The following is a 65,625-nucleotide window of genomic DNA, read 5'->3' as shown; positions in this document are numbered from 1 at the left end:
TGGCAGCAGGCGCTGTTTCCCTTTCCAGCTGGATCCCCGCCTTCTCATCTTCCTGGGCCTCCTGGGCCTAAGGGTCCTGGGCTGCTCACCTCCTTGGGATCTGAATTTACTCATTATGTGTGCCCCTGTGTCTGATATTTTCTTATCCTTTTCTGGGTGGTTGTTCCCAAGACTATATCGAAACACATTATTTTATTATAGATAACTTTATTTCTATTCCTTCTTTATATGATAGACTAGTCGTTTCACTGGTATCTGTGGTGTGTGTGTGTGTGTGTGTGTGTGTGTTTGAGTTTCATTTCAAAAATGAGGGCCCTGGGGCCTTTCTGATTGCCAAGAAGAGGAATTGAAGTCTCTCTAAGCCTTGCCTGAAGGGTAATGCCAAAAGGCTAAGAACCATCACATGCAGCCAGTGTGTGAGCCCTGTGCCGGCCTAAGGCTTCAGAGCTAGAGCCCCCACCCTCTATGGTCATACAACTGAGCGTGGAGGTATTATGGTGGCTGTTGAGCAGACAGCCATGTGGGCAGAGAAGCTGCAGGGGTTCCTGTCAGCAGATGCATGTGTGTGTAGCCCAGAAGATTCCTCAGGAACCGGGTGTGGTACAGAGGCTTTAAATGAAAAGTAAGATCAAGCACTTGATATATAAATAAAAGACTTGGGTAATTACACTTGTGGGTTCAGGCTTGGGAGCCGGAAGCAGGAAGATCAGGAGTTCATAGTCATCCTCACTACATAGGAAATTTGAGGCTATCCTTGGCTACACGAGACACTGTCTCAAAAACCAAATGAAACTAAAAGTAAAGCCTCAACTAGAAACTGTTCACATATGCAAGAACATTTGTGTTCAAACCACTCTTAACAACCCTGAGTGGGAAAGAGGGCCATGCCCATTAGTGCTGCAGGGATGTGTGCCCGGAGAGGAGGCACACTGCGAACTCTCTGTAGCATGGAAGAGGAGCCGGGCATGACTGTTCACAGAGAGACAGAAGGATCACACTCACACAAGGAAGAGAGTGGAAGATCCAGACAGGAAGTTAAATCCACCTACACAGAACTCTAGAGGAGCCTGGTTAATTCTGCACTGCCAGGCAGCAGGGAGGTGCCTGGCCGCCTTTGTGGTCAGTGACCCAGTGAAAGCAAAAGGAGACTTACAGGAAGGTGTGTGGTGCCCCACTTCCTGATCTGGTTTGTCAGTGTGTGAAAAGTCACCAGACTGTTCACTTGTGGGCACTTCTTTGTGTATATGTCAGTAATAAAGCTTTTCAGAGAAGTACAAAACAGAACCGTATGTGTGTGTGACGACTGATGATAGACAGACAGACAGACAGATAAGTAGATAGATTTACAGATAGGCTGCTGATACAGGCTTACTCCTCAGGGAAGACTGACAGGCTAGAGTCAGGAAGGAGGTGATATGGCTGCTTGAATCATAAGTCAGTCTATGGGCAAGGACCTCCCTCTGGAGTAACGGAATGGAGGCTCACTGACTATACTCACAGTTTCCTGATTTAAATGTTAGATGTTTGTTGGTCTTGTCTGAAACAACAACAACAAAACAGAAGACTTCGATAGAAACAGCTAGGATCTTACCCAAACAAATAACAGAGTAGTATGACCTAGTTAACTGGACACTAAAACTGAACTTGCACAATGTTATTCTTCAATGAGACAGTCATTACGGGGCGGGGAGCTTCCTACTAACAAGTTTGCAAATAGCTAACATGAACAATGCTCCCCAGGGAGCTTATTATAGTTACATTTGCTGCAGAACCGTGTCCACCCTGTGAGCAGAACTGTCAGAACTACATCAAAGGAGAGACTGTGCCCACGAGCCCCTATCCTCCGTTTGCCAGTGTGACCTAGAGAAATTTGGCTACTTTTGTTATCAGACTTGGGAATCACAGCCTGTGCCCCAAGCCAGGTTCAAGCACCCATGTTCAACAAGCCAACGAAAGAAGCCAAACCACAGCCAGAGTGATGGCTCAGCAGTTAAGAGCTCTTGTTTTGGCTAAGGCCTTGAGTTTGATTCTCAGCAGCTACGGGCCAGCTCACAACCATCAGTAACTCCAACCACAAGGGATTTGACATCCTCTCCTGATCTCTGAGGATACCTCGAACATGTAGACATACGTACAGACAAAACATTCAACATATGTAAAATAATACATAAATCTAAGACGTTTTAAAAGAGCCAAAACCACTAGCAGGAAAGGGAGGTTTACTCGGTGAGTCCACACTGAGAAGATTCGGGAACGCTCTCCCCCCAGAGACTTTTACTTTGGGGGTCCTGAAAATGAAGGTGAAATTTATGAAGGGAAAACCAATGGCATGTACATGGAAAACGATCTTAGGCTAGGCGTGGTTCTCCTTGCCTCTGACCATGTCCCGGATTCAGTTTCACAGACAAGTGGGTAGAGCGCCATGGAAGCTCTTTCAGAGACAAGTTCCCTCTCTGGCTTGTCCCAAAGGGAGAGTCCTGGGGAAAATCCCATTTCTTTGGGATCTACTGCTTTAATAATCTATCTCTCTAGAGTGTCTTCTTAGAATATCTTTATTTCTTCCAGCCCTGTGACATTTCTAAAAGGCACATCTTCACGGTGACCTGGGAAACGGTGAGGGGGCATCCTTGGAATTCCAGCATTTGGGAGGCTAAAGCAGGGAGATTGTTAGCTCAAGGCTAGCCTGGGCTACACACCCAGTCTCAAAGAGCAAAACGCAAACAATGATATCAAAAATATTTCTGTTTGCAGAGGCCATACGCCTATAGGGAATCGGGAAGGGATCAACAGGATATTATTAGAACTAATGAGCCACTTTGGTAAGGTTGAGGGACACTAGATCAATGTACAAAATCAATGATATTTCTACACCCTGGCTGTGAATGGTCTGAAATGAAATTAAGAAAGCAATTTCAGTTCCAGCAGCAGACAGAAGAATAAAACACTCAGGAACAAATTTGATGAAAGTCCCCGGCTTATATAACAAAAACCATAGAGCATCACTGAGAACAGAGGGAGCCCTGGATAGGGAGAGGTCAGACGACTCACCAGCAAGATGGTGGCACTCTCCATATGCTGTGGTGAGACTCATTACTCTGAGCAGTAACCTAAAAATTAATTTAAAATAAAAGAGAAGAAAATGAAAATAAAATAGATCTGGGAAGACAGAGACGTCCGTGAGATGCCTACCTTGCCAACATGACATTTTGAATTCAACCCCTGAGACCAATATGGGGGCAAGGAAAAACTCACTCTTGGAGGTTTTCCTCTGATCGCCACATCATGGGCGTGGAACACCAGTATCTTACCTTTCTACACACTGTCTAGCGTGGAACACCAGTGTCTTACCTTTCTACACACTGTCTAGCTAAACAAATAACTAAATCAAATATATATATATATATATAAAATATTTGATATATATCAAATATATATCATATATATATTTATATTTAAGTCTGGGCACAGTGGCTTGTATGTTTAATCCCAGCACTGGGAAGGAGACAGGTGGATCCTTAGGGCTAGCCTAGGCTAATCAGCAAGCTCCAAGTCAGTCAACAAAATTCTCAGTAAAACAAAATGGACGGTCCTGATGAATGACACCCTTGGTTGATCTCTGGTCTCTATGCACAAGATGCCATGACGGAAAGAAAAGACTGGCTCCAGGAGGTTGTCTTCCATATGTGTGGCATGCCTCAAATGTACACGCACACACGTGTGCACACACATACATTCGCATGCGCACACACATGCATATACATAAATATACAAACAAAGTAAATAAAAAATATGTGTGTTTTTGTTTCTGGTTTTGTTTTGCTTGTTTACTTTTTAATTTTTAGTAAATTTTATTCTTCAAAAACATTGGAATTAACAAAATCACACACCCGAATTAATCAGAACCAAAGTCTATACATCTCAGTGAAAAATAAAATTTAAGGAATGATATTCTAGCAGGTGTCTCACACCCCTGGACCCCAATCACATTGTGCTAAGAGACAGTTACAAAGAAAACATGGTGCTTAATTCTGTTTATATGAACTATCCAGAACAGACAAACCTAGAGGAACAGAAAGCTTGTTGCCTGTAGTGGGGGAGAAGAATGGGGTGACACAGACAGTGGGAAGTGTTTGGGGATGGTTGTAGATTTCTGAAGCACAACCTCACTCTATAGCTTAATATCAACATCAGCCCCCTGTGCCTCCCTAGGGTTGGGTGACGGATGCACGCTGCCACAGCCTGCTGAAGCCTCTTCTGGAAGAAAGGCAGCAAATAGCCTAACACTGATGCTGGAGATGAGTCCTGTAGGCTTTGTGGTGGAACACATACAATGCCAGAGCCTCGCCCCTCACAAAACAGCTGGGGGCATGAGGAAGGCTGACCTAGTCTACAGAGGCAGAAAGTCTTGGAGAGAGACTTGCTGACAGGCTCCAGGATAATTTGTTACTCCGGGTTCACACCCAGAGCCCAGAAACCCACATTTACTGTTCTAAACTGAAAGTAATTTAATACAGGAAACTGAGTTCTTGCAAAATCATCAAAAGACCTGGAGAAGTGGCCCTGAGCCTTTAGGATTGACTTTCACATGTCACCACAAAGCTGTCCTGTCTAGAGAAACCATCATCCCTGTTGACAACGCAGAAGCTCAGGAATGTGTGTAGCTTAGTTCTAGTCTGGGGACTGGAGATACTGCTGGTACCCCGAAACCATTTTCAGCCCAGGGGCTGCTGACAGGCACTGAGACCCGGCTATGAAAAGTTGAAGCATTAGGAGGTTACCTCTATCTTCCTTTGTCTTTAAATGTCACACAAGCCCTTACCTGTTTGTTTCCTGAGACAGGGTCTTAGTATGAGCTCTGACTGGACTCACACTTGGCGCAATTGCCCTGACTCTGCATCCTGATTGCTGGGATTTATATGACCATCCCAGACAAGTATATTTTACAATTTAAGTGTATGCATACACTCTGTCTCTATTTCTCTGTCTCTGTCTCTTTCTCTCTGTATGTGTCTGTGTGTGCGTGTCTGTCTGTCTGTCTGTCTCTATCTGTCTCTGTCTCTCTCTTCAGGTTCCCACAAATGCATTTTAAGAGGCACAACCTAGTTAATCTCCCACCCCTAGCTGCAAAGGAGTCTGGGAAACACCATCTTTCTCCTTCCAGACTGCCTACCAGAAAGCACACAGGAGGTTGAGAATCGCATTGGCGTGGCGACTTTCACAAGAGTAGGCACCATGTCCTTCCTGCCCATCACCCAACACATACTTGGCACAGACGAGGCTCTCGAGACCCAGATCTCAAAGGACAGCATGATTCTGTTTTTAGGAAGGCAATGCATAGCTATGCGAGTCTACAGCTGTTTGGCCGTCACAGAGCCAGGCTGGAAAGATACGACGAATGTCAACAGTTGCTCTCCGCTGGTGATTTTCAGTGACTTTCCTCTCCTCTTTTGGCTCTTTGAACTTTGTAAATGTCAAACAGTGAGCAGGCATCAATATCAATTAGAGAGAGCGCAGATGTTCTGGAAGAGCCTCAGAGGGAAAACAGCCTGAGCTCATTGCTCTGTCTCTCGCAGGGCTGGGCAAACTGGGCCCACAGTGGGGACTGCTCCCTGCTTGCTGACCAACAGTGTGAGTCTCATTCAGCGTTGGGGGTGGGGGTGGGGTGGGGAGCGGAGGTTCCTGAGTCTTTCTCTGAGAGCCTAAGGGGAACTGAGCTTCTGGGGTGAACCTACTCTTCTGCTACCCACAATTCTCTGAGCGCCAGAGCCTGGAGACCCTTTGAAAGGGCCAGTCTTAAATACTGCTGGGGCTGGCTGGGGTCACACTCGTGGTCTGTGAGTACAGGATCAATGACTCAATCCATTGGATACACCCCATCCATACACCCATCAGGGCCCTGGGCCATTGCTATTGCTGTACCAGCTCCCAGACCAGAACTGATACCAAAGCTCTCAGTTATATCTAGAGACAGAGTCTTTCTAGAGTTAGGAGGGCAGGGAAAAGCCCGCCATTCCTCAGGGCTGTCCTGCATATCACCTGGAGACCCTCAGGGATGTGTGCTTATTATGGGCTGGAGGTGGAGGTCTCTGCCACCCAGAACTCACTAGGTGTGATGAGGCAACTTATGTGCCTCAGTTTCCCAACCTTTGCCAACAGCCAGCTGGTAGACAGGACTTCTGGTGACAGCTGCCCTCTTCCTTCTTGGTGCTCTCATAAGTTGGGAGGAGGTCAAAAGTGCCCAACTGTTGTCCTCAACCACGTGGCATCTGACACACCCATCAGGAAGGCAGGAAACTGAGGCTCCGGAGGGGCAACGACACAGCCAGGAGCACACACTGGGAAAGAAACGTCTACAAAGAGGATCACTGTCCCCACCAAGGTCTTCTGAGAATCCAGGGCAGGACCAAACAGGGAGAGATGGGGAGCGGTGTTACCATAGGCCCAGGTTAGCCTAACCAACCTCTGTCTCCCTTCCCTGACAGGTCCTGTGGGGACAACTGCTACCTTTAGCTTCAAAGGGACCCAGGGCTGTTGGCATCACAAAGTCGAAGATACCACAGCTAATGAGTCCAACTGTCATCATCTCCAAACTCTGGCTCTAGCTTGTCATTCCTGTTGCATCAAAATAATTGGCTCTTTGTAGGTCATCTCCGAGCCTGGGACACTTTGCTATCTCTGCCCCACTCATTCACCCATTCCCTCTGTGGGCCCCGAAACTCCCGTCGTGTGTCCCTCCACACCCCCTCACCCCTCTGACTTGGTCCTGTGTGCACACCCAGGTCCCTTGGTTGGAAATACCGTGTTTTGCCATATCTGCCTAACTCACACTGCAACACCCAGACTGTCGTCTTTCCCATGGAGCCAGTCCCGATCTTCCAGACAGCCCCTGGAGTCTCCCACCCTCCCCTCCATAACTCTGAGCACAGGCTATGAACCATGCAGTGAGTACCTTGGAACCTGCTTGTTTGCACTGCGGAGACCAGAGTGTGTCAACAAAACTCTGTTTCCAGGACACACGAGGGGCTCAGTAAGTGTTCAGGAAATTACTCTGTCAGTAAGTCAATTGCCAAAACACCCCACAGCTCTGTCTCTGTTTAGGGGGTCTCTGACAATGGGAGCTATGGTTTGCTGGCCTGGGGTGTGGCAAAGTGGTAGAATGCCTGCCCAGCATCACAGCTCACCAGAAAAGAATAAAGGGGGGAGGGGAGAGGAAGGGTATGCAGGTGAGGAGGAACAGGCCAGGGTGGGGATAGGGTGGGTGGGTGGGTAAACTGAACTAGGTATTTCTGAGGTCATGACCTAATGACATCTGTCTTCTGTCTGTGGGAACACAGACATGACCAGCCAAGCTGCCAGCTGCTTCCACTAAAGAGGAAACAGAGAAAGTGAAACTGACTTTGAGGCCACACAGCACCTCACATGTGCGGCCAGATCTCCGCTGTGGAGTCAGTCCCCTCTCTCCAGGCTTTCAGTAGATAAGGCACAAAGTTGGAGAAGTCTGCTTGTCTGTCTGTCCTGTCTAGACAGAGGGAAGAGCCGATGTTAAAGCGATGAGAGTCAACTCTGCCGGAGCTAAGGGAGCAGGGACAGCCCCGGGAGAGGAGGTCCAAGAACAATGACCAGGACAGGCAGGTCCTGGAGTGTGGGGTAGCGGAAAGCAGACATCTAACTACCCCAGACTGGCATCAATGGCAGGCCAAAGTAGGATGCCACAAAGTCCAACCTGGTGAGACCCGTGAGTCTATTGGCTTTCTTACAGAGTGCAGGTGAGGAATTGCTTACAAGCGGGCAGGTGACCCCCAAGCAATTGCATCATCGCAAAGTCCCACCAGCTCTAGCCCCATTTCCACAGATCTGGCCACCACTGTGTTGTTCTGCCCTAGTTGCCATGGCTACAGGGCAAAGTCCCAGAATGGCATCTCGTTATGGCCAGAGGGAAAGGTGCCATGTATCAAGAGGCAGGTGAGCACTTGGGCTTAAGTGTAATGGAGAGGAGCCATGGCCAGCTCGGGGGCAGGGGAGGGTGTAATTGAACTTAGGTTTTAAAGCATTGTTCTCTGTTTGCTCTGATGAAACGTTCATCATAAGTAAAAGGCAACTTAAGGCAGGAAAGGCTTTAGTTTCTCTTACAAGTCCAGACCACAGTTCATCTTTGAGGGAACCTGCAGGCGGGACAGCTTGCTGTTTCATGCTTTCAGCATTATCTCCAAGCAGGGAACTCACAGTTAAGGAAAACCCTGGAGAAACCCAGAGGCACGCTGGCTCACTCAAAGGCGCACGCTTAACCGGCTTTCTTATACAGCCAAGGACCGCCTGCCTAGGGAATGGCGTCACCCACAGTGGGCTGGGTCCTCCAACATCAATTAACTATCAAGACAATCATCTGTAGAGATGCTCAAATGTCTGTATGACCTGAGAACTTACTTCTCAGGAAATCGAGGCTGTGTGGAGTTAATAGTTGAACCTAACAGGCCAGAGGTCTTTCTGACTTCTATGTGGAAGGAACACAGACTAGGGACAGGGGAATAAGGGAGGAAAGAAGAGTTAGCCCAGGAAGAAGGTACTAGTACTGGGGATGTCCTTCTATAAGAAGCAAGAGTACAGAAACCAGGGAACCCGAGTCCTCAGCAAGCGCCTCAGCTGTCCCATCTGTAAGAGGGTGGACCATGGCACTAATTAAGATGGTGTTCCAGGCATCCTGTGGGCTTCATGGCAAGGACTGGTGACAGATAAAATCATGAGGCCCTGTCTTGAGGAGTCCTAGGGACCCTTTCAGCTGATCCAGAAAGGTGCCCCCAGCATAGGGGATGACTGGTGTGGAGTGCTCTGGAAAGATTGAACATTGAGCACAGGTGACACTTTGTGTTCACTTGGAGATGGGGAGAGAGGTACATCTGATGCAGGATGTGTGGGATCCACAGGGAAGGGTCCAGCACAGGTGTGAACCCAGCCCACAGATCCAGGACCCAGCACAGGTGTGAACCCAGCCCACAGATCCAGGACCCAGCACAAGTGTGAATCCAGCTCACAGATCCAGGACCCAGCACAGGTGTGAACCAGCCCAGGGTAGCAAATCCCACCAGAGGCCACAGGCCCTGCTCTCCTCGGCCTCAGTCTCCTCTATGAACACAGGGCAATGGAGCCATTATGCAGAGAGCTTCCCTGAGAATAACTGTGTAGGACCAGGTGAGTCTGGAAAGAAACAAGAACCAATGATGGACTGGGAGGAGAGGAGAGCCTGCACAGGGGCGGCCACCCAGGCATTAGTATGACCCACTCCTCATCCAGCTGTATCTACTGCGCCACACACTGGCCCTGGCAAGTGACAGGGTTAATTGAACCAGTCTCCAGATTGTGCCGCAACATTCGCTTTATTTTTAAAAGGTGGTGGTGGGGGGAGGAAGCTTGTCAGGTCTCATTTATAAACTCGAACATTCTGAAAACATTGGCTAAGAGAGGGGGCTGTGCCCACTTAGAAGAATCCTCTAACGGAGCGATGCTAATCCAAGATGACAGGGGTATCTCTCTTTTTAAACCAAAAAGGCAGACAGTGCAAATTGCTCTTCTGGGATTGATGGCCTGGGATGCTAACTCGGCTGGGCGCCCAGCAGCTCCAACCCCCTGGGATCAGTAGCGAGGCAGATGATGACACCCCCCACCTCCACCCCTGTCACAGCAAACAGCAAACATGGCAGGAAGTGGAACCATCAGAAATGCATTGCTTGGTCCCATTTAATATTTTCACAAGTAGGAAACAGAGGCCCAGAGAAGGAATGCACAGAATTCCCTTCAGCCAGTGGGGACTCCAGGACATCCCCTGCCTCCTGTATAAGTGAGGCACTTGCCTACCACCAAGTCCAGGACTCCTGACACTCTACCTTTCAAGGAAGGGTGTGTCCAGGAGCATATTGTTTGAAGTTCCTGGTGTTCTGGGCAGATTGATGACAAGATCATTAAAGGGGAGAGGGGTTCATGGAAGTCGCTACCACAATAGCCAAGGAGACATCTAAGAGTGTCTATGCAGTTTTTTAGCTGGGGGACATCCCCCAAGCCAACTGGAGGAACATAAGGACAGCTTCAGACATACCCAAGAGTACAGATGAGAGTCCTGGCAGAGCAGTCCCTGAAGGCTTACCCCATGGCCTAGGGTGATGACAATCAGAAACCAGTCTCACATTCACACTGAAATAAACGATGGGACATTCCTGACGTCGAATACTACTTGGTAGTGAAAAGGAACGGGTGAGATCTGCAGCAGCCTGGAAGAATCCACCATGCTAGTCTAAGGAAGGGAAGTAGGTCAGCAAAAGCCATATTTACCCAGGATTCCACCTGTTCAGCATTGCAGAAACCGTGAAACAGAGACCTAACAGCCAAGTTGGGCCTAGTGGCTCAGGCTTGTAACACTTTGTACTCAGGAGGATCTACGACAGGAGGATTGCAAATTTAAGGTGTGTCTGGGATAAAGGGTGGATTCAAGGCTAGCTTGGACTCCTTGGTGAGACCCTGTCTTAAAATAAAGTTTTCTTTTTAAAGTGAGTACTAGGGCTAAAGCTTGAAGGTAGTCCTGGCCTGGGATGCCAGAGGTTCCGGGTTCTCTGTAGACACATCAGGGGTTGTAGGGCACAGAGAGGAAGCAGCTATGCTTGCAAAAGAGTCTGGGGAACAAGTTGAGGAGGGGGCACCAGGAACTGTCTCAAATCTAGATCCTGACGAGGAATTACCACCGTGACTGAGTCATATTTGACCTGTGTGAACTGCGCTATATGAAATCAGATTGGGCGGACTGCATGTAAATTATAATTCAGAATCAGACAAAGCTAGAAAAGCCAAGCTTGAGGAAAGGCCAGAACTGAAGCCACTAGGCATGGACCAGCAACTGCCAACTCTTAGTGGTGGTTCTTGGGGTAACCCAAAGTCCCAGGAGAGTGTCCGATTGGCTGCATTTGGCCTTCAGGCCCGCCCTTAGCTAGAATTGGATAAGACCACTTGACTGACAGTCTTAAAAGCTTGTGTAAAAAAAAAAAAAAAAAAAAAAAAAAAAAAAAAAAAAAAAGGTAGGCTGCTGCAAAACACTGGGCCAGCTGTGTCTTTAGAGGGTGCTATCAATTTAGAAACTCACCTTTGCTGGGGGCTCTGATCCAGGGCTCCAGTAATGCCCTTCCATATGTGAGCCAGACCTGTCAACCCCGGGATGGGAGTCGGATCCAGCCTCAGTGTGTCTCACCGATTGCTGCTACAGGCCCTCAGGAAGCTCAGGAGGTGGGCGCTAGACCGCAGAGAGTGTCTTAGAAGTAGGGCGACCTCAGCTGGGGCCCTAAAGGCTCATTTGTTTCCATGAAAGAAAGAGTGCTTGGCTCCGGATGACTGAACTGGGTGTGTCTTGCAGACACAACCCTGAGTCAGAGGGAGGGATGGGGAGCGGAGCAACCTTGCAGAATCCGGGCGGGTGGAGGACCCCAGGGGCGGGCGGAGGACCCCAGGGGCGGGTGGAGGACCCCAGGGGCGGGCGGAGGACCCCAGCATCCATCGGAGGCAGTGCCGTTAGGCCTTGGGAGCTTGGGTGGTCACCTACGCCCTTACTCAGCTGACCTTCTGTTATATCCCAGCAGCGTTAACTGTCGTCCCCCATCTCTTCTGTGCTCTGTGACTTTGGGCCATTCGATTGACCTCTCTGAACCTTGCTTTATAGAAAGCGAGCTTTTTCAAGAGCTTTTGGAACTTGAGTCTGAGGCGATGCAGTCCAACAACAATCATCATTAATCCAACCCTCCGGAGGCAGGGGAAGGTAGACCTCTGTGAGGACAGGGGCCAGCCGGGTCTACATAATGAGTTCTAGGCCAGCTAAATGAGACTCTAACTTTTTTTTTTAAAGACACAATAAACAGGACTGCGGTGCACGGAAGCTCAGCGTGCAGGTGGGAAACCACGGGCTTCAGATGTGGCCGCCCCTGAATCTTCTTTCTTCCTAGCCCAGTTTGTGGCTTTGGCAGGGATATGGTGCCAATATTCACAGAAGTATTTCCTGGGTTGACTGTGGGTGTAGGGGGGCGTGTCCTGTCCCTTTTCTCTGTACTTCCTCCGCCCGCGTTACCAGTACTCCTTTCTTCTGGAGAATCCATCCCCACGTTTCCGTCAAAAACTCCATTCTGAGGGCGCAGAACGGCCCATTCATTCCTAAATTAACCTTCGCCTAAGTGAGGCGGAAGATCATTTCTCCACTTAAAAAAATGTTGTCTCCTCCCAGGGAACACTGAAACCTTTAAGGGCAGCAACCCACCCCCAGCTGGGGTCAGCGCCCCTCCCAGGACTGCGGGCAGCTCAGGCTGGATTTTTCCAAACCCTCCTTTGCGTGTTTACCTTCACACAGTGAGCACATGTTTACTGTCTGTCCCCACTCGACAGGGCTGGTCTGTGCAGCGCCCACCCCCACCACGCCCTGCAAACTGCTCTCTTTGCTCAACACTGAGACTCAGAATTCCTTTGGGCTCCACACAGAGAAGGAGCTACTCCTGCCTTTTTTTGTTTTTTTTTGTTTTTTTTAAACCAAGGAGGGATTTAATTCAGGGCCAAACGAGCCCTTGTGCTCTGCCACTGAGCCACACTCCTAGTAACCCTATCTCTTCTTTTTTAAATAAAATTGTGTGTGTGTGTGTGTGTGTGTGTGTGTGTGTGCAAATGCAAGTGCACACAAGGTCTATGTGAACTTTCTTTTCTTGCTTACTCTCCAACTTCTTGTTGGTTGGTTTGTTTGTTTATTTATTTTTGAGGCTGAAGAGATGGCTCAGTAGTCATGCGCACAGGCTGCTCTTGCAGAGGATCTGGGTTTGATCCCAGCACTCCCCGCAGCAGCTCACAACTGTCTCTAACTCCAGGTCCAGGGAGATCAGAAGCCCTCTTCTGACCTCCAAAGGCACCAGGCTCATCCATGATACACATATACAAGCAGGCAAAACATCTGTAAACAGAAAATAAAGATACATACATCTCTTTGAAAATGTCATACAAACCCATCCCTGAGTTTTTCACTCCCTTCCTCTCTCTCTCTCTCTCTCTCCTCCTCCTCCTCCTCCTCCTCCTCCTCCTCATTCTCTGCTTTCTTCCTTTCTTCGCAAGCTCACCCCTACTGTCAGTGTCTCTTTTCCCTTGATCCATGCACTTCATTTCACTGGGGTTGCTTTGTGAACATGAACAGGAGGCTAGAAAGCGGGCAACTTGGGAAATGACACGGCCACCACCCCCCCACCCCCCCCCCCCCCCCACCCAACTGTGGTCCCTAGTCCCTAGCCAGGTCTCATTCAGCTCCTCCCTCCTGCATGACACAATCTCTGCCTTCGGTTTTTGAGACAGGGTCTCCCTGCTAGACTAGTTGACCAATGAGCTTCAGGCTTCCGCTTTCAGCTCCGCCCTGACCCCAGTGCTGGGATTACAGGCACCTCGCCGGTTCTGGGGATCCAAAGGGAGGTCCTCAAGCTTTCTTGGTAGGTCGGGGTAGTCAGTAGACTAAGCTATCTCCCTACTGCTTCCCTTCTTTTAGTTGCTGTATTATCTTGGACGTGGCTAATTTATCAAAGCTTTCTTGGGCGCTTAGGTTGTAGCTGGTCTTTTATATAACATTCAATGCTGTGCAAAGTGAGTTTCAAACTCTTTTCTGGATGTGGGTCTGGTGAGGTAGGCTGTTCCAGAAGCATTTTTAGGACATCAACAGAGATTAAGGAAGGATTCTTGCACCCAAGGCTCACAGACTATGTTCAGTCCTCAGAACCCATAACGTGAAGAAAAGAACTGACTCCGACAAGTTGTCCTCTTGTCCTCTGACCTCTGTGTGTGTGTGTGCGTGTGCGCGCGCGTGCACGCGCGTGGCACTGACATATTCTCACATATACACAAAGGAATAAATGTGCTGTCAGGAGAACTGCACATTTTAGGTATGAGATCGGCCCCTCACTGCTGGCCAGATGTGTTGTTCTGCTTCCTCTGCCTATGGGTCAGTGTTTGCAGAGGCTTCCAAACTTAGCTCTGGCTGTCTGCCTTTGTTTTCAATGCACCTGACACTATTCCTTCACATTCTGTCATTACATATATATATATATCATTAGCTATGAATCACACAATAGAAAAAAAACACCATCCATTTAAAGTGGTTTTTGGCAGACTCACATGTTTGGGCAGGCCCCATAAAATCTAATTTTATAATACTTTACACATTTTATAAAATTTTATACATTATAATATTTTATACATTCTATAATACATTACCACCCATTCCAGAGCTTTTGGTAGCCAAGATCCACTTTGTCTCCAAGGATCTGCCTGTCTTGGAATCATAGAACCAGAGCTCTGTGGCAGGCACCAGGCTGGGCAGTGGAGGGGGTTCTTCCTGCCTGCATGCAACTCTGAAGCTCCTAGGGTGGCTCAGGACTCTTTCCCCCTGGTAAACAACCTCCTCCTGTGAGTGTTCGAGGGCTACCAAGTGTGATGCTAGCCTCACAGAGAGTTCTGCCTTGTCGACCCTGCCCCTTTGCAGAGGAGCAAGCTAAGGCTTGGTGTAGCATTGTTGAGACCAAATGAAAGATGGGAAAAGTTATGAGGCTGTGAGGAGGGATATGGACATGATTTGAGTCTGTCACTGGCTGGAATCAATATTTCTTCAGAGCTAACAGCAGCGAAGGTGATCTGCATAAGAGACAAAGTAGAGGTACTCCTTTCTGGTGATACCTCAGACATGATTGCTAAAACACCCAATGAACCAAGATGCACTATAACCTTGTCACACTGCTTTCTGCAAGGCTATGTGCTTCTATAATGCTCATAGGGGTGGTTGTAACTCTATTTGTAATTAAAAAAAATTTTTGAGACAGGATTTTATGCAGCCTAGGATAGTTGTCAGTTTCTCCATACAGCTGTACTTAAGACATTCAGATACATACAAATGCTTTTGAGTGTTTATTTTTTGTTTTTCAAGATAGGGTTCCTGTCTTGAACTAGGACCTGGCTGTCCTGAAACGTATTTTTTAGACCAGGCTGGCTTCAGACTCACAGAACTCCATCTCCCTCTGCCTCCTGAGTGCTGAGACTAAATGTATGTGCCATTGTGCCTCGTAATGCTTCTCTTTTTTTAAAGGATATTTTTATTTTAAGTGGGTGTTTTGCCTGCAGGTATGTGCATCAGGTGTATGCAGTACCTCTGGAGACCAGAAGAGGGCGCTGGGACCCCCCCCCCCCAAAGTGGAATTACATATGCTGAGTGGTCTTGTGAGTTCTGGGAACTGAACTCAGGACCTTTGTAAGATCAGTAAGCTCTCTTACTCGCTGAGGGCATCTCACCAGCTCCCCAGTCCTTTTCGTAATAAGCTCGATCTCATCCTGGTTGGCCCTGGAATTCTTTGCTGTGTAAGCCAAGATCCAAGCTGCACCAGAGTAGACTTTCCTGTGAGGAAATCCTGCTGTCAGTGTTGTCTTGCCTTTCCCAAGATCACAACAGAAAGCAACTGGCAGAGCTGAACTTGAGCCTATGTCCTTTTACTGGGCTGTGATACTGCTAATGGAAGGCTTAAAAGGGTCTGTAGACAATTACTGCTAATTGTTATTTGGAATCTGGAATCATTTGGAGGATGGACCTCTGGGCATGCATGTCTGGGCTTGAAAGTCATCATCTATTGATATGGGAAGATCTGCCCACTGCAGTCAGCATCATTCCTTAGTTGGGACTCTGGAGTAGATAGAGGAAGGCTTCTTCTTCTTCTTCTTCTTCTTCTTCTTCTTCTTCTTCTTCTTCTTCTTCTTCTTCTTCTTCTTCTCCTTCTCCTTCTCCTTCTCCTTCTCCTTCTCCTTCTCCTTCTCCTTCTCCTTCTCCTTCTCCTTCTCCTTCTCCTTCTCCTTCTCCTTCTCCTTCTCCTCCTCCTCCTCCTCCTCCTCCTCCTCCTCCTCCTCCTCCTCCTCCTCCTCCTTTTCCTTCTCCTCCTCGTCCTCGTCCTCCTCCTCCTCTTCTTCCTTCTCCTTCTTCTTCTTCTTTCTCAAGTGTAGATGCAATGTGGTCAACTGCTTCAAATCGCTGACCCCATACCTCCTCCAAAATGATGAACTATAACCTAGAACTTGAGCTGAAGTAACCCCTTCCCTTTTAAGTTGCTTTTGTCAGGGGATTTTATCACAGAGATAGAAGAAAAGCTAAGACAGGAAGGCTAGAAAGATATCTCAGTTGGTTCTGTATCTGACACGCAAACATGAAGACCTGAACGTTGACACCAGAATCTACGTAAAATCTGGGTACTACAGTACACACCTGTATACAACCCCAGTGATGGCTGGCACGGACAAGCAGAGGACATTCAACAGTGACCTCTGGACAGAGTGCTGTTGGCCTTCCAGTCAGAGCATCGTCATTCTCCACCCTCCACCTCCCCTGCAGCCTGGATACGCTGTCCTCTCCGAAGGCGTGCAGGGTCTAGACTATCCCTTGACATTTCCACCCAGTCCCCTGTGCTAATGGCCCCACCCCACCCACCATTTCAGCCCAGGGGAGTGGCCCAGCTGCCTCGGGTCCCTCACACCAGACCCTGCTCATCCCTGTTAGTCACAGTTGGTAGAAGAGGAAAGGCCTCCTAGTCCCCCATCTCTGTCCCACCCTTGGCTCCCCTCCCCTCCCTTTCGTGTAACTCAGAGTGAGCACTGGCCCGGGGACCTTTGCCCTATGGGGATGGACAATGTCTGGGAGCCCAGTCATGCTGTGTGACCTCAGGTTTACTCAATCTCTGAGTCTAAACTTCCCCTTCTTCCTTTCCTTTCTTGTTATTTTTCCCCTCAGCTTTTTCTAACTCAACCTTATTTTTATTTTATATTTTCTGTAATGTCAAGGACATTTTAGGCTCCCACAGTCTGTGACAGACCACAGGTCAGAAGCATCCACCACAGCCCCAAGGGCTTCCCTTGCTGGGAGTCAACTGACACAGGCCCCTGAGGGCCCCCCTACGGCTGGTAGAGACAAACCTTTTTTCTGACGCACTTGACCATGTGAAGTTAGGCCATCACTTCACCTTTTGCCTCTTTTACATCATTTAACAAATAGCAAGCCTCCTGTAGTGAGGCTTCAACTGGATTCATGGCCATAAATGGAGAATTCGAGTAACCAAAAGCTCACCTTTGTCACCACTGTGACACAGCCTCCTTTCAGATGAGACCCAGTACTGAGGACTATAGGATTCAGTGCTCTGACTCGGGCACACAGAGTCCCTGGGGGACAGGGAGCCCTTTGGAGCATCCCAGCAAACAGTTTTCAGCATGTGTGACCTGCTTCCCATCCCTGGGGAACCCCACTTTGTGAGTAGGAACCAGGCCCTTTGCAGACATCTTCATAAGGAAGTTTCTGGTGATGTTTACTGATTCTTTATTATGTGAGCAACACTGGGTAAACAATATCTAATCCCCTCAGCTGGAGATGCATCCATTTCACAGAGAGAGGAACCAGAGCTCAGAGAGGTCTAACAGCTTGAGGATGCTCCCGAGGGCAAGTGTGAGCTCTGTACTCTTCCTGCTCTTAACAACTGCACAGTCCGTTCCCAGCAAAACCTGGCAAAGGCTCCACACGGCGCTCTCCAGGGACCTGCAGCCCTGGGCCACCTTCTCCGTACCATCAAGGCACTTCTCAGTCTTCTTTTATTTATTTATTTATTTTAAAAATAATTTATTTTTATGTATATGGGTGTTTTGCCTGCATTTAGTTCTCTCTCTCTCTCTCTCTCTCTCTCTCTCTCTGTGTGTGTGTGTGTGTGTGTGTGTGTGCATGTGCACATGTCTGTGTGAGGGTGCCAGGTCTTGGAGTTACAGACAGTTGTGACCTTCCATGTGGGGACTGGGAACTGAACCCAGGTCCTCTGGAAGAGCAGCCAGTGCCCCCAACCGATAAGCCATCTCTCCAGCCCCCCACTTCTGAGTCTTCTCTGCCCCTGTAAGGTATGACACAGCATGGCCTCACAGACTTTCTTAACTGAAAACTAAAGTCAGAGTCCGGCAAGGGACCCAAGTCACAGGACTGGGAACCAAGTCTCTGAGTCTAGCTCTGCCCTGGCCCCTGCCTGCCACCTCACTTAAGTCAATGGACCCAGCCCAGTATGACTGAAGGCCCTGAGCCGCCATTCAGGTGGCTACAGGTCTGTAGAAAGAGACAGAGAAAGGATGCAGGGCTGGTCGCTGGGTGAGGGGCAAGTCTGCAGTTTCATGCTGAGTCCCTCACAGGCACCCCAAATAACTGGAGGGACACCCCCACCATCTGCTCAGTGGATCACAGCTTGCTAACTCCTGCACCAGTTCCATCAAGGTCTGACCCCACCCGGATCTCTCAACCTGTGCACAGTGACCCAGTGCATGCTTCCGTTGTATGACGACGTGTGGGAGATACAACCATTAAGGGAGGCCCAAGCCACAGCTCTGTTGGGGAACCCAGACAGGACTTTAAGGGGGAGGGGCTGCCACCATACAAATAGGGACACAGTGGTATCAAGAGTGACAGGGTCTCCACATCAGTCCTAGAGGGGCTGGCTGTGGGCCCTATGGTAGTCATAGCAAGGGGCTGGACAGCTTCATAACATTCCTGTTCTCTGAGGCACTCGGGGTGGAGACAAAGGTAGGAAGAATGCATCCTCCTAGGACGGGAAAGGTCAGCAGAGGCATTTCTAACCTCCTCTGACAGGCCTGACACCCTTAGGTCAGCCTGGGCTCAAGAGTCCCGAGGTGTTGACCACTTTGCCTACACCCCATTCAAACTCGTGAGGAATGAATTCTTGTCCTTATTCCTCACAAGGTGGAATGGAGACCCCCCAGAGGTGAGATACCTCCCTGAGCCCCTAGCTGTCAGAAGCGAATCAAGAACCGCCTCTTGCCTGGTGGTCACTCCTCCCTCTGATCCTCCACCAGCCACAAGGAGCAATTTCTTTAACGACCACCATAAAGTGGGGTGATCCCTGGGGTCCCCAAGGACTCTATGGGCTTGTCCTGGCACCCTGAGTCACACTCAAATAGAGCCTGAGGGTGTCCTCTCAGGTCAAGGTGGCCAGTCATGCAAAGTGTTCCAGAAAAAGGGCTGGCGGGGGGCAGTGAGGGGGGACTCACAGGCCTAGGCCTCTTCAGGAAGTGCGCCCACTCAGGCTTCATGGTGATAAGAGACCACAGCAAGATGTCATCAGAGAGGCCACGGTGGGAGTTGGTCCTTGGGAAGGGTCAGAGGTACAGTCCCTGGGCTCTTCCTTCTGTAGTTCACAGTGGGCTAGCTACAGAGAAGGGGAGCACGGGGAGGGGGATGGGAAAACGGATAGGTTAGTGGATGTGCCAGCAATGGGCGGGTGGGGGATTATCGGAATGAGTGGCTGGGTGGGACAGGAAGGATATGGGTGTCTGTGGGTGTCCGCATGCCAGTACCTGCGCCTCTGTCTGCCAGGCGTCTATAAGCTCCCACATCCAGATACCTATGCATTTGAGGGCGCTGTGTGGCTTAGTGGGAACCAGCCCCATATCTGGCTATGTCTGTGTCCTGGCTCTCTAGGCTTGCAATGTGACTTAAGGGTAGGATGTTCCTTTAATCACTGTGTGTCCAAAATTGTTACTTGATTCTGTGGGACTCTGTGTGGATCTCTATGTCTATCTGTCGGTTTGGTTGTGTGTGTGTGTCTGCTCTATGTGCATGTGTGTATGGTGTGTTCATGTGTTTGCATGCAGTATGTGTGTATATAGAGTACATGTGTAGATGGTTTATGTGCATGTCTATATATGGGTGTGGTATGTATGTACACGTGTGTCTGTGTGTGGTATATTCATGTATGTGTGTGAAGAGGTGAGTGCTCTTGGCCACTGCTTTGGCCTGTGAATCATATCTATGTGTCTAATGTTCAGAGGCCTTGGTCTGATTTGGGTATTCGTCGCGCGCTCCAGGTGTCTGTGCTGACGTCGCCCTGTGTCCAGCAGGGGGCGCTCCCGGCAGCCTTGGTTCCCCGGCCGACAGACAGGAGTGTCCGCCCCGCCCCGCCCGGGCCCGCCCGGACGCCCTGGGCTATAAGTTCGCGCCGCGCGGCTGGCCGGCAGCACCGCACTGGTGATCCTCGCCCGAGTGTCCCGCCGCGTCTAAGCTGTCGCCGCTAGCCTGACCATGGCCGAGGGTGAGTCCCTGGGCCGCGCGGGGTGGTAGAGTCGGGAGCAGGCTGGGCTGTCCTCTCCAAGTCTCCAGAGGAGAGCGACAGGTGGGATAATGGGAGGCAACTTGCAGGCCCTGAATTATTGGCCTCAGTATTCCCCACCCCAGGGCATAGCTGCTAATTCTGTCCCCCTGGATGAGGTGAAAATGCTACACGGAGGTGTACTGGAAAGAGTAAGATACTGTCATCGTTTCCCCCAATACTTAGCTAAGAGCAGGGTCCCTGCTGTGTGCCAGGTGCAGAGGAGCCACTCAGGGATGTCGCCAACACGGGGCACTTGGCTTTCCTCTGTGCCCGGAAAGGGGTACAACTTTGCCGGCTGATTCTGTAGTTTTAAATCGAAGAGACATTCCAGCATTTGGTGGAGCACCGCCAAAGCCAGGCCTGCTGCCTGATGTTTCAAGTCCTCCCAAGCCCTCGTGTTCTCCAAGCCCAGATCTTGACCACTTGTTGAAGCTCAGGGTTCCCTACTGTAAGTTAGGGACAGTCGTGCCACCAGCCTTGGTACCTCAGGACTAAGAAGAGTAGAAAGGGTCCAGGGTCCTGTTTGCTTCCTGCCTGCCTCCTTCACGTGCTCACATGTGGACATATGAACATGGGAAGCACATTGATCACATGAGTCAGGACTTGTACAATGGAGAATGTTCCTAACACTGTCAGACCAGAATCCCGGCTGACTTATATTAGGTCAAGTCCATTCAGGGATGGCATCTGCCTGCACTGTGACCTCAGGGAAGGGACTTGGGGCAAGTGACGGGGTGTGAAGAAGGACGTGAAGCAAATAGGGAAATTCCAGAGGTTAAGCCCGGCTGTGAGGCCTTGCTCACTCCCTTTTCTGAAGCCTCAACAGGCTGTGATGTGTCACATGAGGGACTGCTTATCCCCCATTCCCATCCCTATCTCCAAACTCTGAGGGACCTCAGAGATAGCCCAGGCTTACTGTGTTGGGGCCTCCTCCACCAAGGTCCCCCCCCTGGACTCTGTGACTCTGAACCCTGACTATTGCACCCTTCAGTCTGTGTGGGTGGGGTAGTGGGGTACCCCACCCTGTCTCCCCAAGCCAGGGCATAGTTGCCACCAGGGTTTCTAGAAAAATGGCCTTTTACCTGCCTGAGCCTTCCGAAGTTGAGGATTTTGTGGTTCTGCTGCACCTCAATGGCAGTGGTATTAACCTCTTTGCTTTGGTGTGGCCGGTCATTACCAGGGAAACCTACGAGTCATGCTACAAATCAAAAAGGCATCTGCTGTGGGACCAGGACCATAGACATTTCATTTGAGGTGGCTTTTGGAGAAGCCTTCTGCACTTCCAGGATGGTTTCCCTGAATTTGGAATTCTTGCACAGCACGGGGTCCAGCACCTAGGCTGGCCAACTTTGGGCCAGTCCCTGCCCTGAGAGTGCTGTGCCTTCTCTTGACCACAAGGACTCCCTGGTCCTGACGTGAGCCTGTTCAGACCCCGACCCCACCCACCCCCACCTGTCACCTAGTGCTTGCCCCGGTCCTCAGCTCCTCCTGCAACGGAAAATAGAACTTCTGCAGTGCACGCCTCTCTCCTGGGCTGGGGCCCATCTTGACTTCTTAGTGTTCTTTGAGATTCGAGGTTAGGGAAACTTGTCTAGGATCATAGAGCCACACGGGAGAATGACAACATAGGTCCCTAATACTCCCAAGCTGCCATTTTAGAATCTTTTATTTTGGAGACTATTGGGCATCCATAAAGTAGGGAGGGTAGTGCGACAAATCCCTCTGCCCTTACTCTCCAACCAACTCCTGCCTCGCGCCCTGTGCTGTTCTTGGAAAGAAAATCTCATGTTGTATCTGCTGTGAGTCTATCAGCACGTGCATCAGAAATAAGTCTCCTCCTCAGTGACAAGTCAACAGAATCCCCAGCTCGCCACTTTGTCACCAGTACTCACAGTAAATGTTTACAAAGCACCTTGTGAACTCGGTCTTAATAATAGCCGTATACCACAATGGGCAGAACACCCTCAGCTTCCCATTACATGGTCTCCTTTTAAACTTTTAGGGTTTTTTTTTCCTTGCATTTGAAATTTTAAGGAAACCAGATCCTTTACTGAAGGTCTCGCAGACTCTGGATTTTGTTGGCTGTGCCTGGTTCCATGCTTTAGTCTGATCCTTAGCCTATGGTATTTCCAGGACATTGAAAGTTAGGATGGCTCGGACTGTCTTCAGGCAGGAGAAACTGGAGTTTAAGGCCAGACTGGTCTACAGAGTGAGATCCTGTGTAGCAAATGGGGAAAGGGAGGGAGGGGAAAGGAAGGGAAGAGAGGGGAATAGAAGAAAGAGGGGTATAGAAAAGGAGGGAAGAAAAGAGGAGGGAAGAAGAGAGGGGAGAGGAGGGGGAAAGAGAGAGGAAAGGAGGGGAGAGGCGGTGAGGGGAAAGGAGGGGAGAGGAGAGGAGGGAAGGAGAGGGGAGGGGAGGGGAAAAGGGAGAGGAGAAGGAGGAGGGGAGGGGGAGGAGGGGAGAGAAGGCTGGGGGAGGGGAGGGGAGAGGAGGGGAAAGGAGGGGAGGGAAGAGGGAAAGTTCGTTGAATCTGGCAGGAAATGCTGGGTACTTTTCAGCAGACCCCACCCCTGTGTAAATCAAAAGCCAAACACCCTTGAGGGTTGTGACCATGTGTGGCCTGTGTGGAGCTGGAGCATGGGCGTTAAGTTCCATGCTGTGCTTCACACACATCGATTTCTTTAATGCCTGCCACGGCCCTGTGAAGTGGGGTCTGGAAACTGAGGCCCAGGAAACTTGAATTGCTGGAGATCACATGACTGGGTCATGGCAGAGACCTGTCCCGTTACTCGCAGAGCCTTGTGGTTAAAAGCCCTGTTGAAACGAAGCCTTGCCAGATCCCTGTGACCGTGGGAAGCTGTGGTTGCAAGGGGTCAGGGCTGTGCCTTACAGAGGTGAAAGTGTCGCCAGGGTCTAGAGAAGGTCACAGGGGTAGCAAGTAGGATTGTATCACCTGAGGCCACAGCGGCTTACGCCTGCCTCTGTTTCTGTCTCTACAGAGTTGATCCTAGAGAGGTGTGATCTGGAGATTCAGGCCAATGGCCGTGACCACCACACGGCCGACCTGTGCCAAGAGAAACTGGTGCTGCGGCGTGGCCAGCGCTTCCGGCTGACACTGTACTTTGAGGGCCGTGGCTACGAGGCCAGTGTGGACAGCCTTAAGTTTGGTGCTGTGACCGGTGAGTAGCTTTGATTCCCTCTGTGTCCTGCTCCTGGTGGGAACAGGACACATACATTCCCACCTCTCTGCATGACCTCCCGCATCCTGTGGGAATCTCAGCTGTCCTTAGCCCCATTGCCCAGGTGACAAACAGAGATTCAGAATGGAAGAGGGAGAGGCCGCCTCAGGCCCTGCAAGCCTGTGTGAACCGGTTGCTGCTTTCCATAGCTTCCTGCCTTGGAGTTTCATTAAGATTTGCCATAATGTTTCCCACACCAAACAACCTTCCCATCTCTTCTTACCAGGGATCCTGAGAACCCAGCAGGCCTCTGGGATCTGGCTTAAACCAGCTCTGGGTAGTGGGGAGAGTCCAGTTGACTAGAGGTGGGGGTGGGCTGCTGACCTGCTGTGTGACATTGAGTTAGTCACTTAGCCTCTCTGAGCCAGAGTTTCATCAGCAATTCACACTGGTGGGTTCAGTAAGAGGGCCCTGGAAATGTCCTGGAGATGTTGGTGGCTGTTACTTGTATCACTGCAAGGGCTCCAGAGATGGGCGAAAGGGCGGTTGGACCCTGTCCACCCTCTTCCCAATCTCTCTGGTTGCCTGTTCTAGGAAAGTGGCCTTGAAAGCCAAATCAGTTGTCTAGCTTCTGGTATGAACCACTCCCTCAGGGTCAGCAAGGGGCCACCTGGCTGGGATTCTGGCCCAAGGGTGTAAAAGGCCAGCTTTCTTTGGTCTTTGGGGATAGAAAGAGTGGCAAATAGGAGCTGCCGCCCCAGCCCCGCTGAGGCCCTTTCTATCTGAGGGACATTGATAAGCTTATCTCGGAGTCTGCAGGCTGACAGGATATCCCCTCCAACCTTTCCTCCTCCCTCCTCATCCACGTTGGCAGCCATTACCCAGGGACACCACGCACCCTCACCTGTAGGCCCTTTTCTGTCACTCAAAGGGTCCTAGCCAGTGTCTGGCCTTCCAGCCTCTGTGGAGGGGAAGGCTGGTAGTGTTTGATCATGTGGGGCTGGATCGTGCTTGGAAAGGTGGATCAGTTCACATGCCCACCCTGTTCCCTCAAGTGCGGAAGCATAATGGGCTCCCATTTTGCAGACAGCGAGACTGAGGTAAGGCTGCTCAGATGATTAAGTCACTCAGTAGGTCACGTGGCGGTTAGAGGCACTGCTAATTCAATTCCTGACCCAGCTATGATTTGAGGCTCTCTGTCACTTAACCCTGTGTCTACCTGAGTGCCTGCCTGGCCTCAGTGTACCCCTCTGTGACAAGGTGGCAGGTGAGGTGGCAGCCTGAGCGGCCTGCAAACACCCACATTCTCTCTCCTCCCTGACATAGACTCTTCTTCTTCTACACGGCCTGGGAAGAATAGCAAAGGCACTTAGCCTCGGGAGTTCAGTGCTGGGAGGTCCGCTGACCTCCTGAACCCCAAAGTTAATCTCTACTCACCAGTCCCTATGGGTCACTTCCATCTGTCGTGGTTTCCCTGTCCGCTATCCAAGACCCTCCCGGGTGCCGGGGAAACCTGAGGGACAATACCAGGAAGCCAGGCTCCCACCAGGCCAGGCTTGAGTCAGTGCCCAGCCCAAGCCTGGCTGGGGACCTCCTCCTCCCTTAGAACTGTCTAGTTTATGCTCAGCCTGTCCTACCGCTTCAGGGAAACTGAGGCCCCGGAGAAGGGAAAGAGTTTGTCAAGCCACTCAGTGAAGGGCTTTGTGGTCCCACCCCCACCCTGGCTGTTTTTTGGTTTTTGTTTTTTTTTTTTTTTTCCATAGCCAGTTTGGGGTCTGGTGGGCTCTGCAGCAGGCTCAGGCCACAGTGAACAAACAGCCCTTGAGAAAGGACGACGTTTCCTCCCCTGATGGAGGGTGGAGAGGCATGAGGTGAAGCCAGCCCAGGGGGGTGAAGGGAGACTAATTGAGGGTGTTACCCTGGAAGCCTCACTTACCCCAGCCCAGCCTGTCACCATGGTCTGGGCAGTGCCAAGACCCCTTGGGCCTCTGGAGTTACATGGGTCTAAAGTGGTCATCGTGGGACCTTTGGCTTCACCAACACTACCTTGTAGAACCACAGTCAGGAAGTTTGCAAAGCCAGCTACGCAAGCAATGGTGGGACCGGGGAACAGTGTGTCCTTGCCTGTCCCCAGCAAGCCCTCTTGGAAGAAAGGTGTATAAAGGGGTGTGTGTGTGTGTGTGCATGTGTGTATACATGGGTACACGTGTGACTGTTCCCAGATAGAGAGGTGGGACATGTGTTTCCTGACCTACCCTAGAGATTACCATCACCACACAGTGGCCGTGGGACCTGGCCAGGCAGGTTACCAGAGTGACCAGGTCATTGATCATCCAAACAGAGACACTGCTGAGAAGGGAAGGGCAGTGTGGTCAGGGCTGTGCTGGGACTACAAGCATAATTATAACTGAGCAGCCCCGCCTACCCCTAACCAGCCTCATTCCCCCTGCCTCAGTTTCTGCATTTGCGAAGTTACTTCATTGTCATAAAAGTGTCTACCTGTGTCACGGCCCTCAAAGCCTGCTCTCTGGCCTAAGAACTCAGATGTCTCATGTCCCGTAGAGGGAGCACATCTGAGGCCAGTCCCTACTCTAAGTGCTTTCCAAAGGCCCTCAGTGAAGCTCCCCAGCTGTGCCAGAAGGCGGTGGTGAGAATAATAGGCCATAGTAACTACTTATTGAACACTTACTGTGTGCCAGGCTTGTCCTCTTGAAACTTTTTGGCAACCTTAGACAGAATGACTTCATTCTACAGACATAGAAAGGCCCTACTTCACAGATAGTGGAACTCAGGCTTAGAGAAACAAAGTTTCTTGTTACAAGGTTACAAGCCAGTTTCAAACTTAAGAATGGACCTTCCAGGATGCGTGGTCCAAGCCGGTTTCTTTGAGGAAGATACTATGTGTCAGGAGAGGCCTGGGGTCTTGGCTTAGATGGGTGACTCTCTTGAGTTCCAGAGCTGGCTGGCTCCTTTCCAAATGTCAGCTCTGGTAGTCAGGGAGGGTTTGAATGCCTCCAGCTCAGCCCTTGGCACCCAGACAGGCTCTTGAGGCCTGTGTCGTGCTTATTAGCTCACGGTTATATTTGGGCTCGGGTGCAGTGGGGCTGACAGACAGGGAGGAGGGGTGGAGACGGGGAGGGAGTCCCTTGGTGAGCAGGCCCCAGTATTGTCAGCGGCGGATGGCAGAGCCACAGGGAGGGGGTGGAGAAATAAAAATAAACTGCCAGGCTGCCTCCCAGCCAGCCAGAATGTTCCTCTGTTTCTTCACTCCCTGCCCAAGGCTAAAGTGACCAGCCCCGCCCTCCTGTGACTCAGGCCCCTCTGCTTGGGCCAGGCCACCCCTTACCTGGAAGAGACTGTGCAGACCATGATATAGGACGTCACCCACCAGGAAGCAACATCTTTCAAAATGGAGCAGTGTAGAGGCCCATAGGCCTTAAGACCCCAGAAACCCGGGATCTCCTAAGAGCCTTCCTCTCTAGGCCTTATCTTTCTCTGTTCTGTCAGTTAAAGGGAAGCCCAAAGAGTCAGAGACCTCTGTAAGGTGTACAGGCTGTAGGGAAATGATTGCCCTCATGTGCCATCCATGGGATTAGAACCCATAGCCAGAGGGTCCCTGGTAAACCAATGTCCAGGTAGGTCCCTCCTACTCTGAGTGTGTAGCTGTGGGGAAGGGCAGTGATATGCAAGCGAGGGCTTGGATAGAAGCCTCGCCAATGTCTGCCTTGCTCCCTACCAGTGTCATAGTCAGGCATGCTGAGCCTGTCCACCGAGATGTCACCTCAGATCCAAGGCAGACGACTGAGGCTCTCCTAAGCTGCACAGTCCTCTTTCTGGGGCCTTCACCACGAGTCTATGGCTACTTCACCAATGAGGAAACAGGCTGAGGGAGATGGAACCTCTTGGCAGGGTTCCTCCAGTGCCCGGAAGTGGAACTAGGCCTCGACCTCAGCCCTGAGAGCCTGGACAGTGTCCTGCCAACCCTTCACTCACAGCTGTGCCGTCTCCTCCCTGCAGGCCCAGATCCCAGTGAAGAGGCAGGGACCAAGGCCCGCTTTTCACTCTCCGATGATGTGGAGGAGGGATCCTGGTCAGCCTCGGTGCTGGACCAACAGGACAATGTCCTGTCACTGCAGCTCTGTACCCCAGCCAATGCTCCTATTGGCCAGTACCGCCTCAGCCTGGAGACTTCTACTGGCTACCAAGGCTCCAGCTTCATGCTGGGCCACTTCGTTCTGCTCTTCAATGCCTGGTGCCCAGGTGAGCTATTTTCTATCTATGGGAGCTGGGGAGCATCAAGAACCAAAAGAGGGGGGCATAACCGATGATGGGGTGGGGCATCCTCAAGATAAGGATTCTTTTGACATCCCAGTTCATAGACAAGAAAGCCAGGTGACTCATCTGGAACCAAAGGATGCTCTCCTGGTCTGGGGGCCCGTGAATTCCTACAGCACTAGGAACCAGGTGTCGGAATCCATTTGGCTGGGTATCCCATAGACTGGTTAAAACCATGACTGACAGTTCTGGGGATTGGGCGGTAGAAGATCAAGACCAAGGGAGTCACATCCAGTGAGGGCCTTCTTGCTGTGACCCCATCATGTGGTGAGAGAGGGAGAGAAGGCCAAACTCTTCTATATCCTCTCCAACCTCTAGCTAATTAAGCAGTCCTCGGTTAGAACAGGAGTCCATTCATAAGGTTCCTCCTCCTAACACCATCACACTGGGGGCACAAGGCGGTGTTGTGCTGCAGGAGTCCCCATTCGGGGAGAGGGACTTAGCTTACGCCTTGGACCAGACACTGTGCTCATTCTCTTCACGAGGCCCTGGTTTAAACCCATCCAGGTTGGCTTAAGGACAGGAAACGGAGTGAGGTCCAGCAGGGCCCAGAGTCTGACTCATAGCTACCTCCTTACACAGCTGGCAGGGGACACGTCAGCATCCTTGATGCTCTGACAGGAAGTTGAGACTCAGAGAGGTTAAGAGACTCTTGGAAGCTCCTCCAGTCATCTAAGGGACAGTGGCAAAGCCAGAGAGGAGAGGAGGAGATCTTTCAGGCGTCTTGAGTATCAGGAGGAGGCTGAGCTGCGGCGCACCTCCCAGACTCAGTTTCCCCATCTCATCAACATGCACTTAGTCTGACCATTTTGTTTCTTTTTTCCTCTGACATGGTGAAGCAGGAGGGGACCCTCTGGTTGTCCAGCCTGGGAATTCAGTAGCCTTTCAGGCTCGCCCTGAGTCTGGCCTCTGTGCTGTCAGGCAAACCCTTCCCTGGACCATTGCTTGTTTTCTTTTCTTTTCTATTTGGGGACATTTTATGACATACTTGGTAGAGAGGCTTTTAAAATTCTTCTGGTGTGCCTACTTTGGTTTTTATTTCTAATTCTAAAAGATGCCAGAACAGCTTTTTATCTTTTTATTTTATGTATTATATTTTCAAGCAGGGTCTCATATAATTTAGATTGGCTTCTAACTCACTGTGTATCTAAGGATGACCTTGAACTTCTGACCCTCCTGCTTCCACGTGAAGCTAAAAATATATCCTTCACCCCACTTTGTGGGACTGGAGAGATGGTTCAGTGGTTAAGAGCACTGGCTACTTGTCTAAAAGACCAGGGTTTGGTTCCCTGCACCCATATGGTGGATAACGACCATCTATAACTCTATTTCCAGGAGATCTAATGCCCTCTTCTGACTTCCTTGGTGGTACTCATATATACATGCCAGCAAAACACACACACACACACACACACCGTGTGCATACACACACACACACACACACACACCCTGTGTGCATACACACACACACACACACACACACACACACACTGTTTGAGGTCTTGGGCTAATCTTAGCTCTGTCCATATACACCTGGAGAAACTGGTCCATCGCTCTTGAAAATTGCTATTTCCTAGATGGCCGCTAGCAAACGTGAAAGGCCAGGCCTCGTATTGCTGACCTATAATCCTAATACTTGAAGGCTGAGGCAGGAGGATTGTGCATTCAAGGCCAGACTGGGCAACTGGGCAACCCTGTCTCAAAAAAAGTAAAAAAAAAAAAAAAAAAAAACCACAGACTGCAGACTGGACAGGGAGCCCAGTGGTTAGTGTTTGTTTCACATGCTTGAAGGTCTGGGTTCAATCACCAGCACCGAAACCAACAGAGCCACAGAAGGACTATAACCAATCGGCTAACGGCTGGTTTCTCCTGCAGTTATCTTCAGATCTATACCCAATGCTCTGAACACAGCTGCCCAGCCTTTCCAAGACTCCAAATGCCTTGCACGTTGCCCACATGAGCAGCATCTGCCCAGTGCCCCATTAACAACCTGAGGTCATCCCCAGTGACCTGTGAGGCATCTCGCAGAGCACACGGTGCAGGCATTGTTTGGAACAGCAGTGGCTTTGCTGAGACAAATTGCAGTTTGTTTGGGTGAAGCAAGAACCCTTGCCAACCCACAGGGTTTTAGAGTTCAGGACAGGGAGAGGGCAGCTCCTGGGGATGTCCCCTGTCCTTTGGCTCAGTCTTACCCTGCCCTGAGGATTGGAGTGGGTCCCAGGCAAGCAGTACAATGAATGACTAAGATGACCCACACTGCAAGGCCTGGGGGAGGCAGGAACTTGGGCTCGGGCGGGGACAGCTGCAGTGGGGGGAATGTTCAGGATGGATGGGAAAGGGATGATCTGACTGGAAATGGGAGCCTCTGCCCTGCCCTGGATCCAAGGCCACAGGATAGTACCAGCGTGGGTATGGCTTTGTGTCCCCAGTGTAGTCAACTTTCCCAGAAATCAGAGCCGTGTTTCTAATACCACATGTGCTAACCACACTTCATGTGGTAATCCTGATCTTTGCTTTCTCTTTCTCTCTCTCCTTCCACAGAACTCAGTACTGTAAAATTAATCTCCCCCCCATAACCCTCCCCCTCCCTCCCCCCTCCCCACCCCTCCTCCTACACCTGCCCCAGCTCTGGAGCCCGAGGGCAGTGTGCTCAGGGTGCCAATGCACTCACCAGTGCAGAGCTGCTGGACACTATACAGGTCTCTGAAGGTCTAACCTTAGCTCATAGCAGCCACAGGACTCTTTCTCCAGCGGGTCCAGCAGGGACTGGGATTTGACATTCTTTTAGGCGCCGTGAAGATATTTTAATTTCTTTTAAAGAAAAAAGTGGGGGGGCTGGGATGTACCTCCTAGGTTGGTGGGGTACTAACCTAGCTTATATGAAGTCCTGGGTTTGATCCCTGGGTAGCGCATACTTGTAATCCCTGCACTCAAGAGGTAGAGGCAGAAGGATCAGAAATGCAAGGTTTCTGGGCAGTGGTGGCGCACGCCTTTAATCCCAGCACTGGGAAGCAGAGGCAGGCGGATTTCTGAGTTCGAGGCCAGCCTCGCCTACAGAGTGAGTTCCAGGACAGCCAGGGCTACACAGAGAAACCCTGTCTCAAAAAAAAAAAAAAAAACAACAACAACAACAACAACAAAAAGAAAAAAGAAAGAAAGAAAGAAAAAAGGAAAAAGAAATGCAAGGTCACCTTATCTGCATAGGGAGTTTGATGTCAGCCTGGGATCCATGAGACCCTGTCCTTTAAAAAATGTTTTTTAAGTAAATATGTCATTGTGTGATATTGAGACATCAGCCATACATAGTTGAATTTTCTCTCTGATGGAGAGAGGAGTTCACAGAGAACAGACACCCAGACCAACAGCTCAGCAGACTCATCATGAGGCTCTGGGTTTCCTCTCTCTGCCTCAGTTTCCCTGTCTATGATGCAGATGTCATGAAGCCAAGCCTCAGTCTCCCTGGGCCTGTATCCCCCACACCAGTCACAGGTGTAGCCCACATTTTCTCGGGGACAAAGCTTTGCCACCTGTGTCCTCAGCTTATGCTGCCATCCTGCTGCCACCTCTGCCATGTCTCAGGAGCCTCCCTGACCCCAAAGCTGGCCTTGCTCCACATCCTTAGGACTGTGGTGACCCTTCCGTGGGGGCTCTGGTGCCTTCTCCCCAGGGAGTGGTGCACTGTCCTAGCTGGCTTAGAGTTCTGTCCCCAGAACCCCATGTCTGCCACCCCTTTCACTTCTAGGAAACTCCAAGAGGTGCTAAGAGGGGCTCTGAGGCCAGATCACACTGAAAATAAACATCAGAGCCGGGTGCAGAGGCAGAGGCAGAGGCAGGGGCAGGTAGATCTCTGTGAGTTCTAGGTCAGCCTGTTCTAGGACAGCCATGCCTACACCGAGAAACTATGTCTCAGAAAAACAAAGCAAAGCAAATACAAAACAAGTGAACATTAGGACCAAGAACTCCCTAGTCCAGCCCCTCCCCCATCATTTATTTGGACGTCTGTTTCTTCAATTTGGAAGTATTTCTGAGCCTCAGTTTCCCTGTCTTTAACATAGAGCTTATGGGAGAGTATATAGATTCACGTGTGTTCTACTTACAGCCCAGCTCTGGGCATGCTGGGAACGTGTATATATGACAGCCTTGTCTCCAAATGATGTGACCTGATAATTAGCTTTGCTATTGAGAGAGACTTGGACTGGGGAGTTAGCTCCCAGGTCCACATTGCAGGGCTCCTAATGTGCCCACTCAAGTTGAGACTCCTTTCTTCTGTCTACAGTGGACGATGTGTACCTAGATTCAGAGGCAGAGCGACGGGAATACGTCCTTACGCAGCAGGGTTTCATCTACCAGGGCTCTGTCAAGTTCATCAAGAGTGTTCCTTGGAACTTTGGGCAGGTAGGACAGTGCCTCACGGTGAGCACAGGCTAGCCTATGTCTGGAAACCCAAGATTTCAAGATGTGAGTGGGTGGCAGAGTTGTTACCCATTCTATCCTGTTAGGAATGCAGGGTAACTGTGTAGCTGCAGGCCCAGAGAGGGGTAAGAGTTGCCTAAGGTCACACAGCAGAGGCTGCACTCCTGGGCCCAGGGTAGAAAAAAAGATGAGGAGAGCCTGTGAGGCAATGAAGCCAGCTGGGGTTCTCAGAGAAGGGGACAGTGAAGGCCCCTTGACAGTGATGACCCTCAGAGGATGTGCAGTGTGGGCTCAGTCTGTGTCAGTCGGTGGGTGAGGATCTTGCTGGGTCAATCATTCCTAAGAGTCCTGGAAGCACAAGCGGCCAGGCCACACCCCTTGCTTTTGATGGGCAGATCTGGCTAGGGGTGAGGTGTACCCTCTCTAGGCATTTCCAGGGGTGCTGATATTGCTGTTCATGGGACATCTGTTCATATCAGCCACTGCTCAGTAAGAAACAAGCCTGACATATACATGGCTGGAGGTTATAAATATCATCAGGACACGGCTCCTTACAAATGGAGACCAGCCGGGGCAAGGCTGTAAAATCTGGGCTGGGTTGGACTCAGATGGCTGGCTGCTATCTGTCCTGTTGTTTCCCGTTCCCAGCCAGGGCTGGTTCTGCAAATCTCAGGTCTCACTTTCTCCATTAGCCACCCTCCAGGAAACCTCTCGATCCTGTAGGGAAAACATGGCCCCTGGCCTCTGGTGTGTCAGTGTCTCCTAGGGAGGAGCCCATCTTAAGCTGTCTTCCTACAGCCTTCGGATCAGTGTCTGATGCTCAGACCTGGGAAATCCTTCTTGGGTGTAGGGAAGTCCTCCTGTGTGTCAGTGCCATGCTGACCACAGCTTCCTCGTGAGGGAACACAGCAGCAGAGAGCCCTCCCCTGTGCAGGCAGTCTGGCTGTGGGTGGGAAATGAGCCATGTCTCCCTGACGGACGTGACGTATAAACCTCACCACAAGTCAACCTCAGCTCCCAGGGCTTTGCCCTCTCATCTGAGAATCAGGGTTTCACCCCTGTCGTGAGACCTTCTAGGTTCTCCTTTGTGAAGACTTAAAAAAGAGGAAACCTCACTGTCCACAGTGGTCAGAAAGGCTTCTGGAGGTTGGAAGCACTTGAGCTGGGCTTAGTAGAACAAGTAAGCGTTTCTCATAGGAGAGGCTAGGTCTGTGGGAAGAAGACACAGGTGGGCAAGTTTGTGTCCTGCCTGAGAAGGGATCTGTGGGTAAAGGAACCCTAAGGGGTGAGACAAGAAACATCCTGGTTGTAAATATCACTGAGCATCAGGCTGATGGCAATGCGGAGTGACAGCAAGTGACAGAGGACTGTTCTGTAGCATGAAAGGACATGTCGGGACAAGGCTCTGTCAGGTTCAGCACCACAAGATGAAGAGCAAAGGCAGGGAGGAGGCTCCTTAGGTGCTGGGTGGGCGTGACCTTTCCCCTCTTCACACTTATGCCCCCCAGATGTCACGCTGCTCCCTCCTAGGCCTCCAGCAGCTGGCATCCTGAGGGTGTCCAGAACCAGCAAGATGGAGTGGGGTTCCTGCAGCGGTGGGGGTATAGGACCGCTTCCTGAAGAGGCTGGTACTCCAGCTTCCTGTTGTGTTGTTTGCTTGGACACAGTTTGAGGATGGGATCCTGGATACCTGCCTGATGCTCTTGGATGTGAACCCCAAGTTCCTGAAGGACCGTAGCCGGGACTGCTCACGCCGCAACAGTCCCATCTATGTGGGCCGCGTGGTGAGCGGCATGGTGAGTACAGGGAACCCTGACAGACCACTCCCTTCTGGGATGATGACGAGGACTTGGGACAGGATAGGCCTCGGAAGAGCAGTTTAAAAAGCTCTACACAAATGAGGCTCCCAGGGAACTCAAGCAGCCTTTCACCCAGCAAATACTGACCAACAGCCACTAATGTCCTGGGTGCTAGGGTAGAGCTTGGTCTAAACCCCATGTCATCCCAAAGCTCACAAAGCTATGCTAGTGGGTAGGTGAGCGGAGACAAATGTTAGCAGAAATAAACATGAGAAATGAGTGTCCAACTACGAGTCAAGATGCACGCACCGTAGGAACAGGGCTTGTGAGTGTCTGAGCACAGGGTCCCACCACGGGGAGGGGCTGAGGGTCCTCCCTCAGGGGTGGTTCCCAGGATGACTGGAAGGAAGAGATAGCCTGTGCTAAGGTCCTGGGGAGAAGCTAGAGAGTGGGTGGGTTCAGAAAGAGCTGAGTGGATGTAGGGGGCCAGACCAGAATTTGGATCCTATTCTGAAACTAATGTGTGTTTCAGAGATGTGTGGGGCAGTGTGGGTGTTCGTGAAACTCAAATCACACCATGCCACTTGGAAGTGACCCTGGATTCACAGGGCAGGTTCAGCTCCTGAATCGTATTCTCAGCAGTTGGCCCTGCAAGGCCTTCCTCTGTCTCCTGAGCCCTTGGCTCCACCCCCAGTTATCCCCGACATTTCATACTGTGTCTACAATCCTTCATCCAGGCATGGCCCGGCTTTGATCCCTTGCTGTATGCACTCCTCCTTATCCACACAATAGGCTTCGTTTCCCATGATGCTCTGCTGATTACAGGTCAACTGCAATGATGACCAGGGTGTGCTTCTGGGCCGCTGGGACAACAATTATGGGGATGGTATCAGTCCCATGGCATGGATTGGCAGCGTGGACATTCTGCGGCGCTGGAAGGAACACGGCTGTCAACAAGTGAAGTATGGCCAGTGCTGGGTGTTTGCGGCCGTAGCTTGCACAGGTGAGCTCAGCTCGGCAGTCTGGGCCAGTCTCAGCATGCAGCAGGCCCGCGGGGACACAGGGAGACCTGATTTCAATACTGTTCCTGCCACTGGAATACCGTGTGTCCTGGAGACTAGGAAGCAACGTTCAGCCTGTTTCCAGTTTCTAGATGGATTTGGGATAGTGTCTTCATGCCTCAGTTTCTCCATCTGAGAAACAGAGGCAGCAGTGATAAACTGATCACAGGGAACCCTGAGACCTGGGACAATGGCACTGAGCGTAAGCCTAAGAATGGCTTGGGCTGGAGTCTCAGGGCATCCAGAGTTCCAGGGCATCTTGGTGGCACCACGGGCATTTTCTCAGTGCCTGGCACTCAGCAGCACCAACCACACTGAGGTTTGCCTTGGAGGGCATCTGACCTGCTGGCTGCCCCACAGTAACTCCCAGCGCTGCTCTGGGCACTGGGCAGATGAACCTGCCCCCACCCATGCCTTTCTCTGAGTCACCACATCCTAGCAAGCTGCTATTAAAGGCTCCTCTTCCCTAGTGGGAAATGAAAGCTCACAGAAGGGAAGTGACTTGCCCAAGGTCAAACGGCTGGTTCAGGGCACAGTCTGGCCCCGAACCAGGTATGTACCGCTCTGGGGAAGCCCCACGTTCTTAGACTGTGGTGATAAGGTTTCTCAGGCCTGTCCTGGGGACAGCAAACAGGCAACACAGAGCCTCCTGTCTGTACCCGGAGGCACGCTGCTGAATGCGTCAGGAGTAGGGCTTACACCAGCTTCAGCGGTGGCTGCCGGAACCAGGCAATAGGTAGCAGGTCACTGCTCCCTCTCCCCCTCAGGGCACCTCCTGCATCTCCTGGCCAGAAGCCAGGGCGTCTGGGAAGCAGGTCAGAATAGGGCAAAGGGCAAAGACCACATCCCCTGCCCCCTGCAAAGATTCAAAGTCAATCAAAAGGGAAAGGAAAAAGCGGGAGTCCCACGGCTTGCGCATGCTATGGCCTTTTTGTTTGGTTTCATCTTTTAGATACTTAGTTTCTTTTTTCCCCACCCTAAGAGTCTATCCCATTTATGGTAAGGGCTGAGTGTGTCTAAGGGTTGGTTACCCAGTGTGCTAAGTGGGCCCCAGGCCCTCGCAAAGAAACAAAGAAACAAAAGAGCAGGGGCTGGAGCTCGGTTGATAGAGGGCGTCTTTAGCATATTCATGGTCCTGGGTTTGAGCACCCCACCACCACCACCACGGAAGTAGGCCTTATAGTGTCTCCCCCACCACCACCTCAGAAATGGAGACAGAGGATCAAGAACAGAAGCTCATAATCAAGCCTTCCAGGTCACCCTTGACTACACAGCGAGGCCGACAGGGTTACATAAGACCCAACCACATTAAAGTAGGGGGTGAGAGGCACTCAGGATTCCTGCCCTGCTCTTTGTATATTGAGCTTGCAGTCTTCCCAGGATGCTCAGCGCCTTGCTACGCTCCTGCCCTTTGCTCTCGGGGCTTGCAGGCTAGAGGGGTGCTGAGGTCAGTGTACCCCAGAGTGAAGTGTGCAAGGTGATCAGAGATCAGGGGCCACGACAGAGTCTCCCTTTGAGGTCTGTGGGGACCATGGTGCTATGGGGGCCAATGAGGATGACCAGGAAGGAGCATAGTGGGCACAGGATGACCAGCCAGGGAGGCACCATTGCAGGCCAAGAGAGACAGCTCCCTAACTCCACACCTGGACAGTGGGCCCATTGTCCCCTGGGCTGTGGATGAGCCTATGGAGGCCTGGTCAGGGCAGCTTTGTCCAGAGCCTCGGCAACAATGTGGACTCGTCTTTATCCTCCCCATGTCCACAGTGCTGCGGTGTCTTGGCATCCCTACCAGAGTGGTGACCAACTACAACTCCGCCCACGACCAGAACAGCAACCTGCTCATCGAATACTTCCGCAATGAGTACGGGGAGCTGGAGAGTAACAAGAGTGAGATGATCTGGTGAGTGCCCCCCCCCTGCCCCCGGGAGGCTTGGGGTGGGGGTGGGGGTGGGGCCGGAACCGGAAGCCTCTTGGAATTAGCCATGGTTGAACTGGGCCTCGACTGTTGAGCAGAGGAACAGGCAGAAGAACTGGGCTAGAGAAAGCTGGGTGGAAACAGAGAGGTGGGAAGCCCACCACAGACAGACAGCCCTAGAAGGGATGGCAGGAGGAACTGGGGGTGTGGGGGGAGTCTGGAATTCGAGTTGGGGTCCCGGCTTTCGGGACTACTCTCAGCTTCAGAGAGGGAAAGGATTGAGCCAATCCCACAGACCAGAACTGGAGCAGGAGCTGGGGCTGGGAGGGTTCAGGTGGGTAGAGAGGAGGCCTGGACCAGGCAGGGCCTGAGGGCAGGAAAGTAGCCAGAATCGAGGAATTGAGAGGTTAGCCAGGGAGACCTGGAGGTGCCGAAGAGCTCAGAGATGGCGGAAGGTCAGAGGATGAGAGGATGAGTCCCCACTAAAGAGGCTGCTGCTGAGACTGCTCCAGGGGAGGCTAGGGAGGTGGGCTCGGGATTTCCTGGTCTCCTATGGTGAGTTGGATTTGTGGGAAATGACAGAAAAAAAAACTGTGTTTTGCCTCTGTCCCCTACTAGGAACTTCCACTGTTGGGTGGAGTCCTGGATGACCAGGCCAGACCTACAGCCGGGTTATGAGGGGTGGCAGGCCATTGACCCCACACCGCAGGAGAAGAGCGAAGGTGGGAGGGGACTGCACGCCCTAGGGGTTGGGAAGCTGTGACTGGGTGGGGCTGAGAGACTGAGGGAGGCCAGCAGTGGAGTGGCAGCCCTTGGTCTGTGTGTTCCTAGAGTACTTCTTTAGGGAAGCTGTGAACAAGTCCAAAGAGAAAGCATCTCTTCACCCTCTCCCAAAATAGTATTGTCACCTACGCACTGCTGCCAGCAATTACAAATGAGATGTTTGTATGTTTCAGACAGACAGACAGATAGCAAGGCAAGGTCTGAGAAAGCCCACGGACAACCCTCTCAAAAAAAAATTAAATGCACAGATAGGGATACAAGGAACCTCGAAGTTATAGAAAGTTCCAGAAAAAAACAAAAAAATCAAAACAAAACAAAACAACAAAAAAAAAAAAAACACTTGTCCCTTTGTGGAGCAAGTTCTAGTTCTGGGGACAGCCTGTGTGTCAGCTCTTCCTATCTAGGACCGCTATAGAGATGAAATGTCTCTGGTTCTCACTGGTGGCAGCTCTAAGTACTCCTATGCTTTGTCACCTTGTCATCAGAGGACAAGCTGCCACAGCACAGTAAGTTAAAGATGTCATCTCCATTCATCTGAAGTCACTGGACCCTTAGGTTCTGTTGGAAGTGGGACAGGGACTGTGGAGTTGGTGACGAGTGTAGACTTGTCCGTATCCCAGTGTGACACTCCTGTGACTTCAGTTTCCATGTCCCATCTCAGGATGTGCCAGAATGTCCTCACCCATCTCCAGCCCCATCACTGTAGGAGTGGCTGGACAGAGTCAGGCAGCTTAACCTTCGCAATCCCAGATCTCACATCAGCACTGGCTGAGGGGAGGCCAGGCTGTGGCAGGCTGTGACAGGCCCTGATATCTGCTCAGCATGCTCAGTCGGTGGGAGCAGGACCTGGCCTCCTGGTGTTCTTAAGACACCTGGGGTACATTTCTGTTTGACTTATGAAAGACTTTATACAAAGAACTTTGCAGATATGACCCCACAGTAAAAGGCAGCTTGGAGAAGCGTCTGACTTGTCCAAAGTCACACAGCTAATGGAAGGCTGAACATAAATTGAATGTCAATATCCAGTTCCTCATCCAGATGCCTTCTGGGAACAGCTTCCCTGGTTAAAGAGTTATCTGGTCTGAGAGCTTTTATGCATGTGGTCTAATCCTGGGAGGTGTCTGCTCTCTCTCTCACACATACACACACACACACACACACACACACACACACACACACACACACGTGTGTGTGTGTAGCTCCATTCATCTCTCCCTTTTACCCCAAACAGGGACATATTGTTGTGGCCCAGTCTCAGTGCGGGCCATCAAGGAGGGGGACTTGAGCACCAAGTATGATGCCCCCTTCGTGTTCGCCGAGGTCAATGCTGATGTGGTGGACTGGATCCGGCAGGAAGATGGGTCTGTGCTCAAATCCATCAACCATTCCTTGGTCGTGGGGCAGAAGATCAGCACTAAAAGTGTGGGCCGTGATGACCGGGAGGACATCACCTACACCTACAAGTACCCAGAGGGTAGGTGCCTACGCCCCCGGAGCCTCTGATGGAGCCTTGCCAATAAGCACCTAGTTGTGCCAGCCCACCAGGCTGTGGATGTGCTACTTTTGACATCGTATATGTGTCAGTGACCCATGGATTATATTGTAGTTTAAGAAAGTCCTCAAAAGCAAGTGTAGATATCGGGATAGAATAGTAAAGGGTGATTTGTTTAGAATATCATTCAACAAAAAGATTCTGCCTGAGCTGGACACCAGGGTGCATGCCTGTAATCTCAGCTATGTGGGGAGCTAAGACAGGGGAATCGTGTTCAAGACTAACATAGTGAGGTCCTTTATAGATCTATTTCTCTGTCTCTCCAGATCAAATTATACATACACACAAACACACACACACACACACACACACATATATGTATATATATACATGTTATAGAAAGTTCTAGAAGGCATAGTAACACTTGTCCCTTTGTGGAGCAAGTTCTAGTGCTGGGGACAGTCTATGTGACAGTTGCTCCTGTCTGGGACAGCTACAGTGATGAAATATATTTATATAAATATATTATATATATTACAAATATATTTTATATGTTTATATACATATAATAAATATATTAAATATGTTTAGATAAGTAATATAAACATATTATGTAATTTGATTTGGAGAGAGAAATAGTATGTATGTGTCCATTTGGATACGTGCATGCATTTGGAGGCCAGAGGTGATGTGTGTGTGTGTGTGTGTGTGTGTGTGTGTGTGCCCAAGGAGTCCAGAAGTTAGTGCTGGAGCCCCTGGAACCGGAGTTACAGACAGTTATGGGCTGACTGATATGGGTGCTGGGAACTGAACCAAGTCCCCTGGGAGGACAGGAAGTCCTCTTAACCTCTGAGCATCTTGCCACCCTCATCTTATTCTCTGAGTCAGAGGCTCTCACTGAGCCCAGAGCTCACCAGTTGGCTAAACTGACTAGCTAGCCCTGTTACAGACATGCACTATCGTGCCTGGCTTTTACATGGGTGCTTGGGATGTGAGGTTGGGTCCTCGTACTTTCAGACCAGGCACTGACAGAGCCATGCCACCGTCCTTGTCACCCTGCCTTGTAAGCCTTGCTTTTTCATCAATTTGTTCTCAGTCAACCTGGAAAGCACAAGGCTTTCCTAGGAGAGATGCGCGTCTGGAGAGGAAGGTTGATAATGTCCGAGTGTGTGTTACGTTACGTTACTGATGGGGAGTGTCAGAGGCAGGACCTTGACTCTTGAGCTTCTGGGGTTGGGGGTAAACACATAAACAGAAAACCACCAGGGTGGGGCTGGTAGGAAACGCTTTCTTGGGGCAGGGGTCATTTAAGGCTGGATCTTGGGGGTTCTAAAGGGGTTCGTCCGTGAGAGTAGCACGCACCTTCCTCCTCCTACACAGAGGTGTGGAGAAGGGGTTCCCTTGGGGGTGCTCTGAGTCACCAGGACTCTGAAAAGCCAGCTTGTTCCGTCCCAACACTCGCCCATTGATCCTTGTTGCGGACATGATCAGAGTTCTCTTTTCTACTGCACAGGGTCGCCCGAGGAGAGGGAAGTCTTCACCCGGGCCAACCACCTGAACAAGCTGGCAGAGAAAGAGGAGACGGGGGTAGCCATGCGGATCCGAGTGGGAGACAGCATGAGCATGGGCAACGACTTTGACGTGTTTGCCCACATCGGCAATGATACCTCGGAGACCCGTGAGTGCCGCCTCCTGCTCTGTGCCCGCACTGTCAGCTACAACGGGGTACTGGGGCCCGAGTGCGGCACTGAGGACATCAACCTGACCCTGGATCCCTACTCTGGTAAGGTTCTGCTTGTCTGGAACATCCAGTGTTTCACGTGTGCTTCTTACCTTCCAGACTTCACCAGTGCCAAGCTCTGTGTGTGTGTGTGTGTGTGTGTGTGTGTGTGTGTGAAAGCAACCATGAGTGTCATCCCTCAGGTACAATCCACCATTTATTTATTTATTTATTTATTTATTTGCATATGATAGGGTCTTTTGCTGGCCTAGAACTCTTCAGACAGCCTGGAGTTCTGGCTGTCCCCACCTCCCAGTACTACTATTACAAGCCTGGATTTTTGTGTCCTATAGAATTTGCATTCTTATGCTTATAAGGCAAGCCCTTTACTGGCTGAGCTGTCTCTCTGGCCTCACAGCATGCTTAATTCTTTTTTTTTTTTTTTTTTTTTGAGACAGGATTTCTCTGTGTAGTCCTGGCTGTCCTGGAACTCACTCTGTACACCAGGCTGGCCTTGAACTCAGAAATCCGCCTGTCTTTGCCTCCCAAGTGCTGGGATTACAGGCGTGTGCCACCACACCCGGCTAGCAGGCTTAATTCTTAAAGCTGAGAGAGAAGTGGGAGCTGGCATAATAAACCACACCTATAATCCCAGTTCTTTGAGGGGGGGGCAGGAACGGGATGTCTGAGGCAGAAGACTGAAAAGTGTGAAGCCAGTTTAGGTTATATAGTAAGACCCTGTCTCAAAAAGAAAAAAGAGAAAAAAGGTGTGTGTGTTGGGGGGTAAGGGGTAGAGTCCATCACTGCACCCATTTTCCAGATGTGGAGACAGAGGCACAGAGTAGTCAAGTCACTCTCCCATCAGAGTTGTGCAGCTAGTACGTGAGGGGATGGATTTGAGCCTGTCTTGTCTCATGGCACCTTCCCATGAGTTCGCTGGCTCTCCCATCCCTGTGCTCTCTGTCACGGCCACTTCTCTCCTCAGTGTTCTTCTACAGTTCAGTGTTCAGGGCCCCAAGGTCACACACTGAGTTAGCACAGAGCCAGGACACAGTCCAGCTCCATAGCCCATCCATATCTCCCTTCTGGGGAAGGCAGAGGGACTGGACCTGGTGTGAGCATCACTCACCCTGGCCACTGGGTGAAGCCATCCGGCTACCTCCGAGTCCCTGTCCGTTGGGCTCACGAGGGTCAGCATTGGCCAGCGTGGATCGTGTGAGCTTCTGTACCGTCAACGCTCAGTACTGGAGAGCCGGTGTGACCTTCCTAGACGAGGAGAATGCCCAAGCTGGCTCTCTCCCTGCTCCCACCCCAGGCCCTCCACCCAGCTCTGGCTCAACCTGGATTTTCTGAGTAGACAGATCTGTGTCCAGGGCTGCCTCTTGACGCTTCTCTCACAGGCCTGGCAAATCCCCTTAGCCCCAGGCCTGGGTCCCAGCCCTGACACTCTTGCAAGATGCATTCTGAAGGCAGCTGGACTCACGTGGCTTTTGCTTCTGCTGCCTTCACAGTGCACCGTGCACAGGCTGGCAAGGTGACCCTGCCCATCACAGGAGGCAGCTCACCCGCCTGCTCACCTGATGGGCAGCTCTGGGGACAGCTCAGAGCAGATGTGGAGTCACTGTGCCTGGTGCTGTCTGCTTCCATGTGAGATCTGGAGAGACGGAGGCTGGGTCACTGTGGTGACACGTGGTACTGTCAGCTCAGGGCCTCCCACCACCTGATGGAAGGACCCAACTGATCCTCTGTGTCTGGATCCCAAGAATAGGGGCAGGGGTTCTTGCCATGGATACATGTGCTAGCCTGGATGTCCATATTCTGGTTGTCACCACCTGCTGCTGTCACCCTGGACAACACAGTTGTGGTTTCCCATACAGGCCACAGACCCCCATTAGTACAAAGGCCGGTCCCTCCAGCTGATACCACTCACTTGAGCCTTTCATGAGCTATCCAGAGGAAAGCAATGCGCTTCGAGATACACGTGGGACACGCCCTGAATACCAGGTGCCTTACTCGCAGCTGGTCACCTCTGGCAGGTGGTCACCTCACTCGCAGGAGTCACCTCTGCCTTACAGATGCCACCAGAGCACCCGCATTGTGTTGCAGGAGCTCCAGCCAGGCCCACAGTTCAGTCGACAGTGCCCCGCCAGCCTAAAAGCCAGAGGGACAGCATAGGAAGCAGGGAGGACAGACCAGGGGCTCCGTGTGCCGGGCTCTGACTGGAAGGCACAGTGAGTCCATTACGGCCTCTTGGGACTTCCAGAGCCAAGGTCAACCTGAGACCGATTCTTTTCCCCAGAGCTTCTTGCTCTTTGATGATACGGTCTGGGGACTTCCATGTGCTAATGGACAGGAAGCCGGGCGGGGAACAGCTGAATGGAGTCCAGATGCTCCCTTCCTCTACCCGTGCTCTCTCCCTCCTCCCTCAGCCCCCAGGAGGTCAGGAAAGCTGTCAGTGCAGTTCAGTGACCATCCCCAGGGACCCTTCTAGAACAGGGCATAATGTCCAAGGGAAGACTGAGGCTGACCACATGCAGTTTCTCCTCCCAGCCAGCATTTGGCCCAAGGCCAAGGCCTGGTGACTGACCCGTGAATATCGAGTGGCTCTCCAGGACCTGGCCTGGCCTGGCCTGGCCTTCTGGCAAAGCCAGCAGTCATGGCCACACCTCCTAGTGTGCAGAGTTTCCTCTTTCTCTTTTGCCCCCAGGGTGGGGCTGGTCATTGCAGTCTTTAGTCCTCAAGGACACATCATCGGACTGGAGCAGGTCCTTCTTGCGTTGATGCAACTGGAAGGCCACCCACTGCCCAGCTTTCTACAGGCTGTGCCCACTGTCTGCTGGGGCCGACGATGGACTGCTGGGGCCGCTGTCCCCGCCCCCCACCCCCTCAGTTTTGTCAGACCTGAGCAGTGGTCCCCATGTGGCAGGGCAGAGTGGTACTAATTTTCCTTTGGCTCCCCAGCCCTTGTGAGTCACCTCATTATCAGTTAGCTATAACCCCTGTGGCATGAATGTTCTGACAGAGGGTAGCAAGCAGGACTTTGTTGGTTTATATTTGTATTTATTGTGGTGTTGGTTTGCTACAGATAATGATGAAAAATCATCTTCTCTTTGCAAAAGATGGAGGTGGTGGTGGTTGTGGGGATGATGCTGATGATAGAATTAAAAATATAAAGCAGGTTGTAGAAAGATACCACACAAGTATGAAGACCCTACTGAGATGTGAAAACCATTCCACTCAGGCTATAAATGCTGGTCTAGCAAGGGAAGGGGAGGCCTCTGCTGTCAGAGTGCTAGCTGCTCAGTACCAATGAGCTTAGAGAACATCCCTGCAGAACTCTTGCTTCCCAGGGAATCCAGGAGCAAAAGGGACTTGCCCAGGGTCTCAGTGAATGAGGAGACAGGATGGGAGGTGCAAGCCAGTAGACACCAGCTCCTGCCTCCTTTCTCCAAACTGTTCTGTTTCCCACAACCCCACAAACCCCACCCCGGCTGCCCTTAGGCCTCCATTTTCTTGTCACAGAAAAATGAGATTAAGCCCACACTTCAAATAGGTCCAGGCTGTGTGGTCCAGTGGTGAGTGAGCTTGCTCTCAGAGGGTAGGTGGCACTGCCGATATGATTCAGAGGCCTGGGTGGCATGTCCCACTGTGGGATAATGTGTGGCAGGCAATATCAGTGTACTTGCCCAAACTTCCGCTTTCTTGTCTGCAAGCTGAGTGATCGTAAGCAAAGCCATTTGGGTTGTCAAGTGGGTAAAATGGGAGGCATTGGGAGAGGCGTGGTGTCTGGCAGTCAGCTGCCTTCCTTCTCCAGAAGACAGTGCCTCCCCCTGCTCCACATAGGAGACCCTCCCCAGTGCCCCAAGCATTCCTATTGCCCAGGTACTATTGATAGGTCCTAGAAGGCAGAGACCTGCCCGGTCACCAGCTAGAAGGAAGCTTTGCAAACTGGAAACCCAGTTTGCAGGAGAGAGTGACAGCTAGGCCTGCGCCCGTGAGGCTCTGGGTTCTATCCAGCTGTGGTGGTGCATGTCTGTCATCTCAGCAGCTGGTCGCATCCAGCCCTCACGTGTCACACACCCCTCCCCCTCCCTCCTTGCAGAGAACAGCATCCCCCTTCGCATCCTCTACGAGAAGTACAGTGGGTGCCTGACGGAGTCAAACCTCATCAAGGTGCGGGGTCTCCTTGTCGAGCCTGCTGCCAACAGCTACCTGCTGGCCGAGAGAGATCTCTACCTGGAGAATCCCGAAATCAAGATCCGGGTGAGGAGCAGATGCCCCGCCCCCACCCCACCCCTGCCCTCACCTCCCACCCCTGGACAGCATTCCCATTTACATACCTGCTTCTCTGAAGCCTGGAACCTTTCTGTGCCTCTGGGCCCTTGTAGAAGGCAGGCATCATAAAGATAAGAGAATGTAGAGCTTGAAGCCACAGGGAAAGGCTACTAGAGCCTGCGGTGGAGGGTGTGGTTGTCTGGGTCTGGGTCCTAGGTACCACCTTTGTGATATTGCTGCAGCCAAAGAAGGCTGGCAATCCTGGTGGCCCAGGCTTGTATCTGGGTGGCACTGAAGATGCTAATTCACCCTTCTGGTCCCCCAGTTCACTCCTCTGTGGGATCAGGTCACTTTGGGAATACTGTGAGAATGCAACTCACAGTATGTCCACAGAAAGCAGCTAGGGCCTTATGCTGCCTGCTTGGAGGCTTGGTGAAAGCCAACTGTACCATCATCACCGTCTTCCTCCTAGCCCTCTTCTGGGGCTCCCCCAAGCCCCAGCACCAGTTGCTCTAGAGTACCTTGTGGTCATGGGCCGGAGTCTACAGACCTTAGCTTATCTGTCCTGAAGAACTGGCAGCTTTCCAGCAAACCAGGGCTCAGAAAGGCTCAGCTTTCCCCAACATCACACAGCAGAGAAGAATAGAGTCATCTTAGCTCCAGTCCTGACGGACCAGTTTTGGACCCTGGGACACAGGAGACCCTTCATGCACCCTGAGGGTCATGTGGAGCCTCAGTGAAGTTCTATGTAAAGACCTGGGGAGTATCTGCCATGGTGGTTTGCAGATGGGAAACTGAGGCACCAAGCTGCGTCCTAGGGATGGCAGTGTTGGGAGAACTTCATTTTGCAAACACTGGAGAAACTCTGTAGGCATCCAGCCTGGCTCCCTGCCCTAACCTTCACCTTGCACCCTTCCAGATCCTGGGGGAGCCCAAGCAGAACCGCAAACTGGTCGCTGAGGTGTCCCTGAAGAACCCACTTTCGGATCCCCTGTATGACTGCGTCTTCACTGTGGAGGGGGCTGGCCTGACCAAGGAGCAGAAGTCTGTGGAAGTGTACGTACTGGGAGCCCAGGTCTCGGGGAGGAGGAGGCTGGGGCTGGAGCCAGGAGGTGAGGCTGTTGAGCCCAGCCAGTTGGTAGCCCAGTGATCTCATCTACACACCTGAATCCCACCCACCCTAAACCCCAAGCCAGAGTGCCCACAACATGATAACTGCATGTCATTCCCCCATCAGCACACACCTGACCTGGACACACCAGACACTGTGTCTCCACACATCCTCACAGAACCCGGATGTTCACTTGTGCTTATGTGTACATGCACACTCAGGCATTCACATCTACACATGCATGTGTAGGAACACATGCTGCTTTTCTTTCTAGTGCTGTGTAATTCATATGATCAGAACAAACCAAGAGCATGCACAACCCCCAAAATCCACCCAGTCCACACAATGTGTTGTCTCTCCTATAGCCACTGGGCATGTGCATGGCTCCCAGCCTGCTGCCAGTACTCATGGGCAGATCTACTCACCACATATGCTTGCCCCACCCCCAACTAGCAACATCCTTGCTCACACCTACACATACTTGTACATACACAAACATATATACATACTGTCTCATACACACTCAAACTGTGAACTTGTTCGAACGCATACATGTGCATGTGTGTGCATACACACACACACACACACACACAGCAACCAGGCATGCCACCTTACCTCCCCTCTTTCCTTCTGCAGCTCGGATCCTGTGCCAGCAGGAGATGCGGTCAAGGTGCGGGTCGACCTGTTCCCGACTGATATTGGCCTCCACAAGCTGGTGGTGAACTTCCAGTGTGACAAGCTGAAGTCGGTGAAGGGTTACCGGAACGTCATCATCGGCCCCGCCTAAGGGACCCCTTCACCCAGACTCAACCCACCACTTGCCAACCCTCAACTCAACCTGGTCTTTATCCTGAGATAATGAACAACTTCACCCTGTTCAGGCTGCTGTGGCTGCCTGGGGGCTCTTTAGAAGACAATGTACTTCAGGCCCATCCTGTTCCCCCATCTATTTCCCATCTGTCCCCTTAGCTCTGAGGAATGTTCTGTGCCGACACAGTGGGTACCCTGGCGAGGGTAAGAGGAGAGTCATCACCAGCACTGTGTATCTCTGTATTGTTTGAACTGTCTTAGAGCCTCAGCGTAAGCACAACGAGATGGTGAGCCCACTGGCTAATCGAGCCCAGCTGTCCCCGCCCACAGTTTCCCGCCGCCCCCCCCCCCCTGAACTGGAACTCTGTGTGCTAGGCACTTTAAGCTCTCACAGGGACACCAGCCTGTTAAATGTCCATGAGAAACTTCAGGGTAGAACCTGAGGCTGCCGGTGCTATCCTGGGCCAGTAAGCAGGCCATTACAGAGCCAGTGGCTGAGCTTGGAAACAGGGCCTGTGCCGTCTGATTTGGAATCAGGCACTCCATTTGTGACACCAGCTCTGACCTGAGGGTGTCAGCGAGGCCATCTGGGGATGAGTCTGGAAGGACACGGTTAGGGTGAGGAGGTGAGGGAAGGGCAGGGAAGCAGGAGAACCAGGAGTCAGAACCTGGGCTTAAGCCTCCAGGGAGGCCTACACTCTAGCCTCCTCTTCAGGGCTTGATCCTTCTTCACCAGAGCAGTGACTGATAAGCTCATCTCCAGGGTCTCCTGGCCCTGTACTTCTAAAGCCTGCCTCCCAGGCCCAGTGCACTTCTGGGAAGGAGACATCAGCACCAGACCTGTCCTCCAGGGTGACCTGCTTCTCACCTGTGGCTGGATTCCTCAGATGTAGTTACAGAACTACCCACAAGCTACTCACACAGTGCCTCAACTAGATTTCACAGTAGGAGCCTTAAATGCCCAAGTCGGTCGCTACCCACCAGGGCCACACCTCCACCAGCCCTTCCTCCTCAGCCAACAATCCTAGACATAGCACTTGTCTCCAGAAAAGCATGGGAGCCTCCAGGCCATCATCCCGAGTTAGCCCACTCCTACCTCTCTGTGGCTGGGCCCTCGAGCTGGAAGACTGCAGTGGTGGGAGGGTCTCTGGATGATGAGGTCAGGGTCCCCTGAAATCCCAGAGGAGAGCGTGGGAAGGATCACTCTGATGTATTTAACATGTTCCGCTTTACACAGAGAATTGCACCATGAGCCTGTTATCTGCCCTGTCCCCACACGGTTCTGTTTCTTTCTGTCCATGCAAGCTTCAGGTCCCAAGCGAGCTGTAAACAGGCTTTCAAAGCACACGTGAACACTGAAATAAAGGTCTATTTTTCACATTCAAACAAGGTCTGCCTTGTCCTTTGGGAGCTTCTGAGGGGGCTGGGCAGCACCCACACCTGTGCTCACTCCCTGCCTCCATGCCCAAGCCTTAACCCAGCCCCATGCTTTCTTGACTTTCAAGGCTCTACCCACAAACCCTGCCCACTAGCAGAGCCAGGAACTTCCTGTGTCCCCCAGTGTCCTTCCCTCTCATGTACCTCTTAGTTTTTGCTGTTCTCTGTACCTAAAATACCCTTCCTTGTCTTTCCTCATCTACTTGGCTTAACACCAAAGTCACCTTTCGTTGTTTTGCAGTAACAGACTATGGCGTGGTGGCACCTAACTATAACCTGGAGGCTCCAGGCTTCTCCCAGCTCATGGGCCCAACAACTTGGCCTACTCAGTAAGCTCTAGGCCAATTAGAGGCGCTGTTTCCAAAAACAAGATGGACAGTACCTGAGACATGACACTGGAGGGTTGGCATTTGGTACACACATATACACACACACAATATACACACACACACACACACATGCATGTACACACAGACAAATGTAAAATAACCGCCAAAGTCACCTTTCCAGGGAATCAAGTCTGTTCCTTAGACACCTCATGTGACTTGAGCATTGGGTCAGTAAGCGATGTACTAGAAGACAGAAACAGGGCCAGTGTCATGGCTCAAAAGGAAAAGGTACTCACCACCAAGGCTGATGACTGAACACAAGTGGCAGAAGAAGAGGATCAACTCTTGAAAGTTGTCTTCTGATCCTCACACTGCACATGTATACACATGATGGATGGATGGATAGATAGATAGATAGATAGATAGATAGATAGATAGATAGATAGGTAGGTAGATAGATAGATAGATAGATGGATGATAGATGATAAATTGATAGAAGATAGATAGATAGATAGATAGATAGATAGATGATAGATGGATGATAGATGATAAATTGATAAAAGATAGATAGATAGATAGATAAGTGATTGATGATAGATGATAAATTGATAGAAGATAGATAGATAGATAGATAGATAGATGATAGATGATAAATTGATAAAAGATAGATAGATAGATAAGTGATTGATGATAGATGATAAATTGATAGAAGATAGATAGATAGATAGATAGATGGATGGATACATAGATAGATAGATAGATAGATAGATAGATAGATAGATAGATAGATAGATAGATAGATAGGTGACAGATAAATGTTACTTTTAGTTGTTTATTATTTGGTAATTTCTTGTTGCTATTACTATTAGTTGCTGCAAGAAACTGCAGAGGCAAGCTAGTCTGGCCAATCCTCCCTTATATTACCTGCTGGCAGATCTTTACCAGAAACCAGCCAGCAAAAGACTCTGGGAAAATCCCCTGGAAAACAGAGATGGGTCAGGCAAGGGTGAGAATGGGCTGGGTGGGAACTGCTGCCATTGTCTCTGCCCATCACCCCCACATGGAGAACGCTTCCAAAACGCGGCTCCAAGGAGAGCCCCTCTCTGAGGCTTTCCTAGGCTGCTGCCAGATGCTTTGGCCTCTGTGCATCTTAGGCAGATGTTTGTGCAGGTGGCAGCTGGGGCTGTGAACAGTCATTTCTGCACCTGCCTGTGTTCTGGGTGCTCTGGGGCAGGGGCAGACTCACGGCAAGAGGCTCCTGGGAAAACTCAAGGCTGCCAACTCTAGCTCGCTGCCTGCCTGCCCACTCCTAACACGGAGGGACCAAGCTGCCCCAGCCAGCTCTGCTGTACAGAGCTCAGCTTGAACCTCTTCTCTTGTTTACCCGTCCCCACCCGCAAATAAATACTTCTTCTTAGTGCTTGTTCCATGTGATCAAATAGCACAGCCTCAGCATCGGGGTGATGGCTGAGCTAGAAAAGTGCCTGTCACACAAGTGTGAAGACTTGAGTTTGAATCCTCACCACACACACACAGAAGCTGGGAACACAGCACCCCAGCCCACAGTTCCAGCACTGGAGGATGAAGCTAAGCCGGTAAGACTCGTGGCTCCTGGGGCCAGCCAGTGTAGCTAAATCAGTGATATCTGGGTTCAATGAGAGACCCTGTCTCAAAAAATAAGCTAGAGAGCCACTGAGGAAGACCCCTGATGTCGACCTCTGGCCTCCATGTGCATGTGCACACATACATGTGCACACACGGTGCACATATAGAGCTGTTTGCACTGGACAGACACATGTGGCTTCCGTCATGGCTCAGTCACGTTTGACATTTGAGACAATTCAGAATGTCTCAAGTGTGTTTATGTGGCACACTCCTAAATCTTCCTCTGGGATCTTAGAAACCCTAAGGGTTATGCCATTTCACCTATTTGTAGATAGAGAAACAGAGGGACAGAGAGGTTAAGCAATTTGCCCCAAGTCACATAGCTGGTAGATTGCAAAACTGAGCCTTAGTCTACACAGGCAGCTATGCCCAGCACAGAGCGTGGTGGAGAAAGCCCTGTCCCTGCCAGGACTCTTCCTGCTCACTAGAAGCTGGGACTTCTAGGATGGACGCCTTCATATATGCCTAGCAGCCCTCATGGAATAGGGGGTCAGGTTCGTCTTCCCACCCCAAAGGCCTCTTTCCTTTCCAGCTGCTCTTGTTTGCCTAGGATGCCCGCCAGCTCACCCGTCAGCCTCCAGCCAAGCCTGGAATTTCAGCGCACTGATGAAGTCCAAGAGGGAGGTTGGGGCGGGGCCAAGCCAGCGACTCCTCCAAGCACAGTTACCTTGGGGCTGGGGCAACCAGGAACCCAGGCAAAAAATCCAGAGGACACGTGGCCGGGACAAAGAAAACATTTGTTCAGAAAGCCAGTAAACCAAAGAAGATGGAGGTGTCTTTACACAAGATCATTGTGCCTGGGATGCAGGCGGGGAGCAGGGGGCCCTGTGAGCAGTTGGGGGTGGAGCCAGCCTTTCTCCTCAGTGGCTTTATCTGCAGGCCACTGGGTATTCTGGGTTCAGCATGTCTACAGAAAAGTTACTGATTAGAGAAATGCGTGACTTGTGTCTTTTGGGTTCCTTTACTGGCAAAAGTTTATTCAACAGTTAATTATTAGGCTCCAAAAGATATGCTTTCTCCAGAGGACAAGGAAAGGGAAAAGCCACCTTAGAAGCCACTGGGAGGAAGAAAGAGAAGTCATATAAGCCACTGTTAGCAGCCAGGCCAGGGGGTGTTAAGCACAGGTCTGAGCAGGTAGGTACTCAGGGACTAGGAACCCCACGCAGCCCGTGGTTTCTGGGTCAAGTGGCCATCAAAATGAGAAGCTGTGCTCACGGAAGGTATGTCTAGCCTTGAACAGCCCCAGACTCTCAGTGAGTGTTGAGAAAATTTACAGACACAAAACACTGCTCCATAACTCTGTTCCCAAGAGTCCACAGCCACCATCGAGAGTCGTGGAGTCTCAGGTCACAGATTACCCCAGGCCCAGCAAACAGAGAGGAGCTGGGACCTGGCTGGCTGCCCCACTGCTCTCCAAAGAATGGCCTACAGAGAAGAGGGGAGAGGACGTGGGGAGGGCAGGAAAGGGGCAGGCTTGTTTCCTGGACCCTGGACATTGGAAGCCTTGAGTTCATCCACATTCTGTTTCCCCACCAGTAGCCCTGAGGTCTGAGAAAGTCAGGCTCAGAAGACGAACAAGCATGGAGCAATCCCACAACCCAGAAATTCCACGAGAGATGAGAGCATTCGTGGATACAAAGTTATTCAACGACCTCCACGGTGCCACCACTCACAGTAGAGAAAAAGTGAAAGCCACCCAACTAACTGTCCATTGACTTAATTAAGAGACAACTAAACTCTGCTGTGTAGACCGTGGAATATTACTTGGCAGAGAAAAGGAGCAAAGTCCTGATACATGCTACAGTAAGGACAGAAATAGGCTAAGTGGAAGAAAACAGAAGCCAAAGCTGTGGGAATGTATGATCCCACCTACATTCCCATGAGAGAGGGAGGAAGACAGGTAGCCCCCTGGGCCTTGAACCGCTGGGGGATGGGGAGTTGGAACTAAGGGGGATTATGGAAATTCTGCAAACTGTCTTGATGGATGCAGTTATCTGGACTGGAGGCCATTGAACTGGCTTGCACAGCATGTGAGTTCTATCTCAATAAAGCTGCCTAAGTAATTATCATGAGTAGGGGAGGGAGAAGGCTGAGCTCAGAGCCAAGCCTGCGTTCTGTCTCGGGATTTTGCTTGGGCATGCTCAGTAAGCACCTCATCCCCTTCCTGCTTCTTTGTTTTGTGAAATGAGGGAGCGGAGAGGAGGTGGTGCCATCAGTTGGGGGAGGGGATGTGCGGTGGTGCATTTTGTAGACAGTTGTCTGTGATTACGTGTACTCCTGACCACTGGGTAAAGTCAGAGGGTTCCTGGGGTCTTGATAACCCCCTAATCGTTCAGCACTACATCCGCTGTAGCCAGCTGCAGGTCACACTAGGTCTACACCCTTCACAGATGGCTAGAGAGCCGCCTCTAGACAGTGTCTTCAGACGCTGTAAGCATCTTAGTACACACCTGACAGACCACGGGAAAATGCCAGCTAGGTCAGCCAGAGTGGCGACTTACCTTCACTTGCTAAGATTACTCTTTTTACGGAGGGGAAACTGAGGCACGGGTGGGAGCAGGGTGTGCTCCTAACAAAAAAAAAATAAGGGCAGAAGCTGAGCCTACCCTGTTTCCACCCTTCTAACAGATGAGTGGCCACATGGTTAGCTGGCAGAGATCCTCCCCCACCCCCCCCCCCGAAGGGATGGCAGTGGCCCTGGGACCTAGGGTGAGATGAACCAAGGAGTTCTGGGTGATTGATGCTTCATCTCTCAACACTCTCTGGCTGTGTGACTATGAGGAAGTAACTTGCCCTCTCTGGGTCTCAGTCATAATGGAGCACCTCCATTATGGACCATAATGGACCTCCATAAAGGACATTGCCTCAATGTGACGCAGAGGCCAACAGGAACTCTGGCTGCAAGACAGTGGTGGGATCAGAGTAGGTGGCTGGGACAGGGATGGTTTATTTAGGCATCTCTCACAGCTGGTCATGGAGAGTGGCTTCTGAGCTAACAGGTGCAGTGGTGCAGAGCAGCTTGGGAGCTATAACTTGAAGACCCCTGGATGGGTGGGAGTTCGTATGGACCAGGTGCTATACTAGATTTTAGGGGCACAAGGTCACTATGGCGAGACCCACCTATAGACTGTCTCCCTGGAGCAGACTCCAAGGAGAAACAAGAGGAGCAGAGGGCTGTGGTATCAGCTCTAAGATCCAAGCTGAGGCTGGCACAATGGCTCAGTGGGCAAGAGTGTTTTGCTCTGTAGACCTGAGGACCTGAGTTTGAATCCCCAGCACTGGGTGTGGAGGCAGATGGATCCCAACAGTCCACTGGCTAGTTGGTCTAAGAGCCAAGCTTCCTTGTCTTGCATACACAGGGGTCCTGGGCCCTGGCATCCCCATTCTGCCGTGCGATCAAAGAGTGACCCCAGAGCTTTGCACAGGTCCAGGGTCACATCTTTGGAAATACAAAGTAGAGCAAGAGTCCCAAGCAGACAATGTGGCCCCCCAGTCACTGTTCCCAACTTCCCACGCTATCACCACCTGTCACACGGATTTGTATGGTTCTGAGGCTGATCTAAGGGAGTCATATTTTTTGTTTTGAATGAGTGAATTTATTAAGTATATAGCAAGCCAAAACAAAGAGAGAAGGGAGGAGGGAGAGGGAGAGGGAGGGAAAGGGGGAGAGAGAGAAAGAGAGAGAGAGAGAGAGAGAGAGAGAGAGAGAGAGAGAGAGAACAAAATAACATTCAATTGGATATGTTCAAAACACCCAGCAGAGCAAGACTGTGTTGGCACATGTCTTTAATCCCAGCAATCTGGAGGTAGAGGCAGGTGGGTCTCTGAGTTTGAAACCAGCCTGGTATACATAGTGAGTTCCGGGCCAGCCAGACTAAACTCTGTCTCCCAGGAAAATGAAAAACAAAACAAAACAAAACAAAACAAAACAAAACAAAACAAAGCCAATCAACCAAACAAACAAACACCAAACAAAACACCAAAAAACAAAACAAAACCACAAAAACCTCCCAGCAGAAATAGACTCAGGGTACTTTAGCAGTCAGCTGAAGTTCCCAATAGAGAGAGTCTTAGGCAGAGCACAGGGTCCCCTCCAGGTAAAAGAACAAACACTTTTAATCCCTGCAGAGGCAGGCAGCTCTCTGAGAGTTCAAGGCCAGCCTGGTCTACATAGTGAGTTCCAGGACAGCCAGGACTACACAGTGAGATCCTGTCACAGGACGAAACAAAACAAAACAAAACAAAACAAAACAAAACAAAACAAAACAAAAGCACAACACTGATGGTAACAACATCTGGCAGAGGCTGATTGAGGATGGGATCTTAGTTAAGCTCTTGCATCATGGAATGAACTGAATGTAGCAATGTCTGCTGGGAATGGTAACCTTCCAGCTGTTTTTAAAGACACAATGTTTTTACTCTCTGGCTGTTTTGCTGTTTCCCTTCACTGAGTTAGGGTGGCCATCCCATCCCCAGACAAAGGGGCCCTAGACATTTTGAGACATGCATGTTTTGGTGTGAAGTGGGGGTGGGAGGGTGAACCTCACCTCCAGAGGTGGCTTCTCAGTGAGCTCCAACAACACATGACAGTTAACAATAGAATGCATTACACACACAGGCTGTGTAGGGCAGAGGCAGTATCTTAGTCAGGGTTTCTATTCCTGCACAACATCATGACCAAGAAGCAAGTAGGGGAGGAAAGGGTTTATTCAGCTTACACCTTCCACATTGCTGTTGATCACCAAAGGAAGTCAGGAGTGGAACTCAAGCAGGTCAGGAAGCAGGAGCTGATGCAGAGGCCATGGAGGGATGTTCCTTACTGGCTTGCTTCCCCTGGCTTGTTCAGCTTACTCTCTTATGCAACCTAAGACTACCAGCCTGGGGGTGGCACAGTGGGCTCTCCCCCCTGATCACTAATTGAGAAAGTGCCCCCAGCTGGATCTCATGGAGGCATTTCCTCAACTGAAGCTCCTTTCTGTGATAACTCCAGCTTGTGTCAAATTGACACACAAAACCAGCCAGTATAGGCAGGGACACTACTGTGGGGATTGGAGCCTGAGGAGGATCCTCCAGAGACAGGAAGTGTGCTAGCTGAGCAGTGGAAGGTACAGCAGCCTGTGAACTGGGTGGGGGAGGCAGGAAGGAGGGTAGGAGACTCCATTTTCTAGGAAGCAAAGGCTACCTCAGCCAGCGTGATGCACATTTGTGTGGGCCCAGCTTTGGAAGCTGTGCGTGCTGTGTCCAAGGCAGAGCCCAGCCACCTCAGGAAGTGTATGAGGGAAAGTGTTTCTGGGAAACAGCTCCAGAGACTTCAGAAGAAAGGAATCTACAGCTTAGAAGTCTCCAGCAATTTGCTGTGGTTTCTTTTCATGGTCTTTCTAAATATTTACTTTTGTGTCAGAATCGATATTCATCATTTTCCTTTGTATTCTCTTTAAATCCGATCTGTCAAAATAAAAAGTAAACCTACAGTTGCCTTGCCAGAGGAAATAAAATTAAGAAATTAAAAAAATATGCACTTGTCCAATTATGATGAGTCATAACATTAAGTTTAAAATTTGTAGTAAAAATGTATTTATGGGCTGGGGAGATGGCTCAGAAGGTAAGGTGCTTTGCTGTACACGTGGGGGAATCTGGGTTTGGATACCAGAACCCATGAGAGAGAGAGACAGAGACAGAGACAGAGACAGAGACAGAGAGACAGAGAGACAGAGAGAAACAGAGACACAGATAGAGACAGAGAGGAGAGGGAGGAGAGATGAGAGGGAAGAGGAAGAGGAAGGAGAAGAAGAGGGGAGGAGACAGGAGAGATAGAAGAGAGAGGAGAGATAGAGAGAGACAGACAGACTGACACAGAAATACAGAGACAGACAGAGAGCGAGGTGCTGAGACAGGAGGGCCCCCATAACTCTACCAGCAGTCTGGATGAGACATCAAGCTCCCAGTTCTGTGAGACCCTGTCTCAGAAACTAAAATGGAGAAGTGATTGAGGAAAGAACTCAGACATCAGCTCTGGCCTCCACTTGAGTGCTGCCCATCACCCTGTGTGTGCTTCCACAAACTCCTCACTGCCTTCCAAACAATGCATTTACTGCACAGCCAGCCAAATGCCCTTGTTCAGCCCAGTCTCCCCCAGTTCTCTGGCCACTCAGCAGCCTGTGGTTGGGCCAGAGCCCAACATGTATATTACAACTGACTGATGGTTTTACTATCAGCAAAACGTTTTTTACTTTACGACAGTGGCTTGACTAGCTTATCTGGGTTTGGTTTGGGATTGAGGCTGCTTATTTATTCATTGATTTGTTTGTTTGGACACATGTTGTGGATGGGCCTGGTGCTGTTCTTGTGAACCAATCCTCTAATGAATAAAGGAGCCAATCACTGGGTGAGTATGTAGGACTTCCGGTTGGACAGAGGAAGAGAGGAAGCAGGAGTTAGGGCTTTTTGTATGGGGATATTGTTAGGACAAGATATAATTACAATGTCTCCCAGTTTCAATGGCGGATCTGTCAGGATTCAGATTTAATAAGGCTTACAAGATTAGGATTTTAGTTGTTTCGCCCAGTGATTGAGTTACCATCGTTTCTGAACTAAGTTTGTGTGTTGTTTTCCTTCATGAGGCGGCTCATCAGCAAAGCGTGGGTTTGCCTGATGTGCACTACAAAGGCTGTGGGGGTTTTGAAGCATGGTGCTGTCATGGTAGCAATCCACCAGTGGGAACTTAGGGAGCTGGGTGGAGACGTTTCGGGAGCTCTGGGCCAGAGAGTCTCCATGAGATAAGAACAGGCTGGCCAGGCCACCAAGGCAGAGAGTTGCTGGCACAATCGCAGGAACGTGCTGGGTCTTTTTTAAAATTTCCTGCAACAGACACCTGCTCTCCTATAGCCCAGGCTGGTCTGGAACTCACTGTGTAGCCCAAGGATGACCTTGAACTCTTGATCCTTTTACCTCTACCCACTAAGTGCTAAAGTTACTCTTTCACCTCCACACTCTGCTCTTCTCTGCTCTTATGTATGTATGTATGTATGTATGTATGTATGTATGTATGTATCTATCTATCTATCTATCTATCTACCTATCTATTTATTTTTACTTCTTGTTTTTTCAAAACAGGGTTTCTCTGTGCAGTCCCTACTAATTCTGGAACTCACTCAGTAGACCAGGCTGACCTTGAACTCACAGAGATTCTCCTGCCTCTGCCTCCCCAGTGCTGGGATTAAAGGTATGTGCCACAACAGCTTATTATTGATTTTTTTTTTAATGTGGCCTAACAAGTAGAGAATATTGTCACACCAGTTAAGTTTAAATAGCCGTCAGTCTATCAGTAAGTTGTAATACACATACACACACTTGCACATGCATACACACAAGCACACTCACACACATTCACACATGCACACACTCCTATAAGCACACTCACACACATACACACTGACACAAACACTCACACACTGACACAGTGACATATGTGCACACAAGCACACACATATATACACACGCACATGCACACACATTCAGACACACACACACACACACACACACACACAGTGTCATTGAGGATGTGGAGCCTACTGGGGGAAGAGAGAATTGGCACATGACCCAGAAGGATGTTAGGCAGGAACTTAGATAGAGGCACACTCATCTTTCCCTGAAGGCCAGAAAGCCCTGCTGGACATAGATCAGACAGATGGGAGCTGACACGCCCTGCAAAAAACCACAAGCAAGAAATCTCAGGGAATCGTTCTCCCCAGACAGTCCAAAGCTGGAAACACTGTAGGGACCAGCACTTACAGCGTAGGTATGGAATCAGTGGCTGGTCAAGTGGGCAGTGCTACAGGAAGAAGAAATATCCCACAGAGCACTGTGGGCTAGCGGGCTGCATCTCACCTGCCAGTGAGCACAGTGGGATGGGTTCTTGCACTGGAAGCTCCAGCAGACACAGCTGATCCACAATAATGCGATTGGGGGTGGCGGTGACCTGGCAACAGCTCAGAGGGGGACATAGGATGGGAAGCATTTGGGAGCCCAGCAGGGTGCTGATTCTGGAGGCTAGTCAGCATGGCTGGGATGTTTAAGAAAGCACACTGTAACTGTGCCCTTAACATTTGTGCCTCCCCCTCTCTCCTTTCCCCACCCAGGGAGAGATTTACATATGAAATGTCCCACAAAAACTCACATATTTGCACACTTGGTCCCAGCTGGTGGCACTGATGGGGAAGGCTGTGGAACCTTTGGGAGGTGAGATCTGAGGCTGTAGCCCAGCCCACTGCCTATTCACTCTCTGTTTCCTGAGTTCAGATGCAATGTGACCAGCCTGCACCCTCGTCCTGTCGCCTTGTCTTCCCTCCATGGCGGACTGTGTCCGTCTGGAATGAACCCTTTCCTCTTATGTTGCCTTATCGTTGTATTTTATCACGACAGCAGAAAAGTCATAGTTAAGATGGGGTCTCATGTGTCTCGGGCTTGTCTCAGACTGCACTGGTGGAGAGGATGACCCACGTGGGGGTGGGGCTGCAGTTGACACTGAATGTCTTCCTCCATTAACCAACACTTATTTGTTGGGCTGGGAGCTCAACAATTCCTGCCAGTTTAGCCAGTTTGCTCTGGGTATCACTTGTCCCGGCTTCCACAGGGCTGGGATTCTAGGTGACCATCAGGCCTGCCTGGCTTTTGCATGAGGGGACATGAACCAGTCTTCATAACTGCTAGTCTTTATAACTGTTCTTCATAACATCTTTACCCATTAATCCATTCCCCACCCCTCTCCCTTCTTGTTCTTTTGAGATAGTTTCACTCACTACATAGCCCAGGCCTCAAACTCTCAGTAATTCTCCTGCCTCACGCCCCTAGTGCCAGGATCACAGCTAGGGTCCCACACAGCCTGCTGATTGTGCTTTTTTATTTACCCATCAACCCTGAATGGCAGTTATGCCTACACTCAGCTCAGGGATGTCATAACTGGTGCCCCCTGGAGGGCTGTGGGTTGACAGCAGTGGCAGCCAATCTTGTTGCTCTAGAAAGCTAGGGACAGAGAGGGGGTGTTGGAGCAAGGCAGTAGAGAGATCTGAGAGGGACAGCTGCCAAGTGACCCTTTGCGAGGCAGCAGAGAAGCTTCCCATGGTGGACCCTCAGAGGAGATGCAGACAGGAGGCAGGCTGGGAGGTTGGGGCAGAGCCAGGAAGAGAGAATTATGCAGGGGGCCCGTGATGGGGACTGAAGAGGAGGGTGCCTGGTCTCTGGTGCTTTCCTGAGCTACAGCGGTCCTGCCCTACAGAGACGGCTGAAGATGTGCGCTGGCAGCCCACGCCACACCAGGCACCACCAGGCCCCGTGCCCCCTAAAAAGATTTTCTCTGCCAACTCCCCCTCCATTCTTTCCCAGGCCTGGCCAGCCCTGCTCAGGGCTGACAAGCTGCCTACACCCACCTCTTGGCAGTGCCAAATCTTAACAGCTCTAGGGATTTGTCTCTTCTGCATCACAGAGACCCCCTCCTCCTTCTTTCTGTCTCCCATTTCATTGGCGCACTCCTTTGGTGGGGGAAGGGCTTCTTGAACTTGGTGCTGCTGCGGCCTGTGTTGCTGAGGCCCCTGATGGTCCTGAGACAAGGCCCAGCAAAGCAGCATGAGGCCAGAGTCACCCCAAATCAGTCAGAGATGGATTGTTTTTTAAATATAATTTTTTTAAAAAAGAGAGTTATTTATTTTATTTTATGGGTATGTACATGTACCTAAGTGTATATATGGGCTCTGCATGCATGCAGGTGTCTGTGGAGGTCAGAAAAAGATGTCAGATCCCCTAGGACCGGAGTTCCAGGTGATTGTGAGCCACCTGATGGGGGTGCTAAGAAATGAACTCGGCTCTTAACCACTAAGCCGCCTTCCCAGACCCAGAGCTAGAGTTTAACAATAACTGCAATAACAGTAACCGTGTGCTGGCTCTTAGCAGTGTGAGGCACAGATTGAGGCACTGTGAAGACATTAACCATCGGCCCCTCACGGTGACACAGAAGAGGAATCAGTTGTTCTTTTTGCTTTTGTTTTTGTTTTTGTTTGGTTTTGTTTTTTCAAGGTAGGGTTTCTCTATAGTATACCAGGCTGGCCTTGAACTCAGAGAGTCACCCATCTCTGCCTCCCAAATGCTGGGATTAAAGGTGTGTGTCACCATGCCCAGCTGGAATGAATTGTTCTTACCAGAATCTTCAAATGCTATTGAAGTCTTCTATTGCAGAAAATGCACACACATCCATGTTCTCCACACAAATGCATGCAACACACACATACACACATGTATATACACATGCACACACATATATACACACATGCACACATATGGACACACATACATACACACATGTGCACAAATGCACACACATGTACACACATGTACACATATGCACACACACATGCACACACATCTACACACACACCAACCCTTCCCACATATGGATGCACACATACATATGCACACTCACACATCTACACGCACATGCACACACACACACACATCTATGCACACATACACACACAAGAAGTGGGGGGGAGGAGAAGGAGGAGTTCTTTACAGATGGCTTACTGACCACATGGGAAGATACTTAGCATCCTTGAGAAGTTTTCCCTTCCAAACCACAAGGAGATTATGTCACACCCACAGGGGCTGTGACCCTGTGGCAGATAATGACAGGCGAGGGTGGGATGTGGAAGGCCTGTACCGCTCTCACAACTCTGCTGGAGACACTCTGTTGTGCAGCTGTTTGGGGGCACGATTCCTTATGACAACAGGCGAGGCATGGAGCAAACATCGGACCTTTGGGTTCATCCCAGGGTGAAACTAGAAAACGGAAAAACAAAAAGTTATATATGAACATTCACAGCAGCCAGAGTGGACACAACCCAAACTTGCACTAATTGATAAGGGGGCAAATGGGGAGTATCTACACAGTGGAGTATTAGTCTGCAATGAAACGGAAGTAGTGATATGAGCACAGTATGACTGTGGTTTAGAAACATTTTCCTACCCAGAAGAAGTTGCTCATAAGAGACCACACAGCGTATGATTCCATTTATGTGAAGTATCCCCAAACAGACCACCAGCTCCAGGGGCATCTGATCCTCTGGCCACCGTGGGCACTGAGTTGTACACACCTGTACTTGGCACACAGATACATACATGATTAAAAAATAAAATAAATCATGAATTAAGAAGGTACTTGAGTTTTGTTCAGGACGTTGTCTTGCCTAACCCCACCCTGCCTTCTCCTGTTCTTCTGAGTGATCAAAAGTTGTTGATTTCCAAGACCCAGCTCAAAGGCCATTACAAAATAGATCAGCCATGGCTATGCAGGGGCATGGGGCAGAGAGCGACTGCTAATGAGTGCTTTCTTTGCGGATGGTGAGAAGTTTGGAAACTTAAAGATGATGGTGATGATCATGCAAGTCCTAAACAGACTTGAAAATGCCAATCCCACACTTTCGGGGGTGAGTGCTGTGGTTCAGAAGCTGTCGCTCAATAGAGCATTTTAAAATGTTTTATACACACACACACACACACACACACATATATATATATAGCTGACCCAGCAGTTAAGGGCACAGGCAGCTCTTGCAGAAGACCCAAGTTCCATTCCTGGCACCCACATCAGCTGACTCACAACGACTGTAAACTCCAGCTCCAGGGGCCTCCATGGGCGCTGCAATCATGCACACTCACACTGAGGTCCACTAGTACACGCATGATTTAAAAAAAAAAAACCTTACATTAACAAGGTACTCGTGTTTTTGTTCAAGCCGTTGTCTTGTGTAACTCCACCCTACGTTCTTCTGTTCCTCTGAGTGATCAAAAGTTGTTGATTTCCAAGACCCAGCTCAAAGGCCATTACAAAGACTTCCTCCTCCAGTCAGAAGCACGTGCCTGCCCTCTAATCTTCTGGCTCAGCACTCGCGGAGCGGTGATTTAAAGGGCACCCCTTGGGTTGATGGCATCTATGATTTAAAGACTCGCCTTGCCTCTGATGCTTTATTATGAATTTTTGGAGACAGAGGCCATATCTTCTTGCCTTCTGAGTATGTGGAGCCCAGCCCTGGGACAAGCATGGAACAGGCATCCATACTAACTACTGTTCTCAGGTCTGGGCTATCTGTGGCTTAAAGAGGAAGCACTTATTTTGGCCCACAGTTTGAAAAGATGCAGCCCATCGTGGCAAGGACACCACAGAGCCCTTTAAAGTCTGGGTCCATGATGGCGAGAGCAGGAGTCTGCTTGCTTGAGTTGGACAGAGAGCGGAAGTATGCTCAGGCTAACACCAGGCAAGGCGACCGATAACTTATGAGCCTCCACGAAAAGTTCTACAGCCTCCTGACAAGACAGTTCCATAAGCTGAGAAACAAATGTTCAAGTTCATGACCCTGCAGTGGAAATTTTACATTCAAACAATATCAACAATGGCATCTTTATTCTTTTATTATTTATTTATTTATTTATTTATTTATTTATTTATTTATTTATTTATTTGAGACATGGTTTCTCTGTGTAGCCCTGGCTGTCTAGGGACTCCATTTATAGACCAGGATGATCTATAACTCAGAGATCCAGCCTGCCTTTGCCTACCCAGTGCTGAGATTAAAGGTATGCGGCACCACTGCCCAGTTATCACTGGTATCTTTTAAAATGTGTGGAGGATTCACTCCTGATGCCCACTTTCTCTCAACCTCCCTCCAAGGAATGACTCACCAACCCACGCAATGTAAAAATACCCCTTTTTAAGAAGTAAACACAAAATGGTCAAGTGATGAAGACAGCTGTGTTCCAGTGTGATAGGCCAGGCAGTTGTTTTAAGGACGTGGGGCTTGCCTCCAGGATCAGGGGTAGGTAGAGGTAGGCCAGGGTGGATTAGGGGTAGGTAGAGGTAGGCCAGGGTGACTAATGCAGACAGGGGAGATCTACATCTTATAACTAGGAAGATAATTGTTTAAAATGTGTGTGTGTGTGTCAGCCAAACATTTCAACGTTGTGAGAAATTATCTGACCAGAACAACAGTAAAGAAAAGTGTTCCCAGTGGTCTACAGCAGCAGAGGTCTCGGGTCCATCTTGGCAGGGATGTCAGAGTGAGCAGAGGACTTAGCTCTGGGCCCAGGAAACAGAGAGCGCATGTCTGTGCCAGGCTTTGTCTTGTCTGTTCTTTGCCTGTCTGCATTTTATAGCACTCTTGCCCCTTTAGCTAACTCTCTCTGGAACCGCCCTCACAGGCACAACAACAGGCGTTTTCCCCTAATCTCAACCCCTCTTCTAGAAAGATCTTCCCCATGTGCTCAGACGCACAGGATGCTTCACCGGGAGAATGCACATCACATCCTCAATTGCTCTCCACCAGAGTCTGTGAAACTGAGTCTCTCACTGAGCCTAGAACTGGCATTCCAGCTAGAGTGCTGGCACGCAGGTCCCTGGGCTCCTCCTGCCTCTCCCTTCACCCCAAGGCGCTGTGGTTACAGGCACATGCTGTCATGCCTGGCTTTTACATGAGTGCATGGGGTTTGAACACCGATCTTCTGGCTTATGCAGTGAGCACTTTACCCACAAGGCCATCTCTTCCACCCCATAAACTGCCTATATGCAGCACCCATACAGCCTCTATGCATGCTTCATTCGCTAAAGGAAGGGGTGTGGCTAAGTGCCACAGACCACCCCAGCCGGGTATGGGGGTCCCTGGGATGAGGGCTCTCGAAGCCCAGGTGGTAAGGATTTGGCAGTGACAAACAGAAACAAACACAGAGGCAGTTTGAATCTGAGTGTATTTTGCAGCTCTCAAGCAGGGGAGTTTATACATAAAACCAAACATGACACAACTCTTAGAAACCATATCCAGCGAAACAATTGTGGATACCAACAAGAATCACTTGGCACAGTAAAATACAAAAATTATCTAAGCATTACAACCCTGAACTACATGTTCAGTGAATCACAGACAGAACAGGTAACATCATCATCAGAAATATAACAGTTCTAAAAGAATATATTCAATAGGGCGATCATTCAAGGCTATTGGCATCTTCCCAAGAACAGGTTAATAAATCTTTATGGTCATTGCTCTTAACCACTGAACTAACTTTCCAGCCCCTATGATTAATTATTGCTTAACATCTAATACCTGATTTTTTATAAATCTTCAGAGCATAAATTTAAACTATTTTAATTCTTTCTAATTAAGGCTTTCTTTACCATATACCAAAATCCACTTCCGATGACACACGTGCAGCCATATGAAATTTTATTGTTGGGAAAGTTTTTATCTATCATAATAATTTTGTAAACGATTTGAAAAGTGAAGCATTGATTTCCCTGGAGATAAGGTCATGTTAGTGTCCCGTCTTAAGGGGTGGCTTTGTACCCATTATTCTTGCTTAAGATCATGGTTTGGGCTACTAGGTAAGAAAAGGAGTGAAAAAGAACAAAAAAAGAAAAATTGCCATGAGAACTACATCTCAATTATTTTCTCTGGCTGAGAGTTCCACAACCAGTTCCAGGAGACCTCCTTCTTTTGAAGTCTAATGCCTCAGTCTGTGGAACTTGTCACACAGATTCTACTGGGGTCGGTGTGGCATCTTTCTCTTTTTTATTTTTTAATTGAAGCTCATAAATTTCTCTTTTGACTGTAGAGATGGAGGAAAAGATTAGTTGGAAGATGATTGGAAAAATAAGGAGAAGAAGAAGAATTATTCCTGTAGCTACGGTGGCAACAATGATCCAATGTAACCAACTAACAGGGTTTAAAGACTATAAACCAGGCTAATAGACTGAGCCAAATCCTCTATGTCAGCAGATCCAACATGTGCTTTGCTCATAGCAGAGATTTGGGCTTGTAATTGAGCCATATCGTAAGTGATATCATTGTATTTCCAAATTTCCAACAAATGTTTTTTAGTAATATTCTAATTGTGGCTTTAATTATAAGGTAATGGCATTACACATATGTACTGAAAGCTGACATGGCATTTGGTAGAAAGCTGAATATTTTTTAATATTTTCTTTAATATTTTCTACCTCTTGTCCTAATGCCAAAACTATATCCTCTAAAGCGTCAAGTTTTACTTCTAACTTTT

The 65,625-nt window shown here is 50.2% G+C and overlaps 1 protein-coding gene across 1 annotated transcript; it reads left to right on the top strand.

The window, feature by feature from the left end:
* The first annotated feature begins 20,018 nt into the window (after positions 1-20,018).
* Tgm2 (transglutaminase 2) lies at positions 20,019-48,490 on the top strand. The gene is made up of 13 exons (XM_052184150.1): positions 20,019-20,147; positions 23,208-23,387; positions 27,405-27,647; positions 31,999-32,117; positions 33,803-33,931; positions 34,760-34,937; positions 36,760-36,895; positions 37,529-37,632; positions 38,925-39,167; positions 40,699-40,968; positions 45,008-45,168; positions 46,100-46,236; positions 46,928-48,490. Exons 1-13 carry the CDS (start codon positions 20,138-20,140, stop codon positions 47,076-47,078), a joined length of 2,061 nt encoding a protein of 686 aa, XP_052040110.1. The 5' UTR covers positions 20,019-20,137; the 3' UTR covers positions 47,079-48,490.
* The last annotated feature ends 17,135 nt before the right edge of the window (positions 48,491-65,625 follow it).

This window comes from Apodemus sylvaticus, chromosome 5, assembly GCF_947179515.1.
Source record: "Apodemus sylvaticus chromosome 5, mApoSyl1.1, whole genome shotgun sequence".
Lineage (NCBI taxonomy): Eukaryota > Metazoa > Chordata > Mammalia > Rodentia > Muridae > Apodemus > Apodemus sylvaticus.
Note: the sequence above shows the minus strand (reverse complement) of the source record. Positions and strands in the feature narration are given on the sequence as shown.

Excerpts from the sequence above, each read along its gene's own strand:
- Tgm2 (XM_052184150.1), top strand. Across the intron at positions 33,932-34,759 it reads GCCGCGTGGTGAGCGGCATG|GTCAACTGCAATGATGACCA; the intron begins GTGAGTACAGGG and ends TGCTGATTACAG. Across the intron at positions 36,896-37,528 it reads AACAAGAGTGAGATGATCTG|GAACTTCCACTGTTGGGTGG; the intron begins GTGAGTGCCCCC and ends GTCCCCTACTAG.